Source organism: Folsomia candida, unplaced genomic scaffold (assembly GCF_002217175.1).
Source record: "Folsomia candida strain VU population unplaced genomic scaffold, ASM221717v1 Fcan01_Sc014, whole genome shotgun sequence".
NCBI classification, from domain to species: domain Eukaryota; kingdom Metazoa; phylum Arthropoda; class Collembola; order Entomobryomorpha; family Isotomidae; genus Folsomia; species Folsomia candida.
Window position 1 is genome coordinate 3138863 of NW_019091206.1, and position 72089 is coordinate 3210951.

The window sequence follows — 72089 nt, forward strand, 5'->3', positions numbered from 1 at the left end:
TATTAATAATTTGAATATAAAGGCATTTTACATTTTGCGGACCAAAGGCTAAATACTTTTTTTTAATTCGTAGATATTATTTTATGAATTTTTATTTTAGTCATACCTGCTCACTTTCATTCATTTGAGTAATTATGATGGTGAATAAAAATGAATTTCCTGTGATTTGAATGAAAATGACTGAAAGATTCCGTCATTTCAGATGAATGACTGTGAATGGAAGGATTTTTCACTCATTTCATTTTTCACCCTATAGTTAATTCTTGGTGCGACGTAAGAAATGAAGGCTGATGAGGTGAAATGAAATGAGTTTGAAGGAAAATGACTGAGTGTGAATGAAAATCTTTAGTCAGAAATCGGGATGACTGAACTTTGAATGAAAACAAAATTTTTCAACAGGTATGATTTTAGTGAATTTGAATTTTGTCGGTGGGAGCAGTTACAGGTATGATAAGGAGTAGAAAAAAATGAAAATGAGGAATAAATTAAGAAATAATTTGGGTGACGAAATTAAATTTGGTGAAGGGAAAATTACAAAAAAATAACATTAAAAAGATACGACATCTATTATTTTAACTTAAATTTCAACATTGAGATAAATTTAAGTGTGACGCATAACTTTAACATTTTTGGTGTAATTGGGAAATAATAAATTTAGTCATAAAAAAACTTACGAAAACACGATATTTTAAAATTTTTTGTTATTACGAACATGCATTTTAGGTTTTCAGAGTTTAGTAATTTTTTAAGTTAAAGTAAATTGTAGATTTTGCGAGGGCGAAGCCCGAAGCAAAATCGGAATTTTGTGAGTCTTCCGTAACCGGAAGACATCACAAATAGTATGGTAGTCGTTGATCCAGGTACTGGGGAAACGCAAGATTATGCCGTTTTTAAAGCAGTCTTTTTACCGCCACCTGGCACAGCACGGCACGGCCATGCCATAGCACACTCATAATTTAAAGCCCGAGTCGACGCCTGTAACTTATGGGGGTGGGTTGGAGGGTTGTGATGTCTTCCGGTTACGGAAGACTCACAAAATTCCGATTTTGCTTCGGGCTTCGCCCTCGCAAAATCTACAATTTTGCTTCGTCTTCCTCCACCATCGACATCACAAATAGTATGGTAGATTTTAAAGTGGCGTCGAGGAGGAAATAAAGAAAGTACATGCATTTTATATCAAATTTACAAACTGTAAGACATATTTTAATAATTTCAACAAACCATGACATACATACAGCCAATTATGCAATCATACAATATTAGCATTAGAATATATTTCGTAGCTTAACTAAATAATAAATATTATCATTTATAAGTTAGTTCGAAACCTTACTTAACGACAATACTTTCTCTGCAAAATTATTTACCTCTTCATAGGGTCTTTTATAATACTTTGCAAATGTTTGAGATTCCATAGACCAGCCGACTCGTTTTAAAATGGTATCAATGTTTACGCCCTGATTTGAAGCTTTACTGGTTGAAGCATGCCTAAAACTGTGGGCATGAAATATGCCTGTATCGACCCCTGCTAATTTTAATACATTTACCAGCCATTTACTAAGAGTTTGGGAACCCACTGGCTTGTGAGGTTTTGCAATAGATAAAAATAACAAATCACTATCATTTCTAATGGCATGGGTCGAGTCCCTGTACTGTAACAAAGTTCTAGCTGGACAGAGTTCAAATTGTGTAAAATATGGCAAAACTAATACAGGATTAGATTTAGTGATACTTGTAGTTTTTAAAACTTTTGACAATTTTATTTGTATGGGAGTTGTCCATACTATATCTGACACCTTAATCGAAGCTAAACTTTGAACTCTCTGACCTGTGGACAGTGCCAATAAGGATACTAATTTTAGACTTAATTTCTTTAAATCACAATTCTTGGTGTCCCATGTCTGTATATATGATAAAACTAAATCAGGATTCCAAGTGACTGAATATCTGGGCGCAGCCGGACGTAACTTAGAAACACCCTTCATAAAATTAACAATTAATTTGTGTTCACCGACGGATGTACCTTGTACTTCGCCAAAAAGATGTGACAAAGCTGATCTATTCGAATTTATAGTGGAATAACTTAACCCTGCCTCATACAGATGTGTTAAATAATATAAAACATGTTCAATATTCGGTTCCCACATTGACCAAAGTTTCTCCTGACAGAATGCATTCCATTTCCTAAAAGCTACTTCATATTGCTGCCAGGTTCCGTCTGATTTTGACGCCTTCAGAATTGCTGTAGTAGATTCTGACAAATTTAATCTTGATAATGACTCCCGGACAAAATTGCGACCATTAGTTTGAGGTTGTTTGTGATCTGATGAAATTGTCTAGAATAAGGATCATATAATAATTTTTTATTCGGCCCAAAATATAAAATATTTGAAACTACGAGTTTCTGAAATAACGGGAACCATGGCTGGGTGGACCAGAACGGCACTACAACTATTCCTTTTGTGCGATCAGATATTATTTTGTTTAAAACCTTTCCAACCAAATTAAAAGGTGGGAAGGCATAAAATTTCTCTCCCCATTTGAATGTAAATGCATCTACCCCGGCACTAAACGGATCTGGTTTCCACGAATAGTAAACTTCACATTGTTTTGTTTGATAAGTAGCAAACAAGTCAATATTTGGCTGACCAAATGCTTTGCAAATATTTTCAAAATAATTTTTTGTAAGCATGAAATCCGAGTAATCCAATTTTGTACGAGATAACCGATCCGCAATAACATTTTGCTTTGTGTTAATGTATGATGCCCGAATTCTTATATTCCTACATTCACACCATTTCCAAATTTGTTTCGCCACTGCATGCAACTCAGGAGATCGACAACCCCATGATTATTGATATAGGCCATTGCATTCGAACTATCAACTCGTAGAAGAACGGTAATATTGCTTTTATCTACAAATGACCTTAACCCGTAAAATGCAGCAACTAATTCAAGTACATTAATGTGACGACACTTTTCTTCGTTCGTCCAATTACCTCTGGCTTCGATACCATTTGATTCTGCCCCCCAACCAATTAGGGAAGCATCACTAAATATAACTACATCCTGACAAAATTCCTTCATTTCATTAAATTCTTTAGAGATATTATTAATCCACCAGCCTATGTCTTGTTTTGCTTCTGAACTAAGAACAATATTACCCTTATATCTACCTTCTCGAATTCTTAGAGCAGAGGTTTTTTCCATTTCTAATTGTCTCGTGTAAATCATTCCGTACCGTGTCGCAAAACAAGCAGCCACAAGAACTCCTATTAATTCTGCTACACATAATAAACGAGGACTATCATTTTCAAGTACTTCTTTGCATTTTCTAACTAATTTTTGTATTTTGACATCGGGTAGAACTACTCGCATTTTTTGAGAATCCAAATTAAATCCTAAAAATCTTATTTGCTGTGATGGCTGTAACTGAGATTTTTCTCGGTTCACATTCAAACCTAGTCTTTCGAAAAGTTGTAATGACAAGTCTAAATAATACAGACATTCTTCTCGGTCCTTTCCTACCACTAGCGTATCATCTAAATAAGATACTAACAAAACCCCTTGGGTCCTTAAAAATGCAATGATAGGTTTATTCACCTTAGTATAAAGCCACGGAGCTAAGCAAAGTCCAAATGGGATACAGGTATATTTATATAAAACCCCTTTCCACCTGAATTTTAAATATTTTTGAAAATCCTGGTGAACTGGAATAGCGTGGTACGCATCTTTCAGATCTATTACTGACATGAATGAATTGCTAGAAATTAATGCTACCGCAGTTTTAACACTTTCCATTTTGAAATGGGGATTCTCAACAAATTCACTCAATAATTTTAAATTTATTATTGGCCTGCTAGACCCATCCTGCTTAGGAACAGTGAATATTGTTGACAAAAACTGGCCTGCCTCTTCATTTGACTGAACAATTGCTCCTGACCTGAGGAGCTTTGAAATACTTTCACTAATTAACACTTCATCTTGAACAGAATATTTAGGAATACGTGGCTCAGTTGCTTGAAATGGGAAATTTTTAAACGGAATTTTAAAGCCACTAATAATATCCAGTACATATTTGTCCCTAGTTATTTTACCCCATTGTTTCAAAAACTCTTTTAATCTACCTGCCTTACATACCGGCTCGTTTAAAATTTCCTGAATCTTTGATTGTTTTGGTAAGACTGCTGGGGTCTCCATTGTTGTCCCTGTTGGCGTCGCTCGAATCTCGGTCGCTGCCCGTTTCCTCGGGACTGAAATGGGAACGGGCGACTCAAGTTTAAAGAAGAGCTGGGTCCTTGTCCAAATTGAGCAGGGCGACTTTGTTGATACGGTCGATAACGAAGGTTAGAATTCATAGTATTTCTCATTAAACTTGATGTGGCTTTTGATGATTTTAGGTTTTCTGTCAAGTCTGAGCCGAAAAGCCATTCCGATGACGGAAACTATTTCAAACAGTTGTATGAACCGACTTCTTACTTAATGATTAGTAATTCTTAAGATGTTTAACCGTTAAAATACCTGAGCAGAGCAAATGCTAGAATATTCTGGGTTTAGAAACCTTTTCATCTCAAATCTGCGACGAGTGCTGAGCGCTTGAAATTGGTCCCCAAATATATTTGCACAATCCATGGCATGTTTTACGATTGAACTCACAACTTCATTCGGGATTTTTTGTTTATTGGATGCAATTACATTTGATATTGTTGTTAAAGTTGACAATCCCTGGCTAAGAACAAGTTGATTTTGCTGCTGCTTAATATCTGACACCTTGGCCTGCGCTGGAAGTAATCTCCGAAGTTCTCCATTTACTTTCGGAACAATAAACTCCTTGCAATTTTCCGGAATCTTGATCCTCTCTTTCAAATTTGATTTTGTCTCTTTGGTTAGGGGCCTGACCGCAGTTTTAACAAATCCAATACTAACGTTTTGCATTACAGCAGGACCAAAATCGATTGTCTTTTCCATATCTTGTAACAAAGTTTCCAACTCCATGTTGTTATCTATTGGCGATATAAATTTGTAACCTCTTTCATTTTCAAAGGAATATTAATAGACATTAATAACAAATAAGTAATTACCGTTATCGGTATCAGTAATATTATTCAGATCAGAGCCTTGATCACTCTTGGTGTCAATAATATTATTTAAATCTGCATCCTCTTCATTCTCTTCATCTGAGAGCCCCAGAGACCAACTTGACTTTCCGGGTGGTTGCTCAGCCCCCTGATTGATCTTAAATTTCTGACAATTCATTTAAAATTTTAGGGACATCCTTCAGAGCCTCGAGTGCAACTTCATGGTTCTTAACTGATTGAGAAAGGTCACTGGCTTCTTCATTACTCGACATTTTGCCTTTAATTGAAAATATCAACTCTTTTAAAAATTTGTAAGTATAATATAATTGGTGGGCAACACTGGCACAACACCAAGGCTTTTTCCCTCATTGAGGAATCTCTAGCCAATTTGTATTAACAAAATCAAATTAATTGAATATATAATTGAAAATAAACTTTTACATTCAAAATTTGTCAATTATCCTCCTTCTACCTCCAACTAACACCCCCAAGTATAAAATTGCTTACATTACCTGCGTGTCCGCTGGTCACTCAGAAAAGGTTGACACGATGGGCACAAATTTTTGATAATTTTGACTGGAGTGAAAAGTGAGTACGTGCGTATCCCCAGATGCCTAAATTAACTATGAGTGTGCTATGGCATGGCCGTGCCGTGCTGTGCCAGGTGGCGGTAAAAAGACTGCTTTAAAAACGGCATAATCTTGCGTTTCCCCAGTACCTGGATCAACGACTACCATACTATTTGTGATGTCGATGGTGGAGGAAGACGAAGCAAAATTTCAAAAAATAATTTCCTTCGCCTTCGAAAGAACCCACGAGAAGAGTTCCTGATCTATTATTTTAAATTAATGCTCAATATTGACAAAAACCAAAATGTGACGCTAAATGTTAACAATTCTACTGAAATTGAGAAATAATAAATTTAACAAAATTTGGAGTCAAATTTACACAAAAAAATTTAAAAAATGCGTAAACAATTATAGATTATTAGAAGAAAAAAACATTTTACGTATTCAGAATTTTGAATTTAAGGAACTTACATCTATTTTAAAGAAGGATTCCCTAAAAGATTTATGATTTGCGAATTATCTATTTCAAATTGATGCTCATCATTGGCAAAATTTTAGTGTGACACACAAAAATTTAGGGTGGTATTTTTTTTACAAAAACACGTTAAAATTATTGATTGTAAGAAAAATTTGCCTGTTCAGAATAAAAAATTTTAGAATAATAAAACTGTTGTAAATATTTGAACTTAAAAAAAACGCTCAATTTTCACACCAATTATTAAATAAATGAATTTCAAATTTTTGAATTTATTTCAATTAAAAAAATAATTTTAACTAATGAGAATAGTCACAAATATTTGTATTATAACAATTGATCTATTATTTCAAATTAATTCTCAACATCGACAAAAGTTAAATTTTAATGTGACGTATGATAATCACATTTCAGTTTTCATTTTCAGATTTGAAAAATTTTTGGAATTTACTTCTATTTAAAAAAATAAATTTGACTTAGGAAAGCGATTAAAAAACTTATCTGTTATTTAAAATTCATGCCTAGCATTTACAAAAATCTTAGTGTATTTTGGTTATAAATAAGAAATAAAAAAATTAGAATCATATTCGAACTTAAAAATGTGTAATTTTTATAGCAATTACTAGTAATTACCAAAAGGCGTTTTAAGTTTTCAGTGTTTTTTTGTATATTTTGGAACTTATTTTTACTGATTTTTACTAAATTTTGGCCTACAAAATTTACATCCCATTTTCAAATTTAATTATCTAAATATTGCTTAAAACAAATAGTCAATGCTGACCCAAATTTTAACGTGGAGCTAAATATTCATAAATTCGTTGTAATTGAGAATTTAAAAAAATTAAAGAAAAAGTCGTGTTTAAAATAATGCATAATTTTTATAGAAATTATAGGTAATTATCAAACGGCGTTTTCAGTCTTTTAATTTTTTTTTAGATTTTAGAATTTATTTCAATTAAAAAAAATAATTTTGACCTACGAACAGAATTGCGGAAGCGACTCATCTATTATTTCCAATTAAAGCTCAATATTGACAACAAATTTTGTGTGAAGGGTAATATTAAAAAATTAGTTGAAATAATTGAGAAATGATAAAATTTTAAAAACTTCAAGTCACTAAAAATAACAAGTAATTTTTACAACAGTTTTTGGTGATTTCAAAAAGGCCTTTTTTTGCTACCCGAATTTTTGAAATTTAGGAATTTCCTTCAATACCAATGAATGAACTATTATTTAAAATTAGTGATAATAAATTTACAAAATTTCGAGTCACTCTCTCAGCACATAATTTTTAAAGAAATTTTTGGTGATTACGACCGAGCATTTTTTTGGTTTTCAGCATTTTTAAATTTTAGAATTTACATCCATTTCAACAAAAAACAATTGGTGGTATTATCTATCATTTCAAATACACGCTCAACATTGACCAAACTTTTCTGTGGCGTATAATTTTAACAAATTCGTTGCAATTTAGAAGTAAAAAATTTACAAGTATACTCAAAAAATAAAAATTTTTTTTAAAAGTTTTTAATTTTAATTTTTTTAAATTTATTACAATTTCAATTAAAAGATCCGACTATCAACGTTAACATTCCTGTGCAATTTGGCAGAATTTAGAGTCATGAAACATTTTAAGAACACGATTTATAATTATTGATTATTGTAAAAAGGCATTTGTATTTTTAGAATTTTTGAAGTTTTTGAAAATTAATATAATTTCAAAAATTAATTTTGGCCTCTGCGAGCGCGTCAAGATTCTTATCTATAATTTCAATTTAATGCTCAACATTGACCAAAATCAAAGCATCACGCATAAAATTGACGTTTTTTGTGTAATTTGAGAAATGATAACTTTAACGGAATTTAGAACTGTTAGAAATTTAAAAAAATGTTCAAAATATTGATAATGATTTTCCGTTTTCGAAATTTTTTATTTTGAAAATTATTTGTATTTCATAAATGAACTTTGTGACTTCCGCTAACGTCTCCATATGTATTGATCTGTCGTTTCAATTTAATGCTCAACATTGACAAAAATTAATAGGTGACGCTTAACTTAAATATTTCTGTGTAATTTGGGAACTTAATAAATTTTACAGAATTTACTTAGAATTGTTAAAAAATACGTTGACATTTATTGATTGTTAGAAAAATGAATTTCACGCTTTCAGACTTTTTTAAATTTTGGAATTTATTTTTAATTCTATCTCCAAAATTAATTTTGACTAATGCGGGTGCATGCAGATACCAATCTATTAATTAAAAGTAGAACTCAGCATTCGCAAAAATTAAAGTCTGACGGATAACTTAAACAGAAATTAGAATTGTTAAAATTTTTTTAAAACGCGTTGCACTTATTAAAACATTTATTGATTGTTAAAAAAATGAATTTAACGCTTTCAGGCTTTTTTTAAATTTCGGATATTTCGGAATTTATTTTTATTTTCAAAATTAATTTTGACGTCTGCAGACGCCTCAAAATTCTCATATATCATTTCCAATTAATACCAAAGACTGCCAAAAATTTAAGTGTGGAAATTTGAAAACTATTCAATTTCAAATTGATGTTCCACATTAACAAAACTTTCAGTAATTGCTGTAATTGAAAAATAATAGATTTGGGAAAAAATCGCATTTATTCATTTTTGGGATTTATTTCGATTAAAAAAAATTTACTAGGGAAATTAGTGACAAATAAAGGGTGTTAATAAAGTCCGATCCCATGCATTTTTTGGAGCGTGGTTGTTACAAATTCAGCTGGAACTTTTGAACCAGTGAAGTTATTTATTTCAAATTTTTACCATGGGAGGAACAACTAAACGTGTAAGTCATGAGCATCTTAGAGTTGAGATACAAACATTGCATCAGCAGGGGCTTAAACCTACAGAAATTGTGCAAAAATTGGGCTGCAGCCGCAGAACGGTTTGGAAATGGAAGAATAAAAATTTTGTCCACGACAAAAAGCGACCAGGGCGACCCAGAAAGGTGTCACCTACCACAAAAAGAATGATTAAAAACAGACTTTGCAAGAAAACCGGTAGTTCATTACGTAATTGAGCAAGGTAGTTAAATGACTCAAAACGCTATAAAGAGAAGAAGAAGCAAATTAACTGTGTGACCGTGCAAAAATTTGTGAAAACTACGAAGTGGGGTCACACAGCTTACAAACTAACCAAAAAAACCTCTCATGTCACAAAAATATATCGATGACCGTCTGAAATTTGAAGAACTCCTTCAGAAAAGTGCCCATTTGAGTGAAAAAAGACTTGGTGAAGAATTGCGCAGTCACATCCTTTGGACTGACGAATCTATTATTGAACTATATCCAAAATTGAACCAACAAAATGTTCGTTACAGGACAGAAAACAAATCGGATGTACCATCAAGAGCGATCCCAAAATTCGGGCTTAAAGTTATGGTAGCGGGTGGATTTTGTGCACGTTGCGTGACCCCTCTACATATCATACCAAAAGGCCAATCAGTCAATGCAAAGCATTATATGGAAAAAATATTACCTATCTATTTCGATAGCATGGGGAACAAGGAAATATTTCCGAATGAAAGAAAAATAGTTTTCATGCAGGATGGTGCTATAGCCCATACAGCAAAAGCGAGTTTGAGTCTCATCAAGACGCAAGTTTCAACGGTCTGGAGCAAGGGGGTGTGGGCCGCTAACGGCCCAGATTTGAATCCCCTGAAGAACCAGTGGTCCATACTTAAGGAAAATGTATACAAAGAGCCACAACCCCGGACGAGGGAAGAGCTAGTAAAAAAAAGTTCAAGATGTATGGAATTCGATTTCCAGAGGCACATTGGAAAAATTAGCACAGAGCCTTAAACAAAGAGTTGAGGGCATGGTTAAAGTAAATGGTAACAAGACCAAATACTAAGGTAAATATGTCGAACATTTTTTGTAAGTATCACGGGTAGTTTTTTTTTTATACTAGCCTTCACTTTTTTACAGGAAAAATGGGATCGGACTTTATTAACACCCTGTACGTTGTACGTGTTTTATAACTATTGATCTATTATTTAAAATTATTCTCAACATCGACAAAACTTAAATTTTATTGTGACGCATGATATTAACATTTTCGTTGCAATTGAGAAATAAAAAAATAAAAAAATAAGTCATATTCAAAAATGTGTGATTTTTATAACAATTAATGGTAATTACCAAAAGACTTGTTAAAGTTTTCAGAGGTTTTTTTTTTTAAATTTAGAAACTTATTTTTATCTAACAAATTGTGGCATATAAAAACCAGACCCAGCATTCACCATATATCTATTATTTAAAACCAATGGTCAATACTGCCACAAATTTTAAAGTGACGCATAATATTCACAAATTTGTTGTAATTAAGAATTACTAAATAAATAAAAAAACTAGTCATCATCGTGCTTAAAAGATACGAAATTTTTATGGCAAATATATTTGAATTCTAACAAGGGGTTTTATGTTTTCAGAATTTTTAAAATTTTAGACTTTAATTCAATTTCAAAAATAGACTTGACCTGCGAACAGAATTATGCAAGTGACTCATCTATTATTTCAAATAAGAGTTAAATATTGACAAAAATTTTAGTGTGAAGCGTAATATTTACAATATACAATTAGTTGAAATTATTGAGAAATAATACAATTTTTAAACAATTACAAGTCATGTCCGTAATTAAAAATAACACATAATTTTTATAACAGCTTTTGGTGATTACATAAAGGCATTTTACGTTCTCAGAATTTTAAAATTTTGGAATTTCCTCCAATACCAACGAATGATCTATTATTTAATATAATTGATAATTTTACAAAATTTCGAGTCACACTCTCAGCACGTAATTTCTACATCAATTTTTGGTGATTACAAAAAGGCATTTTATGGTTTCCGGAATTTGTTTTTAAATTGTAGAATTCGCATCAACGACATTAGTTAAGGAAGTGATCTATTATTTCGAATAGATGCTTCACATTCACTAAAATTTTGTGTGGCGTATAATGTTAACAAATTCGTTGTAATTGGGAAGTTAAAAATTTACAATCATACTTCAGAAATACAAAAAACAAGTAATTTTGGACTTTGGACAAGTAATTTTGGAAGTTTTGAAACAAGACATTTAGTATTGCAAAAAAGATGTTTTATGTTTTTTTTAATTTATTACTATTTCAATTAAATGATTCGAAGATGTGACATGGTCAATTATTTAAAATAGATGCAACACAATGACAAATATTTTGTGTGACGCATAATATTATACTAACAAGTTAGGTGTAGCTGAAAAGTACAAAATTAAAAAATTAAGAGTCGCATCCCTACTAAAAAAACACGTAATTTTTATTATAATTATTGGTGCACTCTAAATCAAAAGAAGTAAATTTTACTCAAGGTTGAGTAAAAAAAAAAGAGGATGATGCAACCAAAAGGTAAAATTTGTCCAACGGTTGGACAAATTTTACTCAAAAATAATACTCAAATAATACTCAAATAATAATACTCAAAATTTTAATGTGACGCACTACATTAACATTTTCGTTGTAATTTTGGAATTTACTTGAAGCTAAGTTCTGTTAATTTTGATCTTCACGTATCCAATTTTTTTTAAATTTGTGACTTTCCTTCTCCTTCAACAGTTCCCATTCGTCATCTATTATTTCATATAAATGCTCAATACGGATAAAAATTTAGTGTGTCGTATAATCTTATCAATTATATAAACAATTAAAAAAAACTAGTCGCATTCACATTCATATTTAGAAACACACACTCAAAATAAGGTAGTAATGAATCATTACCATGCGGAATGACTATGTGTCTCTACCACGTGGGTTACGATTTGTCGTAGAAATGGTAATATCATTTCAGGGAAATTCAAATTTAATACATAATGGTATTCACTTCCTTAATATTTGGTAATGAATTTGAATTTTCCTGAAATTATTATTACCATTTCTACGACAAATCGTAACCCACGTGGTAGAACCACATAGTCATTCCGCATGGTAATGATTCATTACTACCTTATTTTGAGTGCATAATTTCAGTTGTAATTATAGGTAGGGGATTCCAATAAAGTATTTTGCGTTTCCAGACGTTTTTAAATTTTGGAAACTTGTATTCCAAAAATAATTTTGAATACGAAAAAATTTTAGGAACTGGCTTCATCCATATCTGTTCACTTTCATTAATTTGATCGCTTTTGATTGTGCATGATAGTGAATGAGAATGAATTTCCCGTCATTTGAATGAAAATGAGTGAAGGATTCCGTCATTTCAAATGAATAACTGTGAATGAAAGATTTCTCACTCATTTCATTTTTCACCCTATGCTTAATGCATGGAGCGAAGTACGACATGAAGTCCGATGAAGTGAAATGAAGTGAAATTAATTTGAAAGAAAATGAGTGAATGTGAATGAAAATCTTCCATCAAAAATCGGGATGACCGAATTTTGAATGAAAACTGAAATGAAGTTTTTGAGCAGGTATGGCTTCATCTGCTATTTTAGATTAATGCTCAACATTTATAAAAACTTTGGTGCGAAGCATAATATAAATATACAGTTTCGTAGTAATTGAGAAATGATAAATTGAAAATAATTAGTCACATTATGCCTTAAAAATTTACAAAACACGACTTTTAATTATTAGAACGCATTTTCAGAAATTTTAAAATTTTCGAAATTTACTTAGCTAAAATTTCAAAATTATTTCTAAAAATTTTAACCTACAACTTTAACCAACGAATTACTGAACTGAAAATTTATTAATATAAATTGCATATTTAATCTTTAATTGCAAATTTATACTTCACATTGAAAAAATAATTAGTACGATGCATAATTGAGAAGTAATAAATTTTAAAAATTTAAAAAAAAATTAGAAATTTTAGACGCATGTTAACACTTATTGGTTATTACTTTATTAGACATTTTACATTTTCAGAATTTACATTTATTAAAAAATAATAATTATGGCTACGTAAAGCCTTTGGCACGCTTCCTTGATCTACAATTTTAAATTAATGTTCAACATCTACAAAAATTTTTGTTCGACGCATAATATTAACAATTTCGTAGTAATTGAAAAATAATAAATTAAAATAATTAAAGTCACATTGGAAAAAAATTATTGCTTTTTCAATGTGAAGTATTAAGATTAAAGACACAATTAAAATATATTCATAAATTTCCAGTTCAATGATTCGTAGTTTTTTTTTAGAAATAGAAGTAACTTCCAAAAAATGTAAAAGTTCTGAAAATGCCGTTTTAATAATTATTATTTCTCAATTAAACTGAGAAGTAATAAATTATAACAATTTTAATCACATTTAAGAAATTTTAAGGGCACGTTAAAAATTGATATTAGATATTTTACATTTTCCGAATTTTTAATATTTTTGGAATTCACATTTATTTCAAAAAATAATTATGCCTTCGAAATTAGATTGGACTGATCCCTTGATCTACAATTTTCAATTAATGCGTAACACATACAAATATTTTGGTTCGACGCATAATATTAGCAATTTCGTGGTAATTGAGAAATCGTAAATTTAAAATCACATTGATACTTAAAAAAGAGACAAAATACGACTATTACTTATTAGAACGGCATTTTCAGAACTTTTAAACTTTTTGGAAGTTACTTCTATTTTTAAAAACCTACGAATTATTGAACTGGAAATTTATGAATATATTTAAATTGTTTCTTTAATTACAAATGGATGCTTCACACTGACGAAAAAATAGTACGACGCATAATCGCTGTAATTGAGAAATAATAAATTTCAAAAATTTAATCACATTTAAGAAATCTAAATAAGAAGGCACGTTAAAAATTGATATTTTACATTTTCAGAATTTTTCGTATTTTTGGAATTTACATCTATTTCAAAAAAATAATTATCCCTACGAAATTATATTGGACTAGTCCCTTAATCTACAATTTTAAATTAATGTTCAACATTTACAAAAATTTTGCTGCGTCGCATAATATTAACATTTTCGTGGTAATTGAAAAATAATAAAGTCAACTAAATGTAGAGTCACATTTATGCTTAAAAAGTTTCAAAAATGCTTTTATAAAATGATTGGTTAATATAAAAAACATTTTACGTTTTCAGATTTATTTTAAAGTTTTGGAATTTTCTTATAAAAACACCACTACTAATTATTTATTAGAATATTACGTTTTCCGATTTTTGTAAGAAATAGCTTTTATTTACAAATTGTGATTTACATAAAACATTGTAAGTGCATGCATTCTCTATTATTTCAAGTTAATGCTCCAATCCAAAATTGTAAGTTTTACGTTTTTTTAGTTTTTTTAAAACTGTCATGATTTTCGCCCTACTTGTAAAAATTGTACGTTTTGCGTTGTTTTATAGAAGGAGAAAAATAAAGACTTACATTTCAGAATTTTTTTCAGTTTTTGGATGGAATTGTATATAATATTTACAAAATGCAAACGTATTTTTTTAAAAACATATGTAACAGATCTACGTATTTTTAAAATACTTAGGTATTTTAATAGTGGAAATATTTAAGTGTCTCAAAATCCCAAAATGTGTAACAATATGTGAAAATATTTTAAAATTTTAGTGATCTATATGAGTTAGCGAACACCACACCCACAAAGTCTGACCGTCATCAGGTCGTTAGAAAAGTTGGAATATTTTCAGATTTTTTAAAATAAGTTTTTGGAATTTTATTTGATTTCCCATGATTTCCCGTCTACTTGCCAATTGTCCCCTTTGGGTGGGAGGAAAAATTTGTGACACAGGTTCCCCTCCGGGACGAGAAGACTTGACCATTTGGACAATTCGTATTCGGCTGGACGCCGGTCACCTTGGCCAAAATGAATTTCGGACCTTCGTCGTCCTTCACCGGTTTTGGCGTCGTCGTCGTCGTCGCCTTATTTTCAGAGGGACAATTTCTTCGCCGATTTTTTCCACAGTTTCGCGGATATGGTGTCGATAAGGCGTTATCAGTGAGGAGAAAAAGTACGGTGAGGAATACGACCAGGAATTTGTAGGGCGTCATAATTTCGGATTTTGGACAACTATTTATGAAATTGAAAGTTTTAGTTTAAAATCATATTCAAGAAATCATTAAAATGTGTAAGATTTGCATGACTGGGAAATTAATTACCTAATTTTGAGAGGTATTTATTTTTCAAATTAATTTGTTGCAAAATTTGATCTATTTTTATTTCCTCAGTGTTGGTGAAATTAAAGATTTTAATTTAAACCCAAATTTTAAAAAAATCGTTGTAAAATTTGCATAAAACGTAACAAATTATCCAATTTATTAAAATGGTACAGAGGATTTTATTTTATTTGTTACCTGAGTTTTATGTACTACTGACTCAGAATTACTTCACCAAAAATTTGGTTCCCGCTTCGTATCCCTACCATACTAATAGCATGGGAAGGATACCAGGGCGGGATGGAAAAGAAAAACTGAGTTGATATTATCTCGGTTTGCAAATTTTTGTAAAATGTGATCTAAACGAATTACCTCATTTATTAAAATGGAAGAATAAATATTCACAGAATTTTCATTGTTAACTTACGATCTCAGGATGAGTTTAATCTTTGCCAAATTTTGGCAAACTGTGATCTTTTGTTGTTTCTTCGTTGATAAATATGTTGCTTTATTATCAGTGGCCGCAGAAGCCGTGGGGACATGAGGGGACATTGCTATTGTAGGATAGGGGAGGGAGAAGTTAGTATAAGATGGGCAGATGATGCGGACATCGCCCCTCTGTCCCCACCATTCCGCGACCACTGATTCTGAGTCACCTTGTGGTCAGGAGGAATGTTCCACACCTGTAATTATGTACTTACTTACGTCAACAATGTAAAGACGGCTGGCTGGCTGGCTGGCCAAACCGGTCTCTCAAATTGGGCTTTAATGGAATGAAATTGTGCAGAAAAGATCATACTATGACATGAATTATGTAGCGTGATTAGCGTGGAGTCCAGTGGCCGCGGAAGCGTGTGGACAGAGGGACATTGTCCCCACGGTTGTTCGATGTCCCGATCATCTGCCCATCTTATATAAACCGTCCCTCCCCTATCCTACAATGGAAATGTCCCCAGATGTCTCCACAGCTTCCGCGGCCACTGATGAAGTCCTATAATTAAAATAAAATTACGGAAGGGTGAATATTTTTCATGGAGGATAAAAATTAATATGTATTATGCATTTACTATTTACCACATTTTGCTCGGAATTGTTACGATTTTTTAAGAGTTTTAAAAATTTTCGTGAAAAAGCTTTTCGTTTTACATACATGCAAAAATTTTTAAGGGATTCATATTAACCTAGGACTCGATGAGTTATCGCAAAAATAGAATAAAAATCAGCACATTTTTAATCATTTCTCCTCTCTGGGAATTTATTTTAAAATTCTGGACGACGAATTTGTAGAGCAGGGAGTTTCCAATTTTTTCTTACTAGTGAGGTAATACCTAATTACAGATATGATCATTTAAATTATCCATCATTTATTAACAACTATAACTTATTACTGATATATTTAAAAGTTTTATTATTGGCAATTTTTATACGACTTTTGTGACAAGAATGGCCATTATATCGTAAAATCAGTTAAATATTTGTATAATTTAAAAAAGCTGAACCCTTACAATGGAGGTCTCGCAGCGTATGCTCTCCGATTTTGGTCAAATTAGTACCTATCGATCACAAATTTAATTAGGATGGAATTTGCGAAAGATACGATCTCCTAATGGGCACGTATCCGAGATATTTGCATCCGAAGAGGAGAAAATGCACAGTGAATTTGGAAAGTGTAAAATTTCTCGACTTTATGACGCATTTTCTCCTCTTGGGATGCAAATATCTCGGCCAAACGTGCCCATTGGGAAATCGCGTCTTTCGCAAATTTCATCCTAATTAAATTTGTCATCGATTCATACGTGTTCAAAAATTTAGTTTTCATTCAAAAGTCAGTCATCTCGATTTCTAACTAAAGATTTTCATTAAAATTCAGTCATTTTCATTCAATTCATTTTACTTCATCGGACTTCATTCCTTACTTACTTCGCCCCATGTATTAAGGATAGGGTGAAATATGAAATGAGTGAGAAATCCTTTCATTTACAGTCATTCATCTGAAATGACGGAATCCTTCAGTGATTTTCAGTCAAATGGAAGGAAATTCGTTTTCACTCACTATCATAATCAGTCAAATGAATGAAATTGAACAGGTATGGATAGATTGCATCTAATTTGCGGAGAGCATGCGCTGAGAGACGTCCATTATAAGTCATACTCTGGATCGTTTAGCATTCGAGAAGGATTGGATTATGCCGGATGAAACTTCTTCACGTGTGCTGGAAGACTCCACTTCTTAAAGAGCTTATCGCAGTGGGGGCAGGGGTGCCAAACATTGAGATGAACGCCGTTCAGATGCCTCCTCATGTCAAACTGGGTGCCGAACTTCTTGGGGCACCGGGGGCATTTCCATACCTGTTCAAAAATTCAAAAGTCAGTCATTCCGATTTCCAAGGGAAGATGTTCATTCACATTCATCCGTCATTTTCATTCAAATTCATTTCATTTCACTTCATTCCACCCTTAAATCAGTCAAATGAATGAAACTGAACAGGTATATTCATTTCTTACTTCACTACAAGTATTAAATATCGGGTGAAAAATGAAAGGAGTGAAAGACCCTTTCATTCATCTGAAATGACGGAATCCTTCAGTCATATTCATTCAAATCACAGGAAATTCATTTTCATTCATAAGTCAGGTTTTCATTAGTTAGGTATATGTATGCCTACGTAGATATGTATATGTAATTAGTTATGAATCTGTACAACACTCCATCTTTAACTCTCCACTAATAAATACTCTCCTCCGTCTCCTCTCACTGTGTACCACTTATTTATGTATAATCATATATACATAACATTGGTGGACCGTCGAGTACTTTCTTTCGCTCCTCCCACTCAAAATGGATTTCAAAATTTTCAAAATTCTTCGCAAGACATTTCCTACCAAATTTTCTACGACGGCGACGACTAAGCAGCTTGACCACCGCCCCTTAGAGCTTGTCATTTTGCTTCCAATAGGGAAACTTCCCAAATCTCTCTTCTCAAAACCTTGTGTAAACTGTGTGATTTTCGTGTGAAACTTATTTTTGTGAATTTTCGTCATCTGGTCTGTAAATTGGATTATCCTCCCGGATGCTATCAGGTCTGTAAGTTGGTTCTAAACCACCCTGCAAATCTTCCCCCATTCTTAAAATTTCCAAATCTCCAGTCCAACATTTACATTTCATAATTCGAGCAAATATGCAAAATTCAAAATTCCGTTATTTGTTTTAAACACGTCAAAAAAATATATGCAAAATTGTCCTTCCAAATTGTTAAAAAATCGTAAAAATATTGTTAAAAAATTCCATTTAATTTCTGAAAAATTTTCATCAAAATTCGTTCAAAATTTGCAAAACTTCTGCAAAGTGTGTGCAAGAAACTCATTTTTATTCATTTCGTCTGGAAGATTGTCCCAATTCTTTGTCAAATTTTGTTGCAAGAATGTAATCTGATTCACCTTGTCTCGGGGTTCTGCTGAGCTTTTGTGCTCGATCTGCGTTGTCACCGCTTTCCCAGGCTCGGAGTGAAATATAACGCTGAGATTGGTGTTTGTAATGAGCAGCGTCTGCATATTGTTTGCGTGTTCGGGTGTGGAGGTCCGCATTGTACATGGTTCCCCTCTTTTTGGCGAGTCGCGGTTGTGGGTCGCCCGCACGGGGCCCTGCGTCTTCGAGTTGTCCGGTTGTGGGTCGCCCCGACGGGGCCCTGCGTCTTCGAGCTGTCCGGTTGTGGGTCGCCCGCACGGGGCCCTGCGTCTTCGAGTTGTCCGGTTGTGGGTCGCCCCGACGGGGCCCTGCGTCTTCGAGCTGTCCGGTTGTGGGTCGCCCGCACGGGGTCCTGCGTCTTCGAGTTGTCCGGTTGTGGGTCGCCCCGACGGGGCCCTTGCGGGTCTGCGTATTTGTGTGTCTCCGATGTCCCGATGGACCGCATACCGCGACCGTGGAAGTGTGTTTTTCTTTGTTCATCGTTTTGTCCCAATCTGCAGGTTTTGTATGAGTCAACCACCACCACGCCTGGGATGGCGCAGTTCCGCCGCCGGTTGCGAGCCATACCTTCTTCTCAAGTTCCAGCCCTGCAAAATTACTGCGTCATTCGATATGTGTATTAAATTGTTCAGTGTTATTCATGCAAAATCTTTGTTCATGTTTGTTTTCCGGAGTCATTTCATATTTCATTTTTCCATGAATTTTACCTGTCTCCAACCCTCAAAATTTCTAATTCAAATTGTGACTACTGAAATTTTTAGTTTGCAGACCTACACACTCTTTCAGACTATTTTTCAGGAGAAAAATTTTTTCGTGAGAGGGTAGTGTTAGGTATATGTATGCCTACGTAGATATGTATATGTAATTAGTTATGAATCTGTACAACACTCCATCTTTAACTGTCTCCTAATAAATACTCTCCTCTGTCTCCTCTCACTGTGTACCACTTATTTATGCATAATCATATATACATAACATCAGTCACATGAATGAAAGTGAACAGGTATGGTTACAATTTCGAAATTGGAAAAATATGGTATGGGCATTTGAGTACCTTGGTGTGCCTGCGCTGGTGCAGTGTTAAGCCGTAACGATAAGCGAACAGTTTGCCGCACTGGTCGCAGCGAAATGCCTTCTCCTTCGTGTGGGAGACCAGGTGACGATGATAGATGGACTGGTGGGAAAACCTCTTCTGGCAAAAGAAGCACTCGTGTCGCCAAGCCTGCCTCGCCACGGTCTTATCTTCTCGGCTGAAATGAATGAACCCGTGTCGGGTCAGGGCTGATTTGCGGGAGAACGCTTTTCCGCAAGTGGCAAGTGGCACAGGGGTGGTGGTGGCGTTTTGGTTTAGAAGAAGTCTTTAAAGATATTGAAAGGTATAATTAATTAAGTAACTGGTTAATAATTAATTCGGTGGAGAAAGGGTTGCAAAATTCTAGGGAAAATTGAGGGAGATTGCAGGGAATTGAAGGGAAAATTAAGGAAATTGAAAGGAAAATTCAGGAAAATGGCAGGGAATTGAAGGGAAAATTAAGGAAATTGAAGGGAAAATTCAGGAAAATTGCAGGGAATTGAAGGGAAAATTAAGGAAATTGAAAGGAAAATTCAGGAAAATGGCAGGGAATTGAAGGGAAAATTAAGGAAATTGAAGGGAAAATTCAGGAAAATTGCAGGGAATTGATGGGAAAATTAAGGAAATTGAAAGGAAAATTCAGGAAAATGGCAGGGAATTGAAGGGAAAATTAAGGAAATTGAAGGGAAAATTCAGGAAAATTGCAGGGAATTGAAGGGAAAATTAAGGAAATTGAAAGGAAAATTGCAGGGAATTGAAGGGAAATTTACAGGGCTGCTACACCCACGTCGAGAATCTACACTGAGAATACAACAGTCACACGAAAATGCAGGTTTTTTGAAGAAATTAACATTTCATAGCTGTCAAAATACTTTATTTTCATGATTTTCTAAAATTAGAGTATGTAAATTTCTTAAAAAAACCTGTAGTTTGGTGTGACTTACTTTCTCCACGTAGATTTTCTTCTTTTTGTGGGTGTAACACCCTAAATCCAAACCATGGGAAGAACGGAGATCAAAATGCTGTATTTTCATAAAGTATTTTGCCCATCCCCGAAAGATAACCCTTTATTTAATCATGGCTGTAGTTTTAATTAGCCACACACAATTCGTAATCTCAATGTTAAACTTGTTACGTATTAGGGAATAAATAAGGAGAAAATGCGCCCTGGAGTCGACAAATTGTACACTTTCCAAGTTTTACTGCGCATTTTCTTCTCTTTGGATGCAAATATCACGGCCAAACGTGCCCATTGGGAGATCGCGTCTTGCAAATTTCACACTAATTAAATGTGTGATCGATTGGCACTAATTTCGCAATCACGTCACACACATCATTTTTAATTAGGATGAAATTTGCGGAAGACACGACCTCCCAATGGGCACGTTTGGCCGTGATATTTGCATCCAAAGAGGAGAAAACGCCCAGTAAAACTTGGAAAGTGTACAATTTGTCGACTTTTCGGCTAATTTTCTCCTCTTTGGATGCAAATATCTTTGCCAAACGTGCCCATTGGGAGATCGCGTCTTTTGCAAATTTCAACCTAATTAAATTTGTCATCGATTGATACTAATTTGCTCAAAATCGGATCCCATATTTACGCTGGGAGACGTCCATTTTTAGAATTGAAAGATTACCATCTTTCTACTAGAGCTGGTGGACTGGTTTGATTTAAGAATTCGTCTCCGAGACCGGCTGGATTTTTTGGCTAGGGTCGACCTTGGCGCAGGGACACGCATTGGCGTAACTGGAAGTGTAGATCCTTCCTCCTCCTCTTGGTCAACTATTATTTCTGCCACTGACACTGCAGGCGGATTGACGACGGGCAGTGGTGGAGTTGGTGTGGCCATACCTGTTCAAAAAAACTTTTTTCATTCAAAGTTCAGAAGCATTGAGTGAAAAATGAAAGGAGTGAGAATGAGAAATTTTTTAATTCATCTGAATTGACAGAATCTTTCACTCATTTTCACGGGAAATTCATTCTCATTCTCTATCATTATCATGAATGAAGGTGAACAGGTATGGGTGTGGCTGGAGGTTCCGGAGTTGTTTCCGACCTTTCCACGTCCAAAAGGAAGTCCAGCATTATTTCTGGCACTTCTTCTCCTTGTTTACTCCCTTGCGCCCCCTTCTCGGTGGAAAATCCTTGACCTCTCTTATCGTCAAGAACGTAGATAATGTCGTCCAATGTGTTATCAAGGATCCTAAAGTAGCGACCAATCCGAGCCGACTCGTCCGAAATCTGCACAACAAAATGATAACCAGCCAAAGATGAGACAAACTTAAAAAATTCGGAATATGTAAATTGGACAAAGAACAGATAATAAAACAACCTCACCGTGTTTGGGATGAAAGATTTTCTCTTTATTTGAACCCAATGTCTAAATTTCCTCAGTGTGGCAGGCATTCTCTAGAAAAATGATAATAAATAACACGACCACAATAAATATAGCTACAAAAGTGTAATGTAGCTACAAAATTGTTATACTCATGTAAAGTATTTAATTTACACATTGTTAGATCTAACAGCTTTCTATAGATAGAAAGCTGGTATTAAATCATTATATACCGATCGGGGTACAAGTATGACTCTACCGGCACGGTAATAACGGACATTACCATCTAGTAATGAGAATATCTCATTGAGAAACAATTTGTTTCAAGCAAACTAATACTTACCCGGTAAGAAGTTATCACCAAATCAATTCACGATCTACTACTAGGTCACATATTTCCTCACCATTTTCTTCTCCTCGACGTCGACCTCTTCCTCCTCGAGGTCACTGCTCAAATACAACTCGAACTCTTCCTCCTCAGCAGGCGAAATGACGTCGGTGCTTATCTTTTTTGAGGTTATCGTGGCGGTGGTGGTGGTGGCAGCGCTGACCCGATGGTTGGTATTTCCGGCGACGTGAGAAGGTCCTGATTGAACGGCCTTTTTTGACGTCATGGTTCAGCTTCCGGAATTTAAATTCTAAATGAAGAAGAAGGAGCAGAAATTTTTAGGAAATTTTATGATTTCCGAAAAAAAAACTGAGTGAGAATCAGAAGATGAAAAGTCAAAATTGGTGGTCCCACCAAAATGTGACAGCGCCACCACCATTCAAGAATTAAATAAAATCTGCACATCTTCAAGTTGGATTTTGGCGTTCAAATTGCACAGAAAATGGCAAAACTTTACAATTTATAAAATTCTGAGGAAATTTATGCATGCATAATTGAAATTGTACTTTATTAAAATAATACTGGTTAATTTAATTAAATTTTAATTTAACTATAGTGCAAGTTAGCAATTAGGTCAACATTGTGTAAATTTTGAAAATTTTGCTACAAATATATTTCATCACTATTATTTCAGCTTGTTTTCATTGTTGTATAAATTTTTTTTACACCAAATTTGGACAGCAAATTAATTTTCGGAAATTTTTTCATCACAAGTATTTCAAAATTTTATTTTGAGCATTTTCGACAACACGGCGCCGGTCGGATAGCGCTCCTGGAAGTGAAATTTCGCCAACGATACGTGTCCCAAGTCGGGGGCCTCCCTCGCCAAAAAGAGGCGGGTGATCTCGGTGAGCTCCGGTCGGTACGGGTCGGGTTCCAGGAGCTGAAATAAATTAAGAAAATCGGGGTCACCCGGTCATACCTGTTCACTTTCATTCATATGACTGATTATGATAGAGAATGAAAATTAATTTCTTGTGTTTTGAATGAACATGACTGAAGGATTCTTTCATTTCAGATGAATGATTTTGAATGAAAGATTTTTCACTCATTTCATTCTTCACCCTATGCTTAATACATGGGGCGAAGTAAGAAATGAAGTCGGATGAAGTGAAATGAAATGAGTTTGAAAGAAAATCTTCAGTCAGAAATCTGGATGACTGACTTTTGAATGAAACCTTAATTTTTGGTATTACGCATGTATTAATTTTTTCATATTTTGTAAAAATGTAAAATGTAAAATTTGAACGCCAAAACCCAATTTTCTTTTGTAAAAATGTAAAATGTAAAATTTGAACGCCAAAACCCAATTTTCTTTTGTAAAAATGTGAAATGTAAAATTTGAACGCCAAAACCGAATTTTCTTTTGTAAAAATGTAAAATGTAAAATTTGAACGCCAAAACCCAATTTTCTTTTGTAAAAATGTAAAATGTAAAATTTGAACGCCAAAACCCAATTTTCTTTTGTAAAAATGTAAAATGTAAAATTTGAACGCCAAAACCCAATTTTCTTTTGTAAAAATGTAAAATGTAAAATTTGAACGCCAAAACCCAATTTTCTTTTGTAAAAATGTAAAATGTAAAATTTGAACGCCAAAACCCAATTTTCAGCCGTGCAGATTTTATTTAATTCTTGAATGGTGGTGGCGCTGATATCACATCTTTTTGGACCACCAGTTTTGACTTTTTCATCTCATAATCATTCGAGTTTTTTCGGAAACCAATAACAAGGAACTATATCTACTATAATTTCTTAAATTTCTGCTCCTTATTCTTTCAAAAATTTAAATTTTGGAAGCAGAAACATGCCGTCAAAGAAGGCCGCTCAAGCCGCCCCTGGACCTTCTCACGTCGCCGGAAATACCAACCATCAGGTCATCGCTGCGATAACCTCAAGGATAAGCACCGAAGTCATCTCGCCTGCTGAACCCCAGGAAGAGTTCGAGTTATATTTGAGCAGTGACGACGAGGACGAGGTCGACGTCGAGGAGAAGAAAATGGTCAGGGATGGGCAATCCCAGGATTACTTTAATCAGATTAAGTAATCAGATTACATTGAATGTAATCCGTAATCCAGTAATCCACGAAAAATTCACAGTTTAAAGTAATCCGTAGTCCGTAATCCTAGCTAGGTCTTGGAATTATGTGTAATCCGTAATCCCCAATTTACGAGATTGGAAAATGTAATCAGATTACGGATTACTTTGTTGGATTACTTTGCTCCTGTCAACCGCATGACAGCTCCATCTTGCAACTTCTCCAGAGTCTGAGTCACTAGCTGAACTTGAATGCTGAAACTACCTTCTGGATTAAGATACACCGCGAAGCTCAAATGAGCAGCATCTGGAAATTCTGCCCAGTTTTTTTTGTTATTTTACAAAAATAAATTCACCAATTTTGGACACCATGTCGAGGTGAGTGAAGTGTGCTACACCCACCCTGACATGGGAGGAAGTGCCTGCTCCCAGGAAAGTATTGGGTTGTGGGGGAGGGAGAGTGGGAGCGAGGGAGAACTTTCTCCACACGAAATGTGTGGAGAAAGTCCTCATCTCCGACCTCCTCCCTTTTGCAACCCATATATTTATATTAATTATATAATTTCAATTATATGGACAGCCATAAGCCCTAATTTTGTGGGCTGATGGCTGTCCTACATTATTTTACTCACCTCTCTCTCCAGGAAATCAGCAGGAGAGGAGGAGATGGAGGAGGAGATCCTCAAACCTGAGGGCGAAGAGGGAGACTTACTTCTCCCCTCCCCTCTTCTCCCCACTTTCATGCAGTGAGTGGAGGCCAGGGGGAGGCGATGGAGATGGGGGGCGATGGAGATGGACCATTGCCACCATCCCAAATCGCCACCAGTGCCAACAACCGTACGGTGAAGAGGAGGGCGAGGAGGCGGCGCGCGAAGGAGCTGCGGGCTGGGGATGTGCCTTCTGCCCCCAAATCCAACGATGACGTCACTGCCACCTCCACAACCACCACCAACATCACGGCTCCAACCACTACAGCAACAACTGCCACCAGCGCCGCTGCGTCTGGAAGCAGGGTTTTCCCCTCTACCCCAACCACTCGGAGGGGGGGGACAGAGTGAAGAGGGTCAATCTTCACGAAATTAACCCCACACACTCAAAAACGACGCTGGGTCTTCTTCCTCCACTACTACCAACAACAAGAGAGGCAGGGAGACCCCAACCTCCAACAATCCGAGGGAGAAGAAGAGGGCCTCTACCTACCGGGAGGTCGTGATTGAGGGTAGTGAAGTGGTCATCACTTATAAAGATGACCCTCACCGCCCTCTTTCTAAAAAAGACCAAGAGGCCATCCAGGTAGGACTTCGCTCTGCCATCGATGCGGCAGCAGCGACAACCCTGCTCAAGTTTGGTGGACTTGTGATCCGGGGTGGGGGCATGGTTCTCACATGCCGTGACCCCACCACCAAACTGTGGGCTGAAGCGGAGGTGGACAAGCTTGAAGGGGGGAAATTCGCCACCAGTGACCCCAAACCACCGGAAGCGGAAGCAAAAGTGAGTTTTTGGGTCAGGGAGGCGACACCAACCTGGCCAAGGTACTCTTCCCCACTATCTCTCGACTCAACCAGGGCATGGACACGACCACATGGAGGATGACCCATTCTATAAGGTCAGGTCAAGGTTTTGTCTGTTTTTGTCGTATTCCTAAATCTGGCGTGGCGGCCTTAAAACCACCCTCCGAATTTAATTATTATTTTGATGAGTTGGTGTTTCGGGTAACTGAAACACCCCCTCAAAATTAACTTCGCGTCATAACCCTCACTCACAATGACTAACACTAACATCACTAATATTACACCGTCACACTCATCTACATCTCTTCGAACTGGGTTGTCATCTTTTAATATGACAACCAAAAGTGTGAACTTGGTGCAAATTAACTTGCAACACTCAAAAAAGGGTACGACTTCTCTATGTCGTACCCTAGCAGAGTTGCAGACATACATATGCCTAATACAAGAACCGTACTGGTATAAAGGCAAAATACGTGGTCTGGGGGGTTGTGGCAACCTACATTATTTTTGTCGGGATGCCCACTCCAGCAGATCATGTATTATTACAAGTAGGGACATCAAAGTGTGGCCCTTGCTTGACTTATGCTGTAGAGATGTCACAGCCATCCGTACCCAGTGGGGGGGTATTGGAGAGGTAGTGATATCCTCAGTATACATGGATAGAAACTATGCATGCCCCCCAGAGGAAATGCGTCAGTTAGTCTCATACTGTGAGACCAATGGTCTACCTCTGGTGATAGGGAGTGATACCAACGCACACCACACCATGTGGGGTAGCACCAATATCAACAGCAGAGGTGCACAACTATTGGATTACATTGCACAGGTGGATCTGCACCCCATTAATAGGGGACACAGAGCCACCTTTGTTGTATCGAATAAGAAAGAAGTGTTAGATGTTACATTTGTATCCTCCCATTTGCTGGACCGGATAAAGGCCTGGTGGGTCGACGACAACGAAAGTTGCTCTGACCACAGGTATATTCGGACCAGCCTAAGCCTTGGTCCACCTGACCCTATCATCTATAGGGACAGGAAGAGAACAAGGTGGGATCTATACAAATCAGTATTAAAAGGACTAACGGAACTTGACCCTGCTAGGGCGTGCCCAATGTCATCTACGGAGGAGATTGAGGCGAGCGCTAGTAGGGTCAGTAACTTTATCCATAAATCATACGATGTGGCCTGCCCTGAAAAAGTACTCAAATCCAGGAGGAAGAGGGTACCTTGGTGGAGCCGTGAGCTGACTTCTCTTCGGAAGGAGGCTCGCAGGCTTTATCGGGTTGCCCGCTTCGGAGGAGAGGAGGCATGGGCGGAATACAAAGCTGCTCGTAACTACTACTCCTACGAAATGAGGAGGAGGAAAACTGCCTCGTGGAGAAGGTTTTGTGAGAGTGTCGAGGAGGCACCTGTTGCTGCCCGACTCTCGCGCATCCTTCGCAACGATGGCACAATCAAACTGGGATCACTGGACAAGGGTGATGGTGTTTACACCAGGACCCTTTCTGAGACCTATGAATTATTATTGGACCAGTCGTTCCCGAGGGACCCTCAACGGGTTCCATGGGAACCTGATCATAGTAAAGTAGATGATGAATCTATAAATCTGATGATTACATCTTCAAAAATCAGTAACATAATTAACTCGTTTGGCCCACTAAAAGCGGCTGGAAAGGATGGTATCTTTCCAGCCCTTTTACAGCATGGGTTAGCCGAGTTAATTCCGTATTTGGTTCCTCTCATGAGGGGGTGCCTGACCTTTGGCTATACACCTCTGAAGTGGAGAGAGTCCAGAGTGGTATTCTTACCAAAGCCAGGAAAGGAGAGTTACGAACGGGCGTCCGCTTGGAGGCCCATCTGCTTAACATCCTTCCTGCTCAAAACACTTGAGAAACTGGTAGATGGCTGGGTCCGCACGCCTGATCTTGTTGATAGGCTGCAGAGACACAGTCAGTATGCCTATATGAAGGGCGTTTCCACGGAGGCTGCCCTTCATCAGATCGTTAGCCTTGTTGAGGGGGCCCTTGACTCTGGCGAGTACTGTATTGCAGTGATGTTGGATGTTAAGGGCGCTTTTAATGAGGTTAGATCTGATACCATTATCCGTAGCCTTAGGAGGTTTGGCGTCAACGAAGTATGTGTTCGACATATTGAGCACATGCTTCGGACACGAACCACTTGGGTAACTGATTCTACTTACGAGATTGGGAGGGTGGTGGAGAGAGGGTGCCCTCAAGGGGGTGTCCTCTCACCGCTTCTCTGGGATCTGGTCGTAAGTGAAATTCTGGAAAAACTGCATCATCGGTTCCCTCAACTGTACTCACAGGGCTTTGCCGACGATCTCACAACAGTGGGACGGGGCATTGACCTCGGTACAGTGGGGAGTCATGTGCAGAGAGCAGTAAATCTTGTTAGTGATTGGTGCAAAGAGGTGAGCTTGTCAGTCAATGATAAGCTTGCCCTGGTACTATTCACTAAGAATTACAAATTCATTGCTCCTGTGATTAAGTTGGATGGTATTCCCATCCCTTATCAAAACAGGTAAGATATCTTGGGGTCTTATTGGATCACAAGTTGAACTGGGGCCCACTGTGCAGGGCTAGGGCACTAAAAGGTATGCGTGCCCTGGCCCAGTGCAGGAGGGCCATTGGTAAAACTTGGGGTCTTTCCCCCAAAATTACAAATTGGATCTACAAATCCATAATTCGCCCGGCCATGGAATATGGGTCACTCTTGTGGGCTCCGGCCACAAAGGTGAAGTCCCACATGGCCCAGTTGCAAAGAGTACAGAGGTGTGCCATGCTTGGTACAACCGGTGTAATGTCTAGCACTCCTACTGCAGCCCTGGAGTGTCTACTGGGACTTGTCCCAGTGGACATCCGGGTTCAGCAAGTTGCACTAGGAACGTACCATCGCCTCGCTCACCACGGCCAATGGAAAAAATGGGCCGGGGGTGATCGTACGAGGGCGTTAAAGCACAACAAGTTTGTCGAAATCATGACGTCTGGTATTGATGAATTCCAGATGCCGTGTGAGAAACTTGTTAATCCGCCAGCAGAGAGGAACTTCGAAACCTCTATCTGTTCGGTGAAAGATTGGGAGGATGGTAGCGTGCCCATGAATGCCTCCGACGTGAACTGTTTTACTGACGGTTCACGGATGGGTGAGTGTTCGGGTGCGGCTTACTACTTCACATACAACAATCTTGCTCAGGAAGCTGTGAGGTGCTCAATTCCTCTGGGATGGGCACCCACAGTTTTCCAAGCAGAAATTATGGGTATTATCAGGGCTTCTGAAACGCTGACCGACAATACTCATAACTATAGCACCGTTGACTTCTTCATTGACAGTCAGGGTGCCATCAAAGCGCTCACTAGCCCATGGCCAGTTTCATCACTGACTGCTGAGGCTATTGAGATGCTTAATCATATTGGGGAGACTAAGAAGGTAACACTTCATTGGATCCCTTCTCACCATGGATTTGAAGGAAATGAAGTGGCTGACCTGTTGGCCAAGGATGGTACTCTTACTGGGTACCTTGGCCCGCAGCCCTCTATTCCTCTATCCAGAAGCACTGTAATCTCCAGCATTGTAAACTGGGCAAGATTGCAGCATACCAAATCTTGGGAAAGCAGCAAGGGTTGTTTAACTTCTAAAGCTTTTCTCTCTGCCCCTTCATCGGGGCTTAGCAGTAAGCTTTTAACCCTAAATCGGAAGAATCTCCGATCAGTAACACAAACCTTAACCGGGCATTGTACTTTAAACGGGCACCTCAGAACAATGGGATTAGTTGATGAGGCTATGTGCCTATGTGGCCGTGGCCCTGAGACTGTATTTCATTTTCTTGGGTCCTGCGACAAGTATTGTGCCCTAACGTCAGAACTCTTTGGGAGGCATGAGTTGCCACCAGAGCAAATAGTGACTATGTCTCTGCCCGATCTAATTCAATTCATAATCAGATCAGGGCGGTTTGTAGGTCAAGTTAGATCTGTAAATCGTGAGAGTCATGACTTAGCACAGTAAAGCGGTGTATACGGGGAGACTGCAATAAGCCTTTAGTGCTTGCGCAGCTGACGGTCCTGTCCAACAATTGCAGGATCGTCACCCCACCAATACATACATATACCTTCTGGATTCTTCAGCAGAGGTGCAAAGTAAAGAGAATTTTGGAACAATTAAGAGGGGTCTATTTACTACAATATATTGTTGTCTGCCCTAAGAAACCGACTGTCGGATGAATCATTCAAAGCTCTTGTTTTTTGAGCTAATCATCATCATGAAATTAAGTGACGCTATTCAGAATAAACCGTTGCAAACGAAATGTAGCAAAGGGGTGGAGTGAGACAGTCATGCGGTCATGGCATGCCAAAACTATGTCTAGATTTAATTTTTGAAATTCCCGCCTAAAACTACGTCTAAAAGTATCAAGACAAAAACTCGACATTTTCAAGTTTGGCGTCGTCGACACGGTAACTCGGTCATGTCACGTCAAAACTATGAAGATTTTTGTACCCTCGCCCGAAACTATGTCCAAAACAAAAAATTCGACAAGTTTGACCCGTGGCGTCTTCACCGTGGCGCCGTGACCTTATGACCTACAATTCCCATTTACTCACTCATCCATACCTCAAAAATTAGAAACCCGTTGGCGAAAACTGCATGTTGAAATTCGAAACCGTTCTAAAGTTATTGTGGATACAGACCGGCGGACAACACTTTTCCATAAAGGGATTTCGCTTCTCTTCACCCCTTAATACATAAATATTGATTTTTGTAATTCAGATAATAATCCGTAATCTGATTACTGTAATCCGTAATCCGTAATCCACGTCATTAATTTATCCCAGTAATCCAACAAGTAATCCACATTATTTCAGGAACGAAGTAATCCCAATCCAGTAATCCCATGTAAATTTTTAAATTAATTAATCTGTAATCCGTAATCCATCGAAATTGTTGGGATTGCCCATCCCTGAAAATGGTGAGGAATTATGTGACCTAGACGTGTATTGATTTGGTGATAACTTCTTATCGGATAGGTATTATTAGTTGCCACAACATTACTAAACGCCACGGTAATGTCCGTTATTATTATTACCGTGCCTGTAGTCATACTTGTACCCGGGTCGGTAATGATTTAATACCAGGTTTCTAACAGTGTAGCAATAAAAACATACTTCACATTAGTGTAACAATTTTATAGCAATATATATTTATTGTTATCATTTTTGTAGAAAATGGTCGACACACTGAAGAAGGTTCGACACTGGGTGCAAATAAAGAGAAAAATCTTTGTACCAAATACCACAGCGGTGAGATTTTATTACTGTTTCGCGTTAAATTTACATATTCCGTATTTTTTAAGCTGCTTGACTCATTTTTGGCTGGTTATCATTTTGCGCAGATTTCGGAAGAGTCGTCTCGGATTGGCCGTTTCTTGAAGACCCTTGATAACGCGTTGGACGACGTTATCTACGTTCTGGACGATAAGAGACGTCGAGGATATCCCGATATCTATCTATCTCCGATGAGGCGGAATAATAAAGTAGGAAAAACAGCAGCAGCAGCGCCGGAAATAATGCTTGACTTCGTTCTGGACGAGGAAAGGTCGCCAATTCCGGAAACGCCAACTCCACCACCATTGCCTCTCACTCCAGTGGCAGAAATACTTGTTGACCAAGAAGAAGAGGAGGAAAGGTCGACAATTCCGGAAATGGAACCTCCAGCCACACCAAGACCGCTGAGTCCACAACCATCGCCCGCCGTCACTCCGCCAAGGTCAGCATCAAGCCAATTTGCAAACCGGAAAAAATCCAGCCCGAATCAGAGACCCTCCACCACCCCCAAGTCCACCTCGGGCAGGAAGATGGTAACATTTTCTTACAAATTTAATCCGGTGTTCTCCGATTGTAACCAAATTAGTGGCAATCGATTAAAAATTTAATTGGTATGAAATTTACAAACTTTACACCAACCCCAATGAGATGTTTGCATCCGAAGAAGAGAAAACGCACCTTAAATTTGGAGAGTGTAAAATTTTTCAACCTTAGGGACCCTAAATTAGGGTGCCTCTTCGGATGCAAATATATCCGTCAAGTCGCGTCTTTCGCAAGTTTCGTACTAATTAAATTTGTCATCGATTGATTCGACTTTTCTCCTCTTCGAAGGCAAATATCTCTGCTAAACGTGCCCATTGGGAGATCGTGTCTTTTGCTAATTTCATCCTAATTAAATTTACCATCGATTGACACTAATTTGCTCATGATCGAAGAGCCGAGAGGAATACGCTGGGAGTCCTCCTCCATTCTAACAATGGAGGTCTCCCAACGTATGCTCGCCGATTTGGACCAAACTAGCGTCAGTCGATCACAGATATAATTCTATATCTGCCAATGCGCAGGTTTAGCGGAGATATTTACATCCTAAGCGGGAAATCTGCGGAGCATATTTGGAAAATTAAAAATTTGCCTGTCTTGGGGGTGCATTTTCTCCTCTTTTTATGCAAATATCTCCACTAAACTTGAGCATTGGGAGATAGTTCCATTTGCAAATTTCATCCTAATAATATTTGTGATCGGTTGTCGCTAGTTTGGTCCAAATCTGTGAGCATACGTTGGGAGACCTCCATTGCAAGATTTGGAATATTTAACAAGTTTTATTTACTATTGCGTAAAAAAAACTTAACATTGAGATTACGAATTATGTCTAATTAACCAATTAACCAACGTCAAGAGGTACTAATTAAAGACCTAATTATATCTTCCTTATCCATCCAGCCTTCCAAACCCAAACGCCACCATTCCTGTCACATTTGTGGAGAAGCGTTCCCCTGCACATCAGCCCTGACCCTGCACCACTTCACTCATCTCACCGAAGAAGAAAAGACCCTGGCGAAACAGACTTGGCGACACGAGTGCTTCTTTTGCCAGGAGAGGTTTGCCCACCAGTCTTCCTATTATCGTCACCTGATCACCCACACGAAGGAGAAAGCATTTCACTGCGACCACGACCAGTGTGATAAGGTGTTCGCTTATCAGGTTACCTTAACCCTGCACAAGCGCAGCCACACGGACAACCCGAAACCCTTCCAGTGCTCGGAATGTGACAGAACTTTTGCTAAAAAAGGAAATCTGGTCACCCACAAAAAAATTGTGCACGAGCAGCTGAAGCACATCGATTGCCCCCGGTGCCCCAAGAAGTTCGGGGCCAAGAGTCACATGAGGCTACATTTGAGCAGCGTTCATTTCAAAATGATGCATCCCTGCCCCCACTGTGATAAATCATTCACACTGAAAAGAAACCTTGCAGCACATGTGAAGAAGTTGCATCCGGCATAAATAATCCAATCCTTATCCTGCAAAATGAAACTATATTCCCAATGGAACCTTTTTTCAAGCTAGACCGGGATCGAATAGCGAGTTATGTCAAAAAATCAAGCCAAAAATTAGGAGTCACGTGACACTTATCTTTCCGTTGAATGGCCCTTTTGAAGAAAAATATTGGAGGTCAAAGTTGCAGTCTTGCCTGGTTTTCGCCACGTGGAGGAAAAAGCAAGAAAAAATTTGCTCAAATATTGGACTTTTACCCCGAATATTTTTCTACAAAAAGGGGCCATTCAACGGAAAGAGAAGTGTCACGTGACTCCTAATTTTTGGCTGGATTTTTTGGCATAACTCGCTATTCGATCCGGGTGTAGCTTGAAAAAAGGTTCCATTGGGAGTTTTCAACCGTTTTAAATTATGCAGATAATTCAACTAATTGATTTTAGGTTCGAGAGCCATTCTTGTCACAGAAGTCGTGTAACAATTGTCAATAATATAACTTGTAAGCATATCGATCAGGTACACAGTTGTGGATAATGGATAATTTAAATAATGTAAGTGCGTGAAATTAATGTGTAACATTTAAAAAAAGTTAAAACTTTAAATGAGAATATTAATTTCGTGGAAAATTATAGGATTTTTATGTGGGGCACTTTTTTGTAATTTGATGTATGCATTTATATACCTCAGAATTTTTTAAACTTGAATAAATTAAAATTGGTCAACATTTCAAGACTTTATTTTGAAAACCAGTTTTCATACATGATTAAAAATTTTGACACTTTCTGCCGGAGAATATGTCAAGTTGCCAATAATAACAAGTATCTAATTTAATTAGCTCAACCAATCTGAATATTAATTTGGGGGAAATTTTGTTACAAATAAAATTCGAAATTTGAAAAATTTGATGATCCCTATCATTTTATTATTTTCATTTTTCCTTGCATTCACCAATGAATCATAGATATTTTGAGAGAAAATAAAATTTCGGAAATTTATCGTCACAAGTATTTCATAAATTTGATGATCGCCAGGCTTGAGCAAGATAGATACTTTAAGATACAAGATACTAGATACAAGATACGAGTAGTATCTTGTATCTTCCAGCCGCCTCAGCTCAAAGTATCTTGTATCTTGTATCTGGAAAATCCTCAATGAGTATCTTGTATTTGTATCTTGTATCTGATATTTTCCATCAAGAGGAAAGTATCTAAGATACTTTTTAAGATACAAACAAGATACTTTTTGCAAAATATGTTACCCGCGACATCTAAAGTTCGCTTTTCTTATGATTTATGAGGTAGTAATTGTAATTTTTAAGAAAATATGCGTTTTATTTTTGCCATAGGAAGGTATTTTTCAATGCCTAACTACTCAAAAGTAAGACTTTCATCTTACTAACGATGCCCAAATAGCAAAAAATATGAAATTTTATTTTTTTAATCTAAAAAAATCAAAAGTATCTTGTATCTTATGTGGAATATTTAAGATACTTTATCTTATCTTGTATACAAATACTAAAAAGTATCTTTTTCTAAGGCGAGACCCAAACGTAACAATGCACCCAAAAAAATACGTGCATGGTTACGGCGAAGCCATAGTATGCAGTTAAGTGGACACCTCAAAACAGTCAAACAAGATTGTGAGAGAACCATAAGTCGTAGAGACATGCGGTTTTGACCAATGGGTAGTAAATTCTGTGTAGTATTGCGCATAGATCTCTGGGCTTAATCGGTTCATACCTTCATGGTGTATTTCTCGTTTTAGTGACTTTTTTTTCTGTATCTCAAAATATTCCGCTGAAAGTGAAAAATCGGCAAAGGGGAATCGAAAGGGCTTAAAAAATTATTAAGATAATTCTTTAGGGTCATGAAAATCGGATGTAAAATGACGAAGTTATGGAGGTTTGAAATTTTTAAAATTCAGTTGTTACATGCATAGAAACTTAGGTAAAGAAATTATTCACATGTAAATGATGTGTAAATGATAGCCCGAGGCAGGGCTTATATAATCGTCACGTCCGTCTGTCTTTCGATAACTCTCTCAACCGTTGACCAATTTTGACCAAACTTGGTACAAACATGTGTCTGGGCAATGTAACGACCTAGTTCGAAGATGGGTTCGATCAGAAAAGTTTTGGACCGGTAGGGGTCATATAAATGGGTGGGGTATTAGGCACCAAAATTTCAAAATTGTGTTAGAAAGCTGAAATTTGACATAGAGGTTGATAATGGTTTCTAATATAAAGTAAAATTGTAATAATTTTCATCTGGAAGGACCCGAAGGGGTGATACATACAGATTTTTAAAATTCATCCAATCAAGCTGAAATTTGGTGTGGGGATTGCTAGTTTCAACTAATAGAAGAATATGAATTGAAATTTAAAACATTCTTGAGCGACCCATACTGATTTTTCAAATTCATCAAATCGAGCTGAAATTTGGTAGATAAATTTGTAATGGCTCGTAATGGAATAAGGTGTGCGGAAAACTCCAGCTCGCGGACCCCAGCCCGTGGGAGTCCTGATAAATATATTCTTAAAAACCCCGAAACACGTATGTAAAATGTTTGATAAAATATGTATAAAAACATTTTTTAATTAAAGATGTTTGATTAAAGAAAACCTATACCTTAACCAAGATCCTAAAGTTTCAAATCTATCCGTATTGTAACTGAAAAGTTTGGAATATACCCGGTTCATCAACCGTCGTAGAAAAATGAAATACTTACTTCTTAAAACCAACTTTTAACGTAGGCAATCATATGATTAAATACATTCTGCATTCAGAAATTTCAGAATTGAGCTAGCAGATTTTGTAGTTTGATTTCCGACATTTGTGTGACAATTTTATGACATCACAAAAATGCATGCACCCATGGTGGCATATACATAGTGGGGTCATAAGTTCTCGTGAATGCATTTCCGGTAATAAATCCCAAAGTATTAGAGCTATCTGTTCGAAACTTTTATGGATTAACAAGGTATTAATATTGTTTAGAAATCATAACTTCTTTGTCAAGATTTCGTCCACGGGCAATTAGACAAGACATAACTCGTGACGGCCACAGGTTGATCGTGGTACGCGCCAATTTTCGTGCAAAAAGTATTTCAGACTTTTCACCGTTGGCAAAAAATTTAATAGAAAAAAGGCCAGATATTTGTTGTACAGAAGTCTGACATCCGTTTAAGTATGCGGAAGTCAATACGAAGCCATCACCGTGGTGTGCATGGGAGCAAGTTGGCTGGAGAAATGAAATCTCTGTTTTTTACCGCAAAGGGTACAAGTTGAAGCCAAGAATTATTTTCAGAGTGTCCTAAAGCCAAACGTTAATAACCTGAACCCTGGACCCTCCGAAAATCGACATTGGACCTTTCAACAAGACCCTGTTCCTGCGCAAGGTGCAAAATTGTCCAAAACTGGCTTCAGACGAATTTTCATGACTTTTTTTCATCCGTAGAACGGTGCTCAGTATCTGCAGACCTTAATCCCCTAAATTATGACTGGTGGTGAAAATTATAGGTACAAGTATGCTCTAAATTTCACCCAAGTGTGGAAGGGCTGAGGTCGCACTTACTGAAGATCTGGCGCTTTTCCCAGGAAATCCGTGCGTGCCGCGATCGAGCAGTTTTCGCCACGACTTATGTCTTGTGTACAAGCCCGTGGAGGAAATTGTGAAAACGAAGTTATGATTTCTAAACAAGATTAATACCTTGTTCATCCACAAAAATTTCTATCAGATAGCTCTAATACTTTGGGCTTTATCACCGGAAATGCATTCACGGGAACTTATGGTCGGACTATGTATACCCTATTATAGGTGTTTTTTAAATCGTTTTGTATGATGCAGGAAAGAATTACAAAAAATAAAAGTGTGGTTACACCCCCCAGATATAAAAATATTAATTGGGCCACGGCGAGACGGGGGTGTTGGTGGGAGGGCTTGTTTCGTGTTTGTAACAGAGCCTCTCGCCTTAGTTTTATTTTTTTTAATTTATTTATACTTAGTATCTAAGTATCTTGGAAAAAACAGAGAATAAAGTATCTTTATCTAGTATCTTGTATCTTAAAACAAAGTATCTTACCCAAGCCTGATGATCGCTATATTGTTTTATTATTTTCTTTACATTCACCCGTCAATAATAAAATTTCGATAGAAAATAAAATAATTTCGGAAATTTATACTTATTTCAAATTTGGTAGGATTTCAAAATGTAATTTTGAGCCTCTTCGATACCGTGGCTCCTGTCTGGAAGAGTTCCTGGAAGTTGGATTGAGCCAGCGACACGTTTCCCAAGTCGGGCGCCTCCCTCGCCAAAAAAATGTGGGTGACATTGATGCCTCGCGATTGGTACGGGTCGGGCTCGAGGAACTGGAATAAATTAAGGAAATTTTGCTTTGAAATTCGAATTTTAGGGGAAACATAGCATCCATCATGGACCATGGACCACTTAAAAATTGGTCCACTTTCATTCACTTGACTGATTATGACAGTGAATGAAAATGAAATTTATGCCATTTGAATGAAAATGATTAAAGGATTCCGTCATTTCAGATGAATGACTGTGAATGAAATGATTTCTAACTCATTTCATTTTTCACCCTATGCTTAATACATTGGGCGAAGTAAGAAATGAAGTCAGATGAAGTGAAATGAAATCAATTTGAAGAAAAATGACTGAATGTGAATCCGAAATGACTGACTTTTGAGTGAAAACTAAATTTTTGAACAGATGGTCCATCGATGGACCAATTTATTGCGGAAATCTGCGCCATACGCGCCGTATGAAGTATTTACAGCGGCGGTGCGCAGTTGCTTGCGCCTTGCATTTCTCCCAGGTCAAAATATTCACCTGCAAAAAAACGCTTTCTTACAGTATTTGGGGCAAGGAGTTACTAATAATGCAATAACGTTAGCCGTCCAATTTTGACGAAACCATGCAAATTATGAAGCCATAGATAAATAATCAAACACATATTTCGGGATTTTTCATAATGGTCGGTTTAAACGAAATTATGAATCCGTGATCGAGAATTTCCATTTTTCTCGTAATTTTTGTCGCGAGGGAGAAAATGCGAATTCTCGCTTACGGATTCCATCATAATCTCGTTTAAACATTCATTATGAATATTCATTTCATTTCATTATGAAAAATTCCAAAACACGTGTTTAATTATTTATCGTAGGCTTCATAATTATCGTGGTTTTGTCAAAATCGGAGCGAGACCGCTGGCGTCATCGCATTTTAATTTCAAAAAAACGTTTGACACATTTCAGTTCTTAAATTGTGTACCATATTTTTCTAAAATTTCTTAAAAAAACTGACCTTTTCGAAACCACTCAGCTTGAAGGACTGGAGCCGAGACCCGGCCGCAAGAACGGAGGGAAAGAGAACCGTATCGTTCCAGCGTTCATACATATCAAACTCACGGCGCTCGGTGTACCCGTTGGCGGGAGAGTTCAAGTCAAGCGTCAGGCGGCGGATACCTAAAAGCAAAAATTTTGAAAATTTGGTGAAAATTCGGGAATTAAATTTGAGAAGGGCAAATTCTGAGTAAAATTGTGAACAATATTTTGAGTGTGAAATTAAATTGGGAATAAATACAAATAAAATTATGGGAAAGAAATTTCGAATAATATTACGCAAGAAAAATACGAATGATAAATTATGAAAAAAAGTCTGAAATTACAAGCACATTTAAAAATGAAGAAATTATGAATTGACCTGTGAACCATACCTGTTCACTGCCATTCATTTAACTGAATATGATGGTAAATGAAAGTGAATGAAAATGAAATTTCCCTCATTTTAATGAAAATGACTGAAGGATTCCGTCATTTCATACGAATGACTGTGAATGAAGGATTTTTCACTCCATTCATTTTTCACCCTATGCTTAATACATGGGGCGAAGTAAGAAATGAAATCAGATGAAGTGAAATGAAATGAATTTGAACGAAAATGACTGAATGTGAATGAAAATCTTCCGTCAAAAATCGGGATGACTGACTTTTGAATGAATACTAAATTTGTGAACAGGTATGTTATAAACTTGGAATAAAATTACGAATAAAATTACGAATGCTACATAAATTACGAATGAATGAATAAAATCATGAATAAAAATACTGAATTACATACGATTCACGAAACTCATTCTGTTCAACGCGGTCAGAATTTCAGGACATCTAAACATCTTTTTTGACACGGCCAGCTCCTCCAAATTCTTCCACTGTTCCGCAATTCCGAACACCACATCCAACTTGAACGGAACGGTCAACTTAACCGCGAAATTTTCCACGTTCGGGAACAATTTGGTAAAATTGGAGAGAGGTTTCCAAATCCAGTCTGGGTCCGTGTTGGGATGGGTGGGTTGCGGATTAAATTCGAAAATTTGGAGGTTGTTGATGAACAAGTTCTTCACGTTGAGGTTGACGGCACAATCGACCGGATTGAAGAGGTGGCTGTTTGTGAGGCCGTGCTAAAAAATTAATTAATTAAGGAGTTAATTAATTGATTAATTACTTAGAGTTACTTAATTAATTCCCTAATTATCAAGTTTTCAAGAATTTTTAGCTAAAAAATTAATTAATTAAGGAGTTACTCTCCATCCATGCAGGATTGAACTTCTGAGAAACTACGCCACTGCAAGTCTTAAAAATTTTGCCTATGCTGACGGCATACCTGTTCACTTTCATTCATTTTATTGATTATGATAGTGAATGAAAATGAAACTACTGCCATTTGAATGAAAATGAGTGAAAGATTCCGTCATTTCAGATGAATGCCAGTGAATGAAAGGATTTTTCACTCATTTCATTTTTCAGTCTATGCATAATATATGGGGCGAAGTAAGGAATGAAGTCGGATGAAGTGAAATGACATGAGTTTGAAAGAAAATGATTGAGTGTGAATGAAAATCTTTAGTCAGAAATGAGGATGACTGAACTTTGAATGAAATAAATTTTTTTGAACAGGTATGGGTAGGATGAAAACTGTTGAAAAATGACATGTTGCTTATTTGTAGTCTAATGTTAAGCTAGAGTCACCATTTTTAGTCTTAATCATTTTTACCTGTATCTCATGCTCATATAAATCAGTATAATAAAATATTATTATTATTATTATTATTATTATCTGTTCAAAAACACTTTTTTCATTCAAAGTTAAGTCATTCCGATTTCTGACTCAAGATTTTCATTCACATTCAGTCATTTTCTTTCAAATTCATGTCATTTCACTTCATCTGACTTCATTTCTTACTTCGTCCCATTATTTAGCATAGGGTGAAAAATGAAATGAGTGAGAAATCTTTCATTCACAGTCATTCATCTGAAATGACGGAATCTTTCACTCAGTTTCATTCAAATGACAGGAAATTCATTTTCATTCATTATCAGTCTCTATCATAATCAGTCACATGAATGAAAGTGAACAGGTATGGTAAAGATATTGAAGTGCGGTGGTCTGAGATTTAAAATCTATGCCACATTAAATCGTGATGAATTTCGCAATAATTATTTCATGTCACAGTAAAAAGTCGAACGTGATTTTTATTACATGTTAAAATAAATTGTATTAATTCTAGATGTTAGTTTTGGGCAAGACAGTAGTAAATTTTGATCCTTGTTTAATCATTTATTGCGAAATAATTTTTTGGCAAAATTTAACAACCCTGTTAAACATCGGGCTGATGACAAATCACGTAATGAACGAGTCCTTGGGTGATTTCGCACCCCAATTTTTGATGGGACGCGATGGACCCCACGTGGCTGGGATGATCCCGTTTTTTGCAAGTTCTTTAAAGACGAATTTCACGTGGCTAGATTTGCATAACCCTTTTGTACATATTTTGAAAAAATTGAAATTCATTGCTATTTTACTAATCAACTCACTGACTACAAATTAGTGGTCCAGAATTTTAAAATAAATTCCTAAAGGCGTGAAATGAATAAAAATGTGTTAATTTTGACGATTTTTATTGATCGAGTATTTTTGTTGGTGAATGAATTTTGCAATAGTTAATTGATTGTATAGAGGAACAGTTGAATTTTTAATGTTTTTAATTATGAAAACACTTGTGCAAATTGTAGGTTTCAAGATTTGATCCATGTTTTATTGCGAAATTATTTCGCAACATGTCAAAATTCGCTTTGATGACAAATAACATAATGAACGAGTCCTTGTGCCATTTTGCAACCTAACTTCTGATGGAACGCGATCGAACCGGCGTTCTTTATGTCGACCCCGGTGGCTGGAATGATCCCATTTTTTGCAAGTTCTTTAAACACGATTTTCATTGCTAAATTTGCATAACCCTAATGTCTATATTCTGGAAAAATTGAAATTCATAGCTATTTTAGTATGTAATCAACTCACTTGGTTCAAATTTGTGGTCTGGAATTTTAAAATATGTAAATTCCCAGAGGCGTGAAATGATTAAAAGTGTGCGGATTTTTTACGATTTTTGGTGATCATGTATTTTCGTCGGTGAATGAATTTCGCAATAATTAATTTATGGTAATTTATGGAATACGTGGAGCTTTTAATTTTTCACTGATAAAGTGCGCTTGTGCGAATTTTGAGTAATATTTTATTGCGAAATTATTTCGCGATATTTAAGCACCTGGTTAAAATTCGCTCTGATGACAAATCACATAATGAACAAGTCCGTGGGTCATTTTGCAGCCTAATTTTTGATGGAACGCGATTGACCCGGCGTTCTTTATGTAGACCCCGGTGGCTGGAATAATGCCATTTTTTGCAAGCTCTTTAAACACGAATTTCATGGCTAAATTTTCATAATCCTATTGTGTAAATTTTTGGCAAAGTTGGAACTCATCACTATTTTATTAATCAACTCAAATTTGTCGTCCGAATTTTAAAATATGTAAATTCCCAGAGGCGAGAAATAATTGAAAAATGTGCTAATTTCTACAATTTTTATGTATTGATGTGCCATCGAGTATTTTTTTGGTGAAGGAATTTCGCAATAATTAATTTATGGTAGAAGAACAAATCGATTTTTTAATTTATTTCAGTTACAAAAACACTTGCGCGAATTCTAGATCTAAAATTTTAGAAATTTTAGAAATTTTGTATTAATTTGTTTTACATTTTTATTCTGAAATTATTTCGCAACATGTCAAAATTCGCTTTGATGACAAATCACGTAATGAACAAGTCCTTGGGTCATTTTGCACCCTAATTTTTGATGGAACGCGATGGACCCCGCGTTCTTTATGTCGACCCCGGTGGCTGGGATGATGCCATTTTTTGCAAGCTCTTTAAACACAAATTTCATGGCTAGATTTGCATACTTCCTTTTGTCTATGTTCGGGCAAAATCAGAACTCATCGCTATTTTACTAATCAACTCACTGGGTAGAAATTTGTCGTCAGAATTTTAAAATATGTAAATTCCCAGAGGCGAGAAATAATTTAAAAATGCGCTAATTTTGACAATTTTTATTGATGTGCTATTTTTTTGGTGAAGGAATTTCGCAATAATTCATTTATGGTAGAAGAACAAATAGATTTTTTAATTTATTTCAGTTTCAAAAACACTTGCGCGAATTCTAGATCTAAAATTTTGGAAATTTTGTATTAAATTTTGTTACATTTTTCTTCCAAAATTATTTCGCAATGTGTCAAAATTCGCTCTGATGACAAATCACATAATGAACGAGTCCTTGGGTCATTTTGCACCCTAATTTTTGATGGAACGCGATGGACCCGGCGTTCTTTATGTCGACCCCGGTGGCTGGGATGATGCCATTTTTTGCAAGCTCTTTAAACACAAATTTCATGGCTAAATTTGCATAACCCTTTTGCCTATGTTCGGGTAAAGTGTGGAGGGCCGACACCATTCCGAAGGCCATCGTCATTGTGGCGCAAACGGGTTCTCCACCGATGTAAACGGCGCCGGACTCATTTCTGGAAATATTTCGGGTCATGTTTACAGCCGTCCCGGGCTTGGCGAATTTCCAGGTGGAAGTCATAAAAGCGACGCCTTTGTCAACGTCTAATGACTGAATGCGGAGGGAAGGCTCGTCTTCCGGTCTGTGGAAGAATATAAATTCGTGATAAGGGATTTGGCATAAATAATTTGGAGGATAAATCTGTATGCAAAAATTTTTATGCACGAGATACCCTGCATACAAATTTATGCAGAGACTTGGCCTAAATTCATAGTCAGTTACATGATTTTTCATGAAAATCCCAATTTTTTTATGTATATGCATGGATTTTTCTGCATAAAATACCCTGGATAAAAATATGGGCATAATTTAAAGCAGAGAATTTGTGGCATAAACCTGTATGCATGAATTTATCTGCCTAAAAATTTCTGCATAAACTGAGCTGAGATAAAAGTCATTGATTTTTTTCATCATAAAACTGCCCGCTTGAACTTTCGGGCATAAAATGCTCTGCATAAATATTTATGCATGAATTCGGCTTGATTAAAAAAGTAAATTTGCGACAAACAATTTATGCATGAATACTTCTGTTTAAAAATTTATGCATAAGCTGGGTTGCACTGAAATAAGGTAATTTGCGACATAAAACTAAAATTATTTGCATAAATTTTTCAACATATGAAACACGCTGCATAAAATTTTCTGCAGAAAATGTCTTAAAATCAGCTAATAAAATGTATGCACTAATTTACATACATCCATTTTATGGATAAACTGTCGGAAAATTTTCATGTAAAAACGATATAATTTTGAATACCCCAAAATTTCGATGTTCTCAGCGTCCTGGACATCCATCCAGAAAATTCTGGCTGGGTGGAATTCTACCACGTTGCCTTTTTTGTTAACGCTGACCTCGAACACGATCGACGTCAACCACGCCTCCAGCGGGGTGATCAGATGCGGTTCCCCCCACTTGAAGAGGGGACAATCGCTCAAGATTTGGATGGCCTCGTCCCGAGATAACTTTTCTTGACAGGCGGAAATCGTGTAGTCCAAACCGTAGTCCTGAAAGTTGCAAAATTACAGTCATATTGGTTATAACCTTTCTGCCCAAAAAGTCCTGTTTTGATAGGAATCGAGCGTGCACGCGCTCTTCCCAACTTTTGCACGAAATTTTAAACTTTGTCCTAGAGATGCGAAATTTGGCATGCACATGCACCAACATATGCTACATCATAGTATAACATCAATTCCCGTTCGTTCGCTATAAATTTTTCAGGAAAAATCAAAAACCAAATTGAATACGGGTGACATTTGGTTTTTGATTTTTCCTGAAAAATTTATAGCGAACGGAACGGGAATTGATGTTATATTATGATGTAGCATATGCTGGTGCATGTGCATGCCAAATTTCGCATCTCTAGGACAAAGTTTAAAATTTCGTGCAAAAGTTGGGAAGAACGCGTGCACGCTCGATTTTTATCAAAACAGGACTTTTTGGGTAGAAAGGTTATAACCAATATGACTGTAATGTAAACCAAGGTTGGAAAACAAAGGTGAAAAATCAAGGTAAAAATATGTACATATGTCTAATGTCATTTTAACTTGACAATCATAATATTTTATGAAAATTGTGCAAAATAATTCTGCAAAATCATAAAAAAGTATGTAACTTTGTCGGGACGAAAGCTTTACTTCTTGTAAAGTTTTTAGAGCTGAAACGTCCGAGAAACCAAAATAACAAATTCTGAACTATTCTGAAAGCTGTAAAATTGAAAAGCTGTAGCTTGATTCACAGTTCTGAAAATGAATTTCTTCCAAGCTGTGAAATCACAGTTTTCCTAAAATTTCGAATCTACGAGCGTTTTAAACTTTAAATTTCCTAATAAAAGCTGAGAATTTAAGCTTAAATATAATTTTACATATGCACAGGTATATTAATTATGAAAAGTATTTACTTCGGCCACGACGACCGAAACGATCCACGTGGTTTCAGTAATTTCTCCGTGCAGTGTGTAGAACGACATCCGGTCCCGGAATCGGGGATACATCAAGACCGAATTGTATGCCTAAATTGTTACAAAATATTTAAGAAATTAATTAATTCGGTAGCAATTTGTGGTTCAAAGTTTGCCATAATTTTGAAATTGTACATAAAAAGTGACAATTTTTTCGCTTACAAAGACCGAGTATGGCAATCTTTTTTGCAGAATTGGTAATAATTTTGGCACGTCTGCCTCGCCAACTTGGACGAACGGCTTGATTTCTAAGGGGTCCATTTGTAACGGTTTGAGATCCATTTTTATGTTAAATATTTTTTATGAAGAACCGTCAAAATTTTTAACTATTTTTCAATTTTTTTTATAAAGAACTGCCACTCAACCAGGTGAGGAGGAGTATACAATTGAATAATAAATACATACATAGGATTGTGTGTATGTATGTGTTTGTGCAAAATTTTTTGCAAATTGTGTAACATAGTTGTAACATAATTTGCGAGGAATGATAACATATGTATGGGCCACATGTACATTAAATTATAACATTTAACAGTTTAAATCATCCTCCTCCTTATCTTATGACCGGCGGGTGGTGGTGGTACAGATAATTTGCATAATATGTATATAAATAATTGTACATACATCTATTCATCACTAACCTTGATTTGTAATGTATGTATGTATGTATGCATACCCAACTTATTTAGTTATCGCAATTGTTTTGCAAATTTATTGTATTTGTACCTGGTTAATTAATTGCATGCAATACTTGACATTCATGTTAATGGGTATGCAAAATGTAAATTTAAATGGTTATCGGGTGAATAAAATGAAATATTAATTCCGCAAATTTATTAGTTTTTCATGAAAATTTTGATTTAAAAAAAATTAATAAGAGGTTTTTGATTGGTTGATTTATATGTCAGAAATCTAAGGATTCCATAATTTTTGAAATCACTGGAGGAAAAGGAAAATTTAATATTCATGAATTTTGATTAACTTATGTATTTGGATTTTTACTAATTTAATAGCGATAATTATAATTTTTTTAACTCTACTTTTTAAAAAATGTTTTAGCCAGTTTTGATTCAAAACTTTTGAATGATAGGTTGTGATATTTTATAATTTATTATCCAGAAATCAGAGTATTTTAGAATTACGGAAATCTATTTATTTATGGGGTAAAAATGTAATATTCATACAAAAAAAATTGGAAACTTTGCAATTTAATAGAGATAAAATCTTGTTATCAAGTTGAGAGTGACCGTGACGCCTTATTGGACTTTAGTTTTACACAAGGAAATCAATTAATGCACTCCATCAACTCTGATAAGCTGTATGTACTGAGCGCAAAGAAATCAATTAGTTCTGCTGAGAAGATGGACTCTGCACTTATCACGATCGATAACACCTCAATGACACCATATTTGTACTGATAAGTGAATACTTAAATGCCGAACTTGAGTTCATTGCAAGGCTGACTAATTCTTCGGGAGATATTCACAATTAAGGTGCATATATTCTTAATCATGGACAAAAAGAAAATTTTGATTTTTCTCGTCGTTCTGGGGGCCTAATTTTCGTCCCGGGGAGCGTGGACTTCGTCGAGCCCGAGCGTCGTCCTTATCGAGAAATGGGAAGGTTGGGGCACGATTGACACATATGTATGTATTAAAAGAAATCAATTAGTTCTGATAAGATGGACACAAGCACTTATCACGATCGATCGATAACACCCCAATGACACCATATTTCTGACGATAAGCGATTAAATAGCAAAAACTTGACTTGAGTTCAGTGCTAGGTTGACTAATTCCTCGGCAGATCTTTACGAATTGGGAATTATGGACAAAAAAATTGGGATTTTTCTCCTCGTCGTGCTGGGGGGCTTAATTTTTACCCCGGGGGGATTTCCGCTGGGGGAGGAGTACTTCGTCGAGCCGAGCGTGGTCCTGGTGGAGGAATGGGAAGGTTGGGGCACGTCGCTCGCCTGGTGGGCCGACATGCTCGGCGGAATGCAGGCTGACGTCTTTGACTACGTTATGGACGCCTTGTTTAACGTGAGTACTTAATTAATTTGCATATTTTGGATTATTAAAAATTTTTGAAATTGATATATTCAAAATTTTATTCGAAGTTTTTTCCCAAATTTTTATTTCAAATTCCAGTATTTTTAAATTCTATTGTAAAAGTTATATATTTAGAATTATATTTCAAATTTTTTTACAAATTTTCCTTCAAATTAGAGTATTTATTATTAATTTATAATTTTAAAAAGTCATATAATCAAAATTTTATTGTAAATTCGAGTATTTATTGTTAAATTCTAATTTAGAAAATTACGTAATTAATTACCATATTTAACTATCTATTTAGATTATTACAAACATTATATTTTCAAAATTTTATTTAAAATTCAATTATTATTGAAAGTAAATTAAATTTTGATTGAGAAAATAGCTTGAAAAATTAAACTTCAGTATTCAAATTTTCACACATATTCGAAATTTATTATGTATTCAAAATTTTATTTCAAATTCAATTATTTATTTAACTAATTAGGTATCTTTCAATTTAAAAATTAGCCGGAAAAACTAAATTTGAACATTGTTCGGTACGTTATCGGAGGGACCACGCCGGAATATGTGACACCTTATCCGTGCGGGGCTTATCGACCTGGCGCAAATTCTGAAACCTTTAGAGATGGGCTTGGAGAAAATTATAATTGTAGGTTAATTAATTAAATAATTAATAAATTAATTGAATAATTAACCAATTAATTGAATAATTAACCAATTAATTGAATAATTAACCAATTAATTGAATAATTAACTAATTAATCAATTACCATGATAAAATTAAAGTAACAAACAAATGTTAATTTCACATCCAGGGACGCGTGATCCTCGACAAATTGCCGTATTGAAAAAATCGATCGAAATGGGGGCCAATATTTTGGAAGCGTTCTCCAACTCGCCACCGCAATGGTGAGGACAAATAAAAATTTGAATTTCACAAAAAAATCAAAATTTAGAGCAAAATTAAAATTTCAGAAAAAATTCGACTTTCGAAAAACATTAAAATCTCATAAGCAACAAATATTTTGGAAAACATTCTTTTAATAGAAATTTAAATTTTGATAAAATATTCGGAAGAAAAATCAAATCCAACAAAAATTCAAATTCAGACAAAAATTCACATTTTATGTAATTAAAAAAATCAATTTAACCAAAAGTGTAAATTTAAATGAACATTCCACCAAAAAATCAAACTTTGGCAAAATCTCATAAAAAATCAAAATTTAGAGCAAAATTTAAATTTCAGAAAAAATTTGACTTTCGAAAAACATTAAAATCTCATTTAAAAAGTCAAATTTTGGAAAACATTCTTTTAATAGAAATTTAAATTTTGACAAAATATTCAAATTCGGAAGAAAATCACATTCAACAAAAATTCAGATTTTATGTAATTAAAAAAAAATCAATTTAACCAAAAGTGTAAATTTAAATGAACATTCCACCAAAAAATCAAAGTTCGGCAAAATCTCATAAAATAAAATTATATTGGCAATTAAATTTTCAAAATTAAATTTTTAAATAAAAATTCAAAATTCGCTAAACATTAAAATTTCCAGAAAAATCAAAATTTCCTCATAAATGACACCATTGTAAAATTTAAATAATTTCAGGATGACGGTGAGTGGTTGCTCGAAAGGGAATTATTTACGATTCCCACTCCACGATAATCTCGACCCTGAAAAAGCGAACGCTTTTGCGAATTACGTGACCGACGTGATTCAACATTTTCGGACCGAGTGGAACATAACGTTCGAGTATTACGCCCCGTTCAACGAGCCGTTTGGTTTGTGGCCCGGGATCGGATCCTGGTTCGGGCGGGATGCGAGTCAGGAGGGTTGCAATATGAAGATGGACACGATGGCCGAGGTCCTGCGGGAAATGGACGCCACCTTCCGAGCGAAGGGGATGGATTACGTCACGCTCACGGGGGCAGATGAGACTCAGGTAATAACATGGGCGAAAGCATACCCGTTCACCTTCATTCATGTTGATTATGATCATACCTGTTCAAAAAAAACTTTTTTCATTCAAAGTTAAGTCATTCCGATTACTGACTGACGGTTTTCATTCACATTTAGTCTCATTTTCGTTTAAAATCATTTCTTATCACTTCATCTGACTTCAATTCTTACTTCGCCCAATGTATTAAGCATAGGGTGAAAAATTATAGGAGTGAAAAATCCTTCATTCTCAGTCATTCATCTGAAATGACGGAATCTTTCACTCATTTTCATTCAAATCACTGGAAATTCATTTTCATTCACCATCATTCTCTATCATAATCAGTCACATGAATGAAAGAAAATGAAAATAATTAATTAGTAATGCTAAATAATTAGTTAATTACAGAATTTATTTCGACCATAATTAGTAATGATATATAATTAATTACTAAATTTATTGCCCAGATCAACACCGCAATCGCAACGGCGAATTACTTTTCCACCCCTGAGGTTGCGGTCCAAGACTTGCTGACCAAGATCAACGTGCACGGGTATTGGGACGTTCCCCGGGTTTACACCAATCGGAGAGACACCTTGAATATTATCGCCCACAAAGGCGGACAAAAATTGTGGATGGATGAAATGTAAATTGATAATTAATTAATTATCAGTAATTAGCAATTAATAATTACAAAATAATTAGTAATTAGTTAATTAACAGTAATTAGTAATTAATGATTACGAAATAATTAGTAATTAACTAATTAACAGTAATTAGTAATTAATTAATTAATAATTATGAATTTTTTCAGGGGCTGGGCGTCCGCACCGGGGAACGAAACCGCCCAAGCGATGGACATTGCGAGGTATCAATTACTTAATCATTTAATTATTAGAGGGCGGATATGTATCAGTATTTTTGAAAAATACCTGGAATATGCATCCCAACCATAGTGGCTCCTTGCTAAAATATAAAACAAAATAAATCGCATGTGAATCAGCAACAGCGCCCAAATCGTTGAAAGATTTTTGTCTCAACCACCAGCCGCTGGGCTCACCAGGCAGCAGCTCCAGCAAAGTTCAGTTTTCCGCGATTACATCAGCCGAATGAGTCAAATTATCGTATTATTTAACATTATTTATTTTATTTTGGCGTTCAAGTTGTTCAATTACTCAAATTCTGACAAATTGAATAACTTAAATGCCAAAATAAAATAAATAATGTTAAATAATAGGATAATTCGGCTCATTCGGCTAATGTAATCGCAGAAAACTGAACTTTGCTGGAGCTGCTGCCTGGTGAGCCCAGCGGCTGGTGGTTGAGACAAAAATCTTTCAACGATTTGGGCGCTGTTGCTGATTCACATGCGATTTATTTTGTTTTATATTTTAGCAAGGAGCCACTATGGTTGGGTCTGGCTTTTTGGGTAAAATCACTTTGCGTAAAAAAAAGTTCGTCTCACATCGTTGAAATTTTTACAAAATATATGCATTTTTTATAAAAAATATGTAAAAGATTTGCATTTTTTATAAAAAATATGTAAAAGATTTGCATATTTTTGAAAATGATATCAAAATATTTTCGTCATGATTTTTTAGGAGGATCATATCCGATTTGAAGTACATGATGCCGTCCGCGTGGCGTAAGAGATTTATATATATTTTATAAATTATATTAATTAATTTTGACTTAATTGTGTAGTTAATTAGTAATTAAAATGACATTATTTTTAGTGTACTGGCAAATCGTGGAGAGTATTAATGAGTGGGGCGTGATCAGCGTTCCGTACCGTTTTGACGCCAAATTGGAGGAGGTCACAGTGAACTCTGGGTATTACGGGCTCATGCAGTTTTCCAAGTATATTCGACAAGGTGTTTAAATCTCGCTACGATATTTAAATAATTGTGGATGAAGTAATTGTGCAAAAATAATTGCAAAGAAAATACTTAATTATGCAAAAATAATTCTACAAAGGAAATACTTAATTATGCAAAAATAATTCTACAAAGGAAATACTTAATTATGCTAAAATAATTCTACAAAGGAAATACTTAATTATGCAAAAATAATTCTACAAAGGAAATACTTAATTATGCAAAAATAATTCTACAAAGGAAATACTTAATTATGCAAAGATAATTCTACAAAGGAAATAATTATGCAAAAATAATTGCAAATGAAAAATTTAATTGTGCAAAATAATTGCTCAGAAAACTTCGAGTTACATGAATTTAGACGCTTTTAAATATTATGCACTAAAATACTGGCAACAAATAATTATGCAAAAATAATTTCAGAAAAAAATGGCAAAAAATTGTGCAAAAAATTGGACAAAACTAATTGTAAAATTTCAATTTTTTATTACAGGCATGCAATTAATTTATGTCAGTGATGGCGAATCCGTAGCGGCGTTTGATCCGACCGCGAAGACTTTGGTAATTAATTAATGAATGTGTTCAAGCATTTAATTAGTAATTAATTAACTCGTAATTAAATGAAATCGATCGCGTTCCATCAAAAATTAGGGTGTAAAATGATCCAAGGTCTCGTTCATTACGTGATTTGTTATCAGAGCGAATTTTAAGGTTCCCATGGATGACGTGTTGGTGCGTAATCTCACTCTGCCCCTATCCAATGTATTCAAATGCAATTTCTAAAATCGAATCAACTCCATGAGTGTTGAGATAAATGGGACTTTTGATATTTTAATGTAAAGCTAATTTTTGGTACTACAAAACCTTGGTGTTTTGAAAAATTAGAAAATTCATTTTTGAGGAAATTTAGTGTGCAAAAATAGTAAATGAATTTTCTAATTTTTCAAAACACCAAGGTTTTGTAGTACCAAAAATTAGCTTTACATTAAAATATCAAAAGTCCCATTTATCTCAACACTCATGGAGTTGATTCGATTTTAGAAATTGCATTTGAATACATTGGATAGGGGCAGAGTGAGATTACGCGCCAACGCGCCATCCATGGGAACCTTAACTGGGTTGCTAAACATTGCAAAATAATTTCCAATTTCAACCTTCACATCTAGACTTCATACAAAATATTTGTTTATTTAAAAAATTCAAGTTCGTCTTCTTCCTCTAGCATAAACTGTCATGCAATCCATTTCAACTCATTGCCAAAATGAACACATTTTAAATCATTTCTCGTTTCTGGGAATTTATTTTTAAAATTCTACGACACACGACAAATTTGTAGAGCAGGGAGTACCCAATTTTTTAAAGAAATATGCACTCCAGATTTTGACACTTTTTGAAGGAGGAGATCTCAAGGTTAAGAAGCCTTCAGAAAAATTGGAACTCGTCGAAACCGGCTCAAAAATTTCAAAGCGATTCCATTAATCGACTCACTGACTGCAAATTTGTCGTCCAGAATTTTAAAATGCATTCCCAAATGCGAGAAATTATTAAAAATGTGCTGATTAGTAGTGAGTTTTTTGAGCCAGCTTCGACGAGTTCCAATTTTTCTGAAGGCTTCTTAAACTTGAGATCTCCTCCTTCAAAAGGGGTCAAAATCTGGAGTGTATATTTCTAAAAAATTGGGAACTCCCTGCACAAAAAATTTGTCGTCCAGAATTTTAAAATGAATTCCCAGAGGCGAGAAATGATTAAAAATGTGCAGATTTTGGTAACGAGTTTTCGCACTAACTAAATTGTTAAATTATTAAAATTATTTATTTGGTTTTCAGGTAATCGTAACGGTGCACGAAGATGCGACAAATGTGACGAAATCTTTCGATCTGAACCGTTTTGGAGGCGATTTATCGATCCAGAGCGTCACCCGAAGTTCGGCGACGGAAAAACATGAGTCGGTGGGGGATCATGTGACCTTGGGGGGGAGAAAGGTCACTCTCAGAGTGCCCGAGACGTCCATAACGACGACGGTGATTTCCGGGGTGACCTATGTTTCTGGCCAGGACAGGAATTTGATTGTGAACCCGACCTTCGAATTGGGTGAGGGTGGTGGTGGGGGTTGCATACCTGTTCACATTCATTCATTTTACTGATTATGATAGTGAATGATGGTGAATGAACATGAATTTGGTGTTATTTGAAATTCAAATTTTGAATGAAAATGAGTTTCCTGTTATTTCAAATTCAAATTTTGAATGAAGATGAATTTGCTGTTAATTGAAATTCAAATTTCGAATGAAAATGAATTTTTGTGTTACTTGAAATTCAAATTTTGGATGAAAATGAAATTCCTGTCATTTGTTTGAAAATGACTGAAGGATGAATGACTGTGAATGAAGGATTTTTCACTCATTTCATTTTTCACCCTATGCTTAATACATGGGACGAAGTAAGAAATGAGGTCGGATGAAGTGAAATGAAACGAATTTGAAATAAAAATGAATGAATGTGAATGAAAATCTTCAGTCAGAAATCGGGATGACTGACTAATGAATAAAAACTAAATTTTTGAACAGGTGAAGGCGGTTGGACGGTGACGGAAAATGGTTCCGTGGCGTCGGAGGAATTTCCGTGGAGGGGGAAGCAGCACGCTTATCTTCCGATCTCGGAGGATATTACATTTGAAAATGTGCTAAGTCAAGGGTTTGGAGTGACGAGTGATTCAAAGTAAGTCGAATTTTTGATAAAGCGTAAATTATATTTTTTTAATTTCTTTTGAATGTTTTTTTGTGAAATTTGGTTTTTCCATGAGTTCTACATTTTTTAGTTTTGTGTTATTATTTTTTTTTACTTTTTGCGAGTTTTGAATTTCCTGAGTTTGTAATGTTTTGTACTTTTGAAAATTTTGAACTTTTGGAGTTTATGGTTTAGCAATTTTTTGAGTCTATAATTTTTGTGAATGTGAATTTTTGCCCTTCAATTTAGTAATTTTGTAATTTTGTAATTTTTTGTAACTTTATAATTTTGTTGTAACTTTATAATTTTGTTGTAACTTTATAATTTTGTTGTAACTTGATAACTTTTTTGTAATTTTGCACTTTTGTGAGTTTGTAATTTTGCACTTTTGTGAGTTTGTAATTTTGCACTTTTGTGAGTTTGTAATTTTGCACTTTTGTGAGTTTGTAATTTTGCACTTTTGTGAGTTTGTAATTTTACATTGCATAAAGTTATGAATTTGTTGTTATGTTTTGCAATTTTGAAATTTTTGTGAGTTCATAATTTTTATAATTTCTGATGAATTTCCAATTTTCAGTATTTAAAATTTTACAAGTTTTTCTTCCATTTTTTTATTAACAGAAAAAAAACACTGTTTTAAGGTTTCTAATTTCCTTTCAAAGAACACAAAAAAATTAAATCCTCCGAATTTTATGGGAAAATTTCGATTTTATGAGTATTTAATGAGCCATAAATTAATTGAGTAATTAAATTAATTGTTACCTTAGTTTGCCCACGGGTCGCATGTACTTGACCCTGTTCGCCTCCACGACGGGGGCCGACACTTCGATTGAAGGCTGGGCCGACGGGAAACTGGAGGCCGTGCGGGTGCTTAATCACCGAATCGGGTATCGGTCTTATGGGATCTCATTTCCTGCCCGGTCCGGAGGAAATGTCACGATCCGGGTGAGAAGTAGCAGCTCCCACGGGCCCGTCTGGGTCGACGACGCGGTCATGTATTACGTCCCACAGGCGGACCAAAGTGGTGGAAGTGTCATTAAAGTGACAGCATTTTTGGTCATTATTAATCTGCTTTTCACACTCTTTTAATTGTAAATTCTGTGTAAATCGTAAAATAAATGTGTGACGTAAAAAACTCCATGATGCTGAATTTGACCTATTTATGACCTTTTGACCTACAACATCGCATAACGAAGTTTATAATGAACTACTGATATGCGAAAATTTAATTGGAAACATTCGAGAAATGTGACGACTCGGGTATAATCGAAATTAACCGAATCGGGTATCGAGCTTATGGGATCTCATTTCCTGCCCGATCCGGGTGAGAAGTAGCAGTTCACATGGTCCCGTCTGGGTAGATGACGCGGTCATGTATTACGTCCCTCAGGCGGACCAAAATGGTGGAAGTGTCATTAAGGTGACGACGTATTTCGTCATAATTAATCTGCTTTTTACCCTCTTTTAATTGTAAATTCTGTGTAAATCGTAAATAAATAAATATACAGAATCCGTTTTTATTTATGACCTATGACCTTTTGACCTACAAGATCACCTAACGAAGTTCTTTGCACTCGAAATAAATTTGATTACAATTTACTCAATTTTGAGTAAAATTGCCACCAAAGCAACTCTTGAGTAAATTTTACCCAGACAAGGGTAAAATTTACTCAAAGTCGAAAGATTTTTGCTCAACCTTGAGTAAATTTTACCTTTGTCAGAGTAAATTATGCTCAACACTTGCTTTGGTGGCAATTTTACTCAACTTTATTTACAGTGTGTCCTTCAAAAATTAGTTAACGACATACATACAGGGGTTCTGGCTCGATCCTCCGGGTCTAAAAAGTCCTGTTTTCTTGGCAGGGAGGAGCGTGCACACGCTCGGATACACTTTTGCACGGATTTATGTGAAATTTTAAACTTTGTCCTAGAGATGCGAAATTTGGCATGCACATGCACCAACATATGCTGCATCGTAATATAACATCAATTCCCGTTCCGTTCGCTATAAATTTTTCAGGAAAAATCAAAAACCAAATGTCATCCCTATCATTTCACATGTTAAACTCTGCTTTCTAAAAAATTATACCTCAGCTCTGGGAAATATTTTGCAAATTCGGGTTTCGTAGATGTCCTCCATAAGAGCATGGGCAGTTTTTAGGCCTTTTAAGATGGCCTTATATATTCGTCAGGATGTCTGTCTGTCCGTCCGTCTGTGCGTCCGTCTGTGCGCACGATTACTCTCTTTAAAGACAAGCTATCGACTTGAAATTTTGTACACTTGATCTTCGGGTCAAAAGTAAGGATGAGTTCGAAGATGAGCCTGATCGGTCAAGTGGTTGACCGGTGGGGGTCATTTAGGTGGATCGGATGGACCGCACACAAATTTAAATGTCATAGAAACATTCTAAATTTGTCGTGAGATGCTGAAATTTGGCATGAAGTTAATAATGCATCGCTAAATTATATGCAAATCATTTATTAAGAGTCCGACTTTCAGTAATAATGCCATCTTAAAAGGCCCCGCAAAGTTGCTTGGAGTAGATTTTAAAAGCTTAAAACACTCCTCCCTTTTACCACTCCCAGGGGTGTGGTCCGAAAACTGGTGAGTTTTTTTATCGGGTTTTCACGTATTTTTGAACTATAAAATTCCCAATATCATATTTATTGAGTGTTATATGCAAACCAGCCACACCCACTCAGAGGGAGGGGTTGAAAATTTGGGGAACTTTGAGAGCCATGCAGATTTCATCATCGATCGCAACATTTACTCGTAATTCGTAAGAAAGTGTACCTAACAAGCAACTAAATAATATTGTTTACACATGTTTATGTTATACACATGTGTATGCAAACTCATCATAGCAGCTTATTGGACGAATTATGAGCAAATGTCGCGATCGATGATGAAATCTGCATGGCTCTCAAAGTTCCCCAAATTTTCAACCCCTCCCTCTGAGTGGGTGTGGCTGGTTTGCATATAACACTCAATAAATATGATATTGGGAATTTTGTAGTTCAAAAATACGTGAAAAAACGATAAAAAAAGACACCAGTTTTTGGACCACACCCCCTTGCAGTGGTAAAAGGGAGGAGCTTTTTCGAGCTTTTAAAAACTCCCCGTGCTCTTGTGGAAGACATCTACGAGAACGGAATTTGTAAAATATTTCCGAGAGCCGAGGTAATTTTTTTTTAAAATCACACTTTAATTTGTTTTAGCATGCGAAATGATAGGGATGACATTTGGTTTTTGATTTTTCCTGAAAAATTTATAGCGAACGGAACGGGAATTGATGTTATATTACGATGCAGCATATGTTGGTGCATGTGCATGCCAAATTTCGCATCTCTAGGACAAAGTTTAAAATTTCACATAAATCCGTGCAAAAGTGTATCCGAGCGTGTGCACGCTCCTCCCTGCCAAGAAAACAGGACTTTTTAGACCCGGAGGATCGAGCCAGAACCCCTGTATTTCGTCACAATCATCACCATACCCCGGAAAAAAAATTTTTTTATCCTACCCTACTCATGTTGAGCTCAACACGAGTAGGGTAGGATAAAAAAATATTTGTCCGGGATATGATCATCACGCTGCATGTCGCACTCTTTTAATTGTGAATTCTGTGTAAATCGTAAAATAAATATGTGTGACATAAAAAAAATCCAGGATACTGAATTTGACTAATTCATGACCTACAAAGTCACCTTAGGAGGTTCCTCGTCCTATAAAAATTAGATACCAATATTCTAAACAGAATCTAAAAAATTATGGTGTTTCAGAGTTTGACGTCGTTTGAACAATTTTATAGTCTGGATAAATTCAAGATTTAATAAAGATACAATTTTCTATCATAGAATTTAAAAAATTACGTTTTTTCAGAGTTTGACGTCGTTTGAACAATTTTATACAATATTCGAAACAGAATTTAAAAACCTACAGTGCAGACTCCATATAGCCCGAGTCAGGGACAGAGTCCCTGACTCCGTGAATCAGATTTCTAAATTTTTCTCCGAATTGACCGACATAATGTTACCAAACTCCTTGTTGTGGATAGTTAAATGTTTCTTAGATTTTCTATTATTATTTTCTATTAAAAACGGTATGGACCAGCTCCAGGGTTACTCTCTGGTTACACTTTGCTCACTTTTAACTTCATATTATTTCATGAGAAGCCATTACGTACCACCGTGCCGAATTTCATGGTTTTCCAGCAAATTCTAAAAATCGGTATGGGTCACCCCATAGGGTCGCTCCAGACAAGAATTTTACCAATTTCATTTCATATTCTTCAAATAAGACCTATTAGCAACCTCCCTATCAAATTTCAGGTCGATATGACGATTTTGAAAAATCAGTATGGGTCACCCTATGGGGTCCCTCAAATTGAAAATTTTTTCAACTTGAAGTCATTTTTATCTATTAGGAACTATTAGCAACCTCTGTACCAAATTTCAGCTTTCTACGACAATTTTGAAATTTTGGTGCATAATACCCCACCCACTCCGATGACCTCCACCGGTCAACCACTGGACCGATTTGGCCCATCTTCGAACTCGTTTCCTAACTTTGCCCAATATGCATATGGTAAAAATTTCAAGTCATTCGGTTCAGCCGTTTTGGCTCTATCGTGCCGGACAGACGGACGGACGGACATGACGGTTCCATAAGCCCTGACTCGGGCTAAAAATTACGTTTTTTCAGAGTTTGACGTCGTTTGAACAATTTTATAGTCTGGATAAATTCAAGATTTAATAAAGATACAATTTTCTATCATAGGTTCAAAAACGGTGATTTGTTTTTGAGGACAGTTGTTTAAAACAAATGAGTTCGCATTTTTTGTCAAATCGGTACTTCTAGTACCACAAAGTACCTACATTTTTTATTTTATTTAGCCCGAGTACCGTATTTGTAAGACAAATTTCAAGTCGACTTTATGAGCTTTATGGTAAGACGGATGGACGGACGGACAGAATGGTGTCATAAGCCCTGATTCGGAATCATGCTGCAGGAAGAAATTGAGTAACAATTGTTTCCGCTGATGATTTTCATTTAATTTCAATTTGAAATAATTAATTGCAATTAATTTGGGATTAATTTATGTCCGTGATGGCGAATCAGATCCGACCTCAACAAATTAATTAAATTTGAAATTTAAGTTTTGGAATGTCATGCGAAATTACTTAATAACTAGATCAAATTTCTAACCTGGTTATGACGGTGCGAAATAATTGGGATTTTTAGTCACAATTTGACGCAGGATAAAGTCGATTGAGTTTATTTTGTAAATGTGGATTATTCATTTTTTGTACGAAGAGATGGAATGTCTTGTTTTGTTAATGAAAATCTTGAAATGAAACAATTTTAAAAGCTTTCACAAAAAAAGCGATGCCTTGATCGGTACAAGTTTAGGATAAATTCGTAATTAGGTATATAGAATTCCCTATGCAATTTTACGGGAAAGTTTTCACGTATTTAGCTTGCGAAGTTTACGGAGTTACAATTTGTAAATGGCGTAATTTCGTCGTATGTCTTGTCAATTGTGGGAGTCGTGCATGTCTAATTTTAGACATAATAATAAGAAAGGAATAGGTTTCTTGTCATATTTTAGATTTTTCTGGTGACAACAACTGTAAAACTATCTTAATTTGGAATTATTTGGTGGAATTAATTTGCAATTAGTTAGTGTATTTAATTTTCAATTATTTAGTGGACTTAATTTCTACCTATTTAGTCGAATTAATTTGTAATTCTTTAGTGCAATTAATTTGTAATTATTTAGTGGAATTAGTTTGTAATTATTTAGTACAATTAATTTCCAATTATTTAGTGCAATTAATTTGTAATTATTTAGTGGAATTAGTTTGTAATTATTTAGTACAATTAATTTCCAATTATTTAGTGAAATTAATTTGCAATTATTTAGTGGAATTAGTTTGCAATTATTTAGTACAATTAATTTTCAATTATTTAGTGCAATTAATTAGCAGTTACTTAGTGCAATTAATTTGAAAGTAATTTATGTTCCCGATGGCGAATCAGAGGAATTAATTTGCAAATAATTTAAGTCCCTGGTGGCGAATCGAAGGAATTAATTTAGAATTATTTAGTGCAATTAATTTGCAACTAATTTATGACCGTGACGAAATAATAATTAATTCGTATTAAAATTTCAGATTTCTTGTCAATTGTTGAGGGATTGTTGAAGTTGTGCATGTCTAATTTTAGACGTAATAATAAGAAAGGAAAGGTTTCATATTAAGAATTCTTCTGGTGACAAGAAGAACGAAACGGTGAAACTGTCGCGACTTTGTGGCAAGAGTTTCTCTCTGTGTGACCTGAATAGCTAATATTTATCACCCAACAAACCCTTCATTTCTTCTATACGATCCCCACCCAATTATTTAACAATGATGATGACCAGAGGGTGGATATGTATTCATTTTCAACTTTTTATAATTTGTTTGTTCAAAGAAATTGGACTACGATAAATTCACAGCAAATGTATTCATTTTCAACTTTTTATAATTTGTTTGTTCAAAGAAATTGGACTACGATAAATTCACAGCAAATGTACAAATTTTGCGAAAATTCGTATCCTTAAATTTTTTTCGTGTACATATTTCGGAAATATTTTGGCGTTTTTTTCGTAAGTACATATATATTTCGAAGATTTCTCATAAATTCATATCCGTCCTGTGGTTAATTGTCATCGGTTTATTTGTCGTCTCAAGAATAAATGCAAACGAGCCAATATTTCCATTTATTCCAAAATATTAAATACATATTTGTAAGATTTCTAACCAAAATAAATAACCGTCGTCTGATTATTTGTTATCTCATTTATTTTTCATCTGAAGAATTTTCTATGTCCCTTCGTACATATTGTTGGCTTGAAAACTGTTGTGATGAACTCGACGACGACGAGAAGAATGTGAATTCCGGTTAGTTGACATTTTATGAAGTTGTCACCAACCACACAAAATATTTACAACTATTCCTTCGATGTACCACATTGCGTAGTGTTCATTCATGAGGCTGGGTTGCATAATAAAGAGAAGAAGAAGTGAATGTACTTTTGCATCTTAATTCTGACCAGGGACCGCGGATGCGTGGGGACAGAGGGACAATGGCCCCACGGTTGTTCAATGTCCGCATCGCCTGCCCATTTTATTTAAACCCCACCCTCCCTCATTCTATAATGTTACTGTCCCCAGATGTCCCCACTGCTTCCGCGGCTACTGTTTGTCTCCCTTGTGCGGTGAATATTAACGAATAGTGGCCGCGGAAGCGTAGGGGCGGACAGAGAGACAATATCTACACTGTCGGTGTCATCTGCCCATGTCATATATACCCCTCACTTCCCTATCCTACGATGTTAATGTCCCCACGGCTTCCGCGGCCACTGATTACATAAGTTTAACATGCTTTTATGCAGTGGCCGCGGAAGCGTCGCGGACAATGTGCTCACAGTTATTTGATGTCCCTTGTAATATTTTATATTAACCCTCCTCTACAAAGTTAGTGTCCCCTCATGTCCCCACGGCTTCCGCGGCCACTGGTTCTGTAGCACAAAAGCTGCCTGCACCTTATTTATTTTGCCCTCAGTCAAGTTTTGAAAGTGAGTCACGTCACGTCACACAAAAATTTATCGTTATCATCATGGCACAAAAAGTGATCATTTTCGCGTCGATTTTCTTCTTCGTGGCTGTTTCCGCCTTGAAACTGGAACTGATTCGGGACGAGTATGAAAGGCTCGGGACAAAGGCGGACTTTTATGATGAGGAGTATCAAAATGGTAAGTTTCCATAATTTTGGGGAAAATATATTTTGAACGGGAAATTTAGGACGGTGATTTTTTTGTCATGAATTTTGGTTTATTTGTTTAAAAGCGTGAATAAATTTGGGAAGATTTTGTAGTACTTTAAGAAACAAGCGTATTTAGGTACATACAATTAATCCAAAATTATATTGAAATATTGTGAAAATTTATTTCCAAAATTTATTAAAAATTTGCTTCCATTACAAAATTGATTTATTTCATGACAAAGAATGAGTTTTTATGTGATATCTCCTTTAAATAATCGCATTGATTTGATTGCATAAATTAATTTACAAAATTTCATGAAAAATATATTTCTGAGTTGAAAACTTTGATTTTTTTATTTTAGGAATGTCCACCCATTTCGACCTTCCTGACGGCGCCTGTAAAAATATGCCACGTCGCTGGTTGAGCAGGGCGCAAGCGGTGGACACGCGAGGCACGTGCGTGTCCGCGTGCACGGAGAAGGACTGTCAAGGCACGTGCGTGCTCATCATTCCCGGAAACGGGGAGCAGAAGCTGTCCGACATCAAGATGGCCAAGAGGATCCAATCCGTCCAGGGATGCTTTGTCGAAGGCAGTCAAAAGGGAAAAGCTTGAGGAAATATTTACATATTTATGAAAAATGAACAAATAAAACCGAAAGTTTCCAATTTTTTATGATAAAAATTTCCTGAATTTTCGTTTTATTTCGCAAAAATAATTACAAATAGAGCAGATTTTTGTGAAATTTTCCGCCCAAGTGTTTTTGTCGAATGTAGTCAAAAAGGGAAACCATAAGCAATTTTTTTCACATAAGAAATAAAATAAAACGAAAGTTTCTAACTTTTGACGATACAAATTTTTGGTTTAATTGGAACAAAAATCGGGGAGCATATGCAAATGAGGAGGGGTTTTGTAGCATTCGATGAAATGACAAATAAAAATCAAAGCTTCCAGTTTTTTAGATTTCGTAATAGAAATTTCATAATTTTTTTTATTTCTTAAAAAATAAGAATTAGCGGACGGAGACCAGAGCACGTGCGTGCTTATCATTCCCGGAAACGGGGAGCAGAAGCTGTCCGACATCAAGATGGCCAAGTGGATCCAATCCGTCCAGGGCTGTTTTGTTGAAGGCAGTCAAAAAGGAAAAGCTTGAGGAAATGTTTACATATTTATGAAAAATGAACAAATAAAAACGAAAGTTTTCAATTTTTCATACACATTTCCAGAGATTTTGTTTTTATTATTGAAATAAATAAATCCGTGCTCATTTGTAAATGATAATGATTTTGGCACAATTATCGTTATAAAATGACGCATAAAAAAGAAAGTTCCTAGGAAAACCTTGAGGAAATGTTTACATATTTATGAAAAATGAAAATGAACAAAAACTAAATTTTCCAATTTTTGATAAAAACATTTCCCAAATTTACGTTTTTATTTCAACAAACAAATCCGTGGGCACATGTAAATATGTAAATGAGGATCATTTTGAAAGAGAAATTGTTATGATATGGTAAATAAAAATGAAAGTTTCCAAATTTGAATATTTTCCTGATTTTTTTTTTGTTTATTTGTTTCCAAATTTATTTATTTGTTTCCAAAAAAATCAAACCTATTAAAATAACAAATATGTATGTAAATGAGGAACATCTTTTTAGGAATTTTTAATAAAGAAAATTTGAGATTCTCGAGATAATAAATACCTATTTAAATTAATTTAATTTAATTTTGCATGGTAAAACGACGAATAAAGAATTTTGAAAAAAATAATAAAGCTGAAATTAAATTCACAGATTATGCTATATCAAGATTTCTGCAACTAATTTCAAACCATTTTCGAACACATTTTTTATGCTTAGTTTTTTACAGTTAATTTTCTTAAAAAAAGTAGGAAATTGATCAATTTATTAATTAAAATTCGAGAATTATGGAACAATTTTCAAAACATTTTTTAAAGTTTTTTTATAAGTATTTAATTTTTTACATTTTATTTATCCTCCTCGTCTAAAATTATATTCCCAAAATGTAAAGTTCAAAATTCAAAATTCAATGTATCTGAAACCAAAAATAAAAAATAAAATGAATGAATATAAATATATTTTACGCGAAAGAAGAACGACGAATGACGTATTTCTAAAAATCTCAAAACCCGAAAACATAGAACTTTCCTTGGTTTAATTTTTAATTTTGTTTTGAAAAAAAACGACGAATTTTGTTTTGAAAAAAACGACGAATTTGGTTTACGAAAAGATGAAAACATTAAATTCAATTCAATTTAAAAATTTATTTGTTGTTATTACATATATAAAATTGTATAAAATTAAGTCCTTCATCCTCGAAATTTAATCCTTCATCTTAAATTTTGAAAGTTTGAATAGTTATTTTAAAATTTTTATATTTGAAAGCTATATTTTTAAATTTTCAATAAAATGAAAATGTATAAAAATTTGGAATTCGTATTATATAAAATTTGTGGATTTTCTTATCGAGAGATTAGATTAATTTAATTTAGCAAGGTAAAACGACGAATAAAGGATTTTGAGAAAAATAATAATAATTTATAAATAGTGATAGATTAAAATCCACAACTTTCGAAAAATTAAATGAGGTGAATTACCGAAATTTCATTGGGTAACATATTTCCGAACACATTATATAATTAATATATTTATAATTTAGAAAAAAAACAAGAATTTTATTTACGCAATGGTCAAAAGATGAAAACAGTTAAATTCTGAAAAACAGTATTTGTTATTACAGATACAAATAAAATTTTACGAAATTTTTAGATCTGTATTTTTAAATTTGAACTAAAACGACAATTTATGAAATTGGGATATTTATTATCTCAAAAAACACGCCCACAAATTTTTTATAACAGATCAGCCTATTTCAACAGCATTTTAGAACACCTTATATAATTTACATATTCCTTAATTTTTAATTAAGAATTTTATTTAACGATGAAAGAGAAAAGGATTAAAATAATGAAAACATTGATTAGCATCATACCTGTTCATATTCATTCACTTGTTTTATTATGATAGAGATTGATGGTGAATGAAAATGAATATCCTGTCATTTGAATGAAAATGAGTGAAAGATTCCGTCATTTCAGATGATTGACTGTGAATGAAAGATTTCTCACTCATTTCATTTTTCACCCTATGCTAAATAATGGGACGAAGTAGCAAATGAAATAAATTTCAACGAAAATGCGAATGAAAATCTTCATTCAGAAATCAGGATGACTGAACTTTGAATGGAAACTAAATTTTTGAACAGGTATGATTAGCATGGGCAAAACGACGGATAAAGTATTTCGAAAGAAAAATGAAACGACAATTCAAGGCAGATGACATTATTACCATCTTGAAAAAAGTGTAAACACAATTTAAACCCATTTGTTGAACACATTATATGATTATTTTTTTGACAGTTTTTTTACGCATCGAATAAAATTATTTTCTCTAATAAACTCATCAAAATGTATGATATTCTAGGTTTAAGCATTTTAAGTATATTAAACCATATATCTATGTACCTGTTCAAAAATTTAGTTTTCATTCAAAAGTCAGTCATCCCGATTTCTGGCTGAAGATTTTCAGTCACATTTTCGTTGAAATTCATTTCATTTCACTTCATTCGACTTCATTTCTTACTTCGCCCCATGTATTAAGCATAGGGTGAAAAATGAAATGAGTGAGAAATCCTGTCATTCACAGTCACTCATCTGAAATGACGGAATCTTTCACTCATTTTCATTTCAATCACAGGAAATTCATTTTCATTCACTATCGTTCTCTATCATAATCAGTCGCATGAATGAAAGTTTCTTTAACAGGGCACAAGCACTGCCATAGCGCGAATCCGAAACCATTCAAGTGCGCAGAATGTGACAAAAATTTTGCACAAAAGGGAAATCAGCTTAGCCACAAAAGAGCAGTTCACCAGCCAGGGGCGTAAGAACTTCGAATGCCCTTAATGCTTACGTATTTTGAAAAATTGCATACATTGAAAACATCGATACACTCTTAGAAATGGGGTTACGATTATAACCAAAAAGTAAACGTGTGTGTCTCTACCGCCGTGGTTATGAATTTGTCATCAAGCGGTTACAATTTTCACCGACTAATTATCAAGTTTCACCGACTTGGTATTAAATTGTCACCAGAGCTAAAAAATTTATAACCAGTTGGTGACCAATTCATTACCACGGCGGTACAGTCATATACGTTTACAATTTGGTAATAATCGTAACCCTATTTCCAAGAGTGTAATCTAAACAATCAAGGTGAATTAATAAATTTTAACTTATTTCTGAACATATTCTATGATTTGTTTGTTACACTTTTATCATCAAAATTTACCAATTTTCGTCTTGATTTTTTTGATTGACTTAATTTAAGTGGTTGAAAAACGACGAATAAAAAAATTTGAAAAATTCATTTCCTAAAAACGGTAACAGATTCTTTGTTGGGTGTTATACTTCCAAACAATTTTCGAACATATTATGTGATTTGTTCGTTACTACAGTTTTACACAGTTTTTTAAACCTAACAAACTTTATGAGCTTGCTATTCGAGACAAATAAGTAATTTGAATAAATTTTAATTCTTGATTTATATTGATTTTATCATAATTTCTGCATTTTTAGCAAAGTATACGACTTTTTGTTAATACTGTTAAGTAATTAAATGTTGGTCTCCTTTTTAGTCAGCTTTTCTGATGTAGAAAGTGTGATTTTCATAATGTGCTGGCAAAATGAAAATAATAAAATATTTTTCAAGAGTGCAACGTCGAATAAAATATTTCAAAAAAATATAAATAAAATATAAATACGACAGATCTCATTGTCGACCTCAGCAAGTGTAAACCAATTTCAAACCATCATTCGAACCTGGTTTAATTAATGTTTTAGTTTTTTCTACACCTCGTGTAAAGTTTTTTTTCTCACATGCATAAATCATACCTGTTCAAAAAAAGCTTTTTTCATTCAAACTTCAGTCATCTCGCTTTGTGACTGAAGATTTTCATTCACATGCAGTCATTTTCCTTCAAACTCATTTCATTTCATTTCAATTAATCTGGCTTAATTTCTTACTTCGCCCTATGTATTAAGCATAGGGTGTAAAATGAAAAGGGTGAGAAATCCTATTATTCAAAATCACTAATCTGAAATGACTAAATCTTTCACTCATTTTCATTCAAATCATAGGAAATTAATTTTCATTCACCATCATTCTCTATCAAAATTAGTCACATGAATGAAAGTGAACAGGTACGAATTTATTAACTCGTCTTTTCTTAGACTTGTGTATTTTAACGATGAATAAAAAAAATTGAAAAATTAATACCGTAAAACCTATTACAGATCGTGTAAAATTTCTTGCATTAATTTCAAATGAATTTTGGAACATATTCTATAATTTCTTTGTTACTACCTCGTTGTGTGAGATTTAATTAATTAAATTAAATTATTGTTGAAAGAGCTAAACGCCAAATAAATTGTTTAGTGAAACAGAAACATTAATTTACAAACAATATTAGATGCACCTCATCAAATCCACTTTATAATTAAATTTTAAAATCTTACTCCAAAAGTTATTTTATCAAAGAAATTCATCGAAATTTATTTATTCATGTGAATTTTTAGACTTGCGTATTTTAAACGATGAATCAAAAAATTTTGAAAAAATTACATATTCAGTAAAAACGATTTCATATTGAAATTTATGAACAGACCTTTAGTTATTATACTTTAAACCAATTTTCGAACACGTTCCATGATTTTTTTGTTATTACACTTTTACGCAATTTTGTATGCTTATATTATGTTTCTCAGATTAGCTATTCCAAAATTTATTAGTTTCTTTATCTTGATTTTTTGGGGGTTTAAATTTAAGTGTTTTTACCTATTTTTACGCATACCTGTTCAAAAAAACTTTTTTCATTCAAACTTCAGTCATGCTGAAGATTTTCTGACTGAAGATTTTCATTCACACTCACTCATTTTCCTTGAAATTCATTTCACTTCACTTCATCCGAATTCATTTCTTACTTCGCCCCATGTATTAAGCATAAGGTGAACAATGAAATGAGTGAGAAATCCTTTCATTCACAGTCACTCATCTGAAATGACGGAATCTTTCACTCATTTTCATTCAAATCACAGGAAATTCATTTTCATTCACTATCATTCTCTTTCATAGTCAGTCACATGAATGAAAGTGAACAGGTATGATTCCAACCATTGATTGAATGTAATTATTTTTGTATGAGTTAACTGACGAATAAGGTATTTTTAAGAAATAAAATAATTAAAAACATTGACAGATGACTGGAAAATGACCAACAAGCATAGAACACTTTTATGGTTGTTGTTGTGTTTATTGAGAAATTTCATTTTTTTTACAGATTGATTAATAGCAATTTATAATAAAATCTGACTATATGACTAAATCATATTCACAATGTATTAAACTAAATTTAAGTTAAATTTTTAACTGGTACATAAATTAATCAAAATGTATTTACCCGACAAACTTATTTTTTGAGATTTAACTAATTAAACGTACTTTTTCTTGAATTAAACGACTAATAGAGTAGTATGAGAAATATTAATGAGTTAGAAATAATGACAGGATATGTACGTACGTGTTCATTTTCATTCATTTGACGGATTATGATAATGTGAATGATGATTACTGAAAATGAATGAATTTTCCATAACTTGAATGAAAATGACTGAAAGATTCCGCCATGTTAAATGAATGAAAGGATTTCTCACTCCTTTAATTTTTCACCCTATGCTTAATATATGGGGCGAAGTAAGAAATGAAGTCCGATGAAGTGAAATGAAATGAATTTGAAAGAAAATCACTGAATGTGAATGAAAATCTTCAGTCACAAAAAATGTCATAACCTGAAAACAGGGACAGATGAATGGAACCAATTCCCGTAGGATTTCACGATCATTTTTAAACAAATTGTATAATTTATACATTTATAATTTTAAGAAAAAACGACGATTTTTATTTTCGCAACGATGAAAAGATGAAAAGATTAATTTTTGGAAAAATTACAGAAATAACATTTTAGGAAATTTTTAAATTTAAAATAATATGAAAACGTGAAATTTTGTTATCCTTATTATTAAAATTTTGTGGGCTTAATTTTCGAGGTAAATATCTAAATTAAATAATTAAATAATTTTTACAAGGTTAAACGACAAATGAAGGATTTTGAAAAGAATGAAAATAAATACGAAATAGTTACAGATCACCATTGAACATACATTCATATAGAAGATGTAGAGTAATAAGAATGCTTAAGCCACATTGAGACCCGCAGAACCAATAACGCTGGACGGCGTGGTTTTCAACTCCTCCCACCCATCCACAGCCAATCAGTAAAGTTTTTAGATTAAATATTATTTGTTATGTCTTTTTTAAATTTTTGGAGTTCAACTTTGTCGAAAATGCACTAATTTGTACAGGTTGGACGCCAAAATCGAAACACATGTATATTTGTGATTGTTTAAGAAGCTGAAAAAACTGAGAGGTTATAGGGAAAAAGTCCGAAAACCTCGCCGTCGTCTGCCATTGGCTGTCAACGTGGCTTACACTTTCTTATGGAGTTGAGTCTTCTAGGTCTCCTTTAGGAGGCTTATCCACTTTTCTCTGACAGATCACTAGTAACTCGTATTTGTAATTTTGAAAAATGACGAATTTTATTTGTGAAATGATGCAAAGAGGAAACGATTAAATTTTGAAAAATTATTTGTTATTACAAACCATAGGAAATTTTAAAAATTTTGTAATCCTTATTATTCAAAGTTTAAAAATAAGTGACAGATCAAAATCGTAGGAATGCGAGATTAATTTCAAACTATTTTTCGAACATATTTGTTATGCGTGATTTTTACAGTTAATTTATCATCCTCGTTCAGACTTATTTTCTAAAAATTCAAAATTTATCAAAGTTTATTAATTGCCCTTGATTTAAGTTTCTTAAACGAAGGAAAGATAAAAAATAATGAATGCAATTATTTTTTATGCGAGGAGGTATCCAGGAATTTCGTTGGACAACACGTGACAAAACCATTTTCGAGCACTTTACAAAATTTATTTATACTTTTGAAATAACAAAAATTTACATACGAAATAAGTAATGAAAGGATGAAAATATTAATTTAATTAAACAAATTATTTTTTATTCGCGCATATAATTTCATGCACTTTTTATATCTTTAAATTTCGTAATTTTAAACATTTGTTTTTAAAGTATGAATAAAATGAAAATGTATGAAATTTTTAATTATTTTGTATTACTGATATAAAATTGCCTATATTAAATTTTGTAATCTTTCATTTCAAATTTTAAATCTTTCTCTTAAAATTTTAAACTTTTAAAATTTAAATGACTTGAAAATGTACGAAATTTGTAAATGTGTAAATAAGTAAGCACAATATGTAAATTTGTACGGCAAGTAAAGAATTTTTTAAATAATAATTTGAAAGGTATAACAGATCAGGAATTTTGTGACTGTTAAACAAATTTGGAACAATTTTCGAGCATATTTTAAGACGATTTTTTAAATGTTAAGTATATTTGCGAGATTAAACGCCGATTAATAAAATTTTTAAAAATTAATTTAGTAAAAGCAATTACAGATTTCGCATTGTACACCATACTTCAAATCCATTTTTATTATTTAAAAAATTTAAGTTTCATTCAACTATTCATAAAAAGATTATTCTGAGTAAACCTTTTTCTCCCAAGTCAGCTTAATTAATCAAAATTTCTTAATTCACGTCGTTCTTTGAGATTTAATTAATTAAAATTAATTATTCTTGAAAAACTAAAGCGACGAATAAGTGTATTTTCTTAAATATTAAGTCAGAAACAATGCCAGATACTGTACGCCAAAATAAAAATAATAGAAGTAGAAATCATACAAAATTGAATAATTTGAACGCCAAAATAAAAATGAGTGATGTGAAATAATAAAATAAATCGGCTGTTCGGCTAATGTAATCCCGGCTTCATCCATTATGGGAGGAGCAGCTGTACACCTTGGCCAGTTCCCTTCTATCCTCGTTTTAAGAACTCCGGGCAAATGAAACAGTAAGTAAGATGATGACGAGTAACAATTTCAAATCATTTCCGAACACATTCTACGATTTATTTCGTATACAAATTTTGTACTCTCATTAATAAAGTTCAATTTGTATGGAATACATTAACTAATAAAGATTTACTAATTCAGATTAATTTTTTTTATTTAATTATAATTAACTCAAAAAAAACTATATAATTGCAGCATTTTTCGCGAATACGCTAATTTTGACGATTATATTCACTAAAAACAGTTAAAGATCACACACAGAAATTCTTGAAACCTGTTCACATTCATTCGTGTTAATGATTATGCTAGTGAATGAAAATGAATTTCCTGATGAATGACTATGAATGAAGGATGTCTCACTCATTTTATTTTTCGCCCTATGCTTAACACATGGGGCGAAGTAAGAGATGAAGTCTGATGAAGTGAAATGAAATGAGGTTGAACGAAAATGAGTGAATGTGAATGAAAATCATCCGTCAAAAATCGAGATGACTGACTTTTGATTGAAAACTAAACAGGTTTGCGTCGAATGAAGTATTTTGAAAGAGTAATAATTGTGGTAAATAATGAACAACGATACAACACGACGGTTGCCAATCGACTGATAATTTATTGTCAACATGCAACATGATTATATAGACATCATGAGTAATAGAATATGTATTAATAAATGTATGAAACTGTTCCTCACGACACTTTCCAAAGTGTCTGACCTAAATAGAAAGGAAGTGCTAAATCCTTCTCCCAAGAATGGGAATGCTAAGAATGAGCTGACACTGTACAAAGGTCCAATAAAGTCGGTGCCATAAACATCCGTTATGAAAGGCTACTTGAAATAGCTAACCTAAATACCTAATATTAGATCATTTTATCCAACACTCTCCCTCATTCGCATTATTGGGAGTCCTCATCTTCTTCAATCTCTTGATTCCTCAGTGGCTTTGGTTTTGTTACCACTTTCACCTTTATCTTCCGGTGGTCCAAGTAGCACTTGGTGAGGATGCACGCCAGGACTATGATGACCACGAGCAGGGTTATGATCAATCCAATCTCCATATGCCAGGTTTCCGAATGGGTCCACGTCTCTCCCTTGCTGAAGACAAAGTGGTTGTTGACCATCGGGTCTTTCATCAGTTCCTGGTAGTCCACGCGCGGCTTGAGATAAGCATTTGTCCTCATCGTGAAGAGTGGGTCTGGGCTGTCCTGGTGTTCGA

The 72089-nt window shown here is 34.8% G+C and overlaps 6 protein-coding genes across 8 annotated transcripts; 3 read left to right on the plus strand and 3 right to left on the minus strand.

Annotated features, from left to right (window-relative positions):
• Positions 1–13893: 13893 nt before the first annotated feature.
• Positions 13894–15833, minus strand: LOC110855982. Of its 3 annotated transcripts, XR_004836210.1 has the most exons (3): positions 15694–15747; positions 15465–15625; positions 13894–15180 (listed from the first exon to the last, which is right to left on the minus strand). XR_004836210.1 is itself a non-coding variant. In XM_035856805.1 (2 exons), exons 1-2 carry the CDS (start codon positions 15816–15818, stop codon positions 14853–14855), a joined length of 453 nt encoding a protein of 150 aa, XP_035712698.1. In that variant the 5' UTR covers positions 15819–15833; the 3' UTR covers positions 13894–14852. The 3 variants fall into 3 exon arrangements, 1 of the variants encoding a protein (XP_035712698.1); XR_004836209.1 differs by lacking the exon at positions 15465–15625 and having other exon boundaries at positions 15639–15747; XM_035856805.1 differs by lacking the exon at positions 15465–15625 and having other exon boundaries at positions 15694–15833.
• A 3965-nt stretch (positions 15834–19798) lies between these two features.
• LOC118437600 lies at positions 19799–22865 on the minus strand. Its single transcript, XM_035856766.1, has 5 exons — positions 22545–22865; positions 22143–22214; positions 21862–22046; positions 21442–21656; positions 19799–20090 (listed from the first exon to the last, which is right to left on the minus strand). Exons 1-4 carry the CDS (start codon positions 22752–22754, stop codon positions 21584–21586), a joined length of 540 nt encoding a protein of 179 aa, XP_035712659.1. The 5' UTR covers positions 22755–22865; the 3' UTR covers positions 19799–20090; positions 21442–21583.
• Positions 22866–25340: 2475 nt separating this feature from the next.
• LOC110855834 lies at positions 25341–32921 on the plus strand. Its single transcript, XM_022104228.1, has 7 exons — positions 25341–25577; positions 25705–26055; positions 26902–28616; positions 28673–29993; positions 31310–31387; positions 31441–31853; positions 32852–32921. Exons 1-7 carry the CDS (start codon positions 25341–25343, stop codon positions 32919–32921), a joined length of 4185 nt encoding a protein of 1394 aa, XP_021959920.1.
• Positions 32922–42911: 9990 nt separating this feature from the next.
• LOC110855968 (glycine N-acyltransferase-like protein 3) lies at positions 42912–45805 on the minus strand. The gene is made up of 4 exons (XM_022104407.2): positions 45498–45805; positions 45276–45386; positions 44135–44382; positions 42912–43459 (listed from the first exon to the last, which is right to left on the minus strand). Exons 1-4 carry the CDS (start codon positions 45615–45617, stop codon positions 43048–43050), a joined length of 891 nt encoding a protein of 296 aa, XP_021960099.1. The 5' UTR covers positions 45618–45805; the 3' UTR covers positions 42912–43047.
• A 1270-nt stretch (positions 45806–47075) lies between these two features.
• On the plus strand, positions 47076–55080 carry LOC110855916 (endo-beta-1,6-galactanase). The gene is made up of 12 exons (XM_022104333.2): positions 47076–47377; positions 47903–48044; positions 48211–48304; positions 49006–49339; positions 49804–49982; positions 50151–50204; positions 50938–50981; positions 51073–51210; positions 51707–51774; positions 53040–53304; positions 53781–53931; positions 54708–55080. Exons 1-12 carry the CDS (start codon positions 47162–47164, stop codon positions 55027–55029), a joined length of 2007 nt encoding a protein of 668 aa, XP_021960025.1. The 5' UTR covers positions 47076–47161; the 3' UTR covers positions 55030–55080.
• A 6453-nt stretch (positions 55081–61533) lies between these two features.
• On the plus strand, positions 61534–62429 carry LOC110855986. Its single transcript, XM_022104425.2, has 2 exons — positions 61534–61736; positions 62110–62429. Exons 1-2 carry the CDS (start codon positions 61601–61603, stop codon positions 62358–62360), a joined length of 387 nt encoding a protein of 128 aa, XP_021960117.1. The 5' UTR covers positions 61534–61600; the 3' UTR covers positions 62361–62429.
• Positions 62430–72089: the final 9660 nt, after the last annotated feature.

Coding starts and splice junctions, on each gene's coding strand:
- LOC110855982 (XM_035856805.1), bottom strand. CDS start 15,818: ATGTCCCCTCATGTCCCCACGGCTTCTGCGGCCACTGATAATAAAGCA. Junction 15,181..15,693: donor ATTAAACTCATCCTGAGATC/GTAAGTTAACAA, acceptor TTTCATAAATAG/TTGTCCAAAATCCGAAATTA.
- LOC118437600 (XM_035856766.1), bottom strand. CDS start 22,754: ATGACGTCAAAAAAGGCCGTTCAATCAGGACCTTCTCACGTCGCCGGA. Junction 22,215..22,544: donor ACGTCGAGGAGAAGAAAATG/GTGAGGAAATAT, acceptor TCATTTTTCTAG/AGAATGCCTGCCACACTGAG. Junction 21,657..21,861: donor TTCCTTTTGGACGTGGAAAG/GTCGGAAACAAC, acceptor TTTTTTGAACAG/GTATGGCCACACCAACTCCA.
- LOC110855834 (XM_022104228.1), top strand. CDS start 25,341: ATGGGGGGCGATGGAGATGGACCATTGCCACCATCCCAAATCGCCACC. Junction 26,056..26,901: donor CACCGGAAGCGGAAGCAAAA/GTGAGTTTTTGG, acceptor TACATTGCACAG/GTGGATCTGCACCCCATTAA. Junction 31,854..32,851: donor CCCGCCGTCACTCCGCCAAG/GTCAGCATCAAG, acceptor TTATCCATCCAG/CCTTCCAAACCCAAACGCCA.
- LOC110855968 (XM_022104407.2), bottom strand. CDS start 45,617: ATGGATCTCAAACCGTTACAAATGGACCCCTTAGAAATCAAGCCGTTC. Junction 44,383..45,275: donor TTTCGGTCGTCGTGGCCGAA/GTAAATACTTTT, acceptor TGCAACTTTCAG/GACTACGGTTTGGACTACAC. Junction 43,460..44,134: donor GAGAACATCGAAATTTTGGG/GTATTCAAAATT, acceptor ATTCTTCCACAG/ACCGGAAGACGAGCCTTCCC.
- LOC110855916 (XM_022104333.2), top strand. CDS start 47,162: ATGGACAAAAAAATTGGGATTTTTCTCCTCGTCGTGCTGGGGGGCTTA. Junction 49,340..49,803: donor CGGGGGCAGATGAGACTCAG/GTAATAACATGG, acceptor TTTATTGCCCAG/ATCAACACCGCAATCGCAAC. Junction 50,982..51,072: donor CATGATGCCGTCCGCGTGGC/GTAAGAGATTTA, acceptor CATTATTTTTAG/TGTACTGGCAAATCGTGGAG.
- LOC110855986 (XM_022104425.2), top strand. CDS start 61,601: ATGGCACAAAAAGTGATCATTTTCGCGTCGATTTTCTTCTTCGTGGCT. Junction 61,737..62,109: donor TGATGAGGAGTATCAAAATG/GTAAGTTTCCAT, acceptor TTTTTATTTTAG/GAATGTCCACCCATTTCGAC.